Genomic DNA, 72,089 nt, shown 5'->3' on the forward strand with positions numbered 1-72,089 from the left:
AAACGCGGATTCTCGCAACCCCTGCTCAAATGCGTCGAACCCGGGGACACGGAGCACATACTTCGCAAAATCTATGAAGGCTGTTGCGGCCACCACATTGGGGGTAAAACCCTAGCCCAGAAAGTCATCAGAGTCGGATACTTCTGGCCCACGGTTATCCGGGACTCCATACACCTGGTAAAAAACTGTAATAAATGCCAAAAGCACGCCAATATCCACCAGGCCGCCCCACACCAACTCAGTATCATATCGGCAGAACGGCCATTCGGTACCTGGGGGATCGACCTCGTCGGGCCCTTTCCTACGGCACCTGGTCAACTCCGGTATCTCATCGTCGCCATAGATTATTACACTAAATGGATCGAGGCTGAACCCCTGGCCTACATCACGGCAACCCAATGCCAAAAATTCTTTTGGTGACAGATCATAACCAGGTTCGGGATCCCCGAGATCATCATCTCGGACAACGGAACCCAATTCACCGATAGGAAATTCAGAGAATTCCTAGAAGGGCTACATGTATCCCATCGTTTTAGTTCGGTAGAGAACCCCCAAACAAATGGGCAGGTGGAATCCGCAAACAAAATGATCGTCAAAGGACTCAAGAAACGGCTCGACGAAGCTAAGGGACTGTGGGCTGACGAACTCAGATCAGTCTTATGGTCGTATCGAACAACCCCACAAACAGCCACCGGGGAAACCCCTTTCTGATTAGCATACGGCGTGGAGGCAATTATCCTGGTAGAGGTAGGAGACCCAAGCCCAAGGAGAACAATCAGGGGCAACGACGAGGAAGCAGAACGAGACCTCACCAACGAAATAAGGAGCATAGCCCATATCAGAGAGCTAGCCCTAAAACAAAGAATCAACCTAAGGTACAACCACGACGTCATCCGACGAGAATTTGTGCCCAACGACCCGTCCTACGACGAAACGACATCAGAACCCCAACCCCGGGAGAAGGAAAACTCACCCCCAATTGGGAAGGACCATACAGAATCAAGGCTACAATCGGAAAGGGAGCGTACAAGCTCGAACGACTTAACGGTGACGAAATCCCGAGGATATGGAACGCCGCCAACTTGCGACGATACTACACTTAGACTGACCCCCCCAAAGAAATCCCTTACTTTATTTCCCTTTTTTTTCTTTTTTCTTATGTACTATGGTGCACGAAATTGTAATCACACTTTGCAATCCCGCACAACTAACCAGCAAGTGCACTGGGTCGTCCAAGTAATACCTTGCGTGAGCAAGGGTCGATCCCACGGAGATTGTCGGCTTGAAGCAAGCTATGGTTATCTTGTAACTCTTAGTCAGGATATCAGAAATTATCAGGATTGATTGTGAAAAGCAAAAGAACATGAAGTAAATACTTGTTTTGCAGTAATGGAGAATAGGTTGAAGTTCTGGAGATGCTCCGTCTTCTGAATCTCTGCTTTCCTACTTTCTTCTTCTTCAAGCATGCAAGGATCCTTCCATGGCAAGCTGTATGCAAGGGTTTCACCGTTGTCAGTGGCTACCTCCCATCCTCTCAGTGAAAATGTTCAATGCACCCTGTCACGGCACGGCTATCCATCTGTCGGTTCTCAATCAGGCCGGAATAGAATCCAGTGATTCTTTTGCGTCTGTCACTAACGCCCCGCCTTCAGGAGTTTGAAGCTCGTCACAGTCATTCAATCATTGAATCCTACTCAGAATACCACAAACAAGGTTTAGACCTTCCGGATTCTCTTGAATGCCGCCATCAGTTCTAGCCTATACCACGAAGATTCCGGTTAAAGAATCCAAGAGATATCTACTTAATCTAAGGTAGAACGGAGGTGGTTGTCAGGCACACGTTCATAGTTGAGAATGATGATGAGTGTCACGGATCATCACATTCATCCGGTTTAAGAACAAGTAGTATCTTGGAATGGAAGCAAGCATAATTGAATGAAAAACAGTAGTAATTGCATTAATCCATCAAGACACAGCAGAGCTCCTCACCCCCAACCATGGGGTTTAGAGACTCATGCCGTGGAAGGTACACAAGGAAACGTGTAAAGTGTCATGAGGTACAGATACAATGTCAAAAGATCCTATTAATAGTAAGCTAGTAACCTAGGGTGTACAGAAATGAGTAAATGACGTAAAAATCCACTTCTGGGTCCATTTAGTGTGTGCTTGGGCTGATCATTGAAGCTTTCATATGTAGAGACCTTTTCTGGAGTTAAACGCCAGCTTTCATGCTAGTTTGGGCGTTTAACTTCAATTTTTATGCCAGTTCCAGCGTTAAACGCTGGAAATTCTGAGGCTGATTTGCAACGCCGGTTTGGGCCATCAAATCTCGGTCAAAGTATGGACTATTATACATTGCTGGAAAGCCCAGGATGTTTACTTTCCAAAGCCGTTGAGAGCGCGCCAATTGGGCTTCCGTAGCTCCAGAAAATCCACTTCGAGTGCAGGGAGGTCAGAATCCAACAGCATCTGCAGTCCTTTTCAGTCTCTGAATCAGATTTTTGCTCAGGACCCTCAATTTCAGCCAGAAAATACCTGAAATCACAGAAAAACACACAAACTCATAGTAAAGTCCAGAAAAGTGAATTTTAACTAAAAACTACTAAAAATATATTAAAAACTAACTAGATCATACTAAAAACATACTAAAAACAATGCCAAAAAGCGTACAAATTATCCGCTCATCACAACACCAAACTTAAATTGTTGCTTGTCCCCAAGCAACTGAAAATCAAAATAGGATAAAAAGAAGAGAATATACTATAGACTCCAAAATATCAAGGAAACTTAGCTCCAATTAGATGAGCGGGACTAGTAGCTTTTTGCTTCCGAACAGTTTTGGCATCTCACTCTATCCTTTGAAGTTCAGAATGATTGGCATCTATAAGAACTCAGAACTCAGATAGTGTTATTGATTCTCCTAGTTAAGTATAATGATTCTTGAACATAGCTAGTGTATGAGTCTTGGCTGTGGCCCAAAGCACTCTGTCTTCCAGTATTACCACCAGATACATACATGCCACAGACACATAATTGGGTGAACCTTTTCAGATTGTGACCCAGCTTTGCTAGAGTCCCCAATTAGAGGTGTCCAGGGTTCTTAAGCACACTCGTTTTGCCTTGGATCACAACTTTATTTCTTTCTTTTTCTTTCTTTTTCTCTTTTTTTTCTCTCTTTTTTTTCGAATTTTTTTTTGTATCCACTGCTTTTTCTTGCTTCAAGAATCAATCTGATGAATTTTTTAGATCCTCAATAACAGTTCTCTTTTTCCTCATTCTTTCAAGAGCCAACAATTTTTAACATTCTCAAAACAATAAATTCAAGAGACATATGCACTGTTTAAGCATTCATTCGGAAAACAAAAATTATTGTCACCACATCAAACTAATTCAACTAGTTTCAAGGATAAATTTCGAAATCCTGTACTTCTTGTTCTTTTGTGATTAAAGCATTTTTCATTTAAGAGAGGTGATGGATTCATAGGACATTCATAGCTTTAAGACATGAAATTTTAAATTTTATTAATTATGAATTAAGAACAAGACTCAAAAATAGATATAAGATGAGACTAAAAAAAAATTTAGATAGGCTCCTAATGATAGAGGTTTTCACAGAGTTAGGACTCAACAACCTTGATTTTGAGAAGTGGATGCTCCCTCAAGTTGAGGGGAGAATTTCTGGCGTTTCAGCTCTTGGAGTTCACGCCCCTGCTTCTCTTGTTCCTTCAGCAATTTGCAGAGCATGCAGTTCTGATTCTGCTGTTCTTCCTTAAGTTGCTCCATAGTCTCTTGCAACTTGGTGATAGATGCTTCTAGGCTGGCTCAATATCCAATTTCAGGAAATTCAGGGAGGAACTCCTGCGCCCTCCTTTTGATAGAGTTGTCTTGCATTTGTCCTTCCATTGACTTCTTGGTGATTGGATGTTCAATGGGTATGAATTTATCTACTCCCATCTTTACCCCAGCCTCTTTACAGAGCAAGGAGATCAAGCTTGGGTAAGCCAATTTGGCTTCAGTGGAATTCTTATTTGCAATTGTGTAGATCTCACAAGCAATCACATGATGAACCTCCACTTCTTTTCCAAGCATAATGCAATGAATCATCACTGCTCTCTTGATAGTGACTTCAAAACGGTTGCTAGTGGGCAGTATGGAATGCCCAATAAAGTCTAGCCAACCTCTTGCAATTGGCTTGAGGTCTCCCCTCTTGAGTTGGTTTGGGACACCCTTTGAATTGGTTATCCACTTAGTTCCAGGGAGGCATATGTCCTCTAGAACTTGATCCAACCCTTTATCTGCTCTCACCATTCTCCTATTAAAGGATTCAGGATCATCTTGCAGTTGAGGCAATTTGAAGATTTCTCTTATTTTGTCCAGATGGAAGTACATAACTTTCCCTCTGACCATGGTTCTGTAAGTATAGTAAGCGGTTCCAGTCATTCTCTGCTTATCTGTTAGCCACAGATTTGAGTAGAATTCCTGAACCATATTCCTTCCAACCTTTATCTCAGGATTGGTTAGAACTTCCCATCCTCTGTTTCGAATTTGCTCTTGGATCCCCGGATATTCATCTTCTTTCAGATCAAATTTAACTTCCGGGATCACTGACCTCAGACCCATTATTTTGTGATAATGGTCTTCATGTTCTTTGGTTAAGAACTTCTCTTGATTCCAAAGATTCTTCGAATTATTCTCTTTCTTTCCTCTTAAATTGGTTTGTTTTCCCTTAGGAGCCATGATCTTGATGACTCTTGGATTAGTGATCACGGAAAAGCACACCAAACTTAGAGGTTTGCTTGTCCTCAAGCAAAAGAAAGGAAAGAAGAGAGAGAGAGGAGAAGAGCAAATTCGAATGGTGTGGGGGAATGGTGAGGCCGAGCGTGTGTTTAAGGGGGGAAGGAGATTTCGAAAGAAATTGAAAGGAGATTTGAGAAGATACGGAGAGAATTTGAGAGAAGGGTGAGTTTTTGAGTAGGATTTGGGATTGATTTGAGAGAGATTTGAAGAATGATTTTGATTTTTGAGGATTTGAAAGTGAATGATGAAAGGTTGAGATGGGTTTATGTAGAAAAGTATGGGTAAGAAAAGGAAAGTTTGAAAAAAATTTGATTTGAAAACAAAATCTTGGTCCCCCCACCTTTCTGGCGTTAAACACCCAGAATGGCATCCATTCTGGCGTTTAACGCCCATTTGCTGCCCATTGTGGGCGTTTAATGCCCAGCCAGGTGCCCTGGCTGGCGTTAAACACCAGAATTCCCTTTATCACTGGGCGTTTTGCTAAACGCCCAGGATGCTGCACACCTGGCGTTAAACGCCCAGAATGGTGCCCATTCTGGCGTTTAACGCCCAAAATGGCACCTTTACTGGCGTTAAACGCCCAGAATGGTACCCATTCTGGCGTTTAACGCCCAAAGTACCCCTTACTGGCGTTTTTTCGCCAGTAAGCTCTTTTTCTCTGCTTTTTGCACTGAATCTTTCTGTAACTCTGTGAATTCCTTCATTTTTGCTACTTGCCTTTGTAAGAACAAAACATATAACCTGCTAATGACTGGGTTGCCTCCCAGTAAGCGCTTCTTTACTGTCTTTAGCTGGACCTTTACTGAGAATCACTCAAGTCTCAGTTTTGAGCATTCCTGCTCAAAATTGCCTTCAAGATAATGCTTGATTCTCTGTCCATTAACAATGAACTTTTTGTCAGAATCAATATCCTGAAGCTCAACATATCCATATTGGGACACTCCTGTAATCACATATGGACCCCTCCACCGGGATTTAAGTTTTCCTGGAAACAATCTGAGCCTAGAGTTGAAGAGCAGAACTTTTTGTCCTGGCTTAAAGACTCTGGATGACAACTTCTTGTCATGCCACTTCTTTGCCTTTTCCTTATAAATTTTTGCATTTTCAAAGGCATTGAGTCTGAACTCCTCTAGCTCATTTAGCTGGAGCAATCTTTTTTCACCAGCTAACTGAGCATCCATGTTTAGGAATCTGGTTGCCCAGTAGGCTTTATGTTCCAGTTCCACGGGTAGATGACAGGCCTTCCCATACACCAATTGGTATGGAGAGGTTCCTATAGGAGTCTTGAATGCTGTTCTGTATGCCCACAGAACATCATCCAAACTCTTTGCCCAATCCTTTCTTCGGGCTATCACAGTCCGTTCCAGGATTCTTTTCAGCTCTCTGTTAGAGACTTCAGCTTGCCCATTTGTCTGTGGATGATACGTTGTTGCCACTTTGTGGCTAATTCCATATCTGACCATAGCAGAGTATAGCTGTCTATTGCAGAAATAAGTGCCCCCGTCACTGATTAGTACTCTGGGAACACCAAACCTGCTGAAGATGTGTTTCTTGAGGAATTTCAGCACGGTCTTGGTATCATTAGTGGGTGTAGCAATTGCTTCTACCCACTTAGACACATAGTCCACTGCCACCAGAATGTAAGTGTTTGAGTATGATGGTGGGAATGGACCCATGAAGTCAATTCCCCATACATCAAACAATTCTATCTCTAATATCCCTTGTTGAGGCATGGCATATCCGTGAAGCAAGTTACCAGCTCTTTGGCAACTGTCACAGTTACGCACAAACTCTCGGGCATCTTTATAGAGAGTAGGCCAGTAGAAGCCACATTGGAGGACTTTAGTAACTGTTCGCTCACTTCCAAAATGTCCTCCATACTGTGATCCATGGCAGTGCTATAGGATCCTTTGTGCTTCTTCTCTGGGTACACATCTGCGGATCATTTCGTCTGCACATCTCTTAAAGAGGTATGGTTCATCCCAGAGGTAGTACTTGGCATCTGAAATTAATTTCTTTCTCTGCACTCTGCTGTACTCCTGGGGTATGAACCTCACAGCTTTATAATTTGCAATATCTGCAAACCATGGAGCTTCCTGAATAGCAAAGAGTTGCTCATCTAGGAAAGTCTCAGAGATCTCAGTAGAAGGGAGGGATGCCCCAGCTACTGGTTCTATTCGGGACAGATGATCAGCTACTTGGTTCTCTGTCCCTTTTCTGTCTCTTATTTCTATATCAAACTCTTGCAAAAGCAACACCCATCTTATAAGCCTGGGTTTTGAATCCTGCTTTGTGAGTAAGTATTTAAGAGCAGCATGGTCAGTGTACACAACCACTTTGGATCCCACTAGATAGGATCTAAACTTGTCAATGGCATAGACCACTGTAAGTAACTCTTTTTCTGTGGTTGTGTAGTTCTTCTGTGCGTCATTTAGAACACGGCTGGCATAATAAATGACGTGCAGAAGCTTGTTATGCCTCTGTCCCAACACTGCACCAATGGCATGGTCACTGGCATCACACATTAGTTCAAATGGCAATGTCCAATCTGGTGCAGAGATGACTGGTGCTGTGACCAGCTTAGCTTTCAGGGTCTCAAATGCCTGCAGACACTGTGTGTCAAACACAAATGGTGTGTCAGCAGCTAGCAGGTTACTCAAAGGTTTTGCAATTTTCGAAAAATCCTTTATAAACCTTCTGTAGAATCCTGCATGCCCCAGAAAGCTTCTGATTGCCTTAACATTGGCAGGTGGTGGTAATTTTTCAATTACCTCTACCTTTGCCTTATCCACCTCTATTCCCCTGCTTGAAATTTTGTGCCCAAGGACAATTCCCTCAGTCACCATAAAGTGACATTTCTCCCAGTTTAAAACCAGGTTAGTCTCTTGGCATCTTTTCAGGACAAGTGCTAGGTAATTAAGACAGGAGCTAAATGAGTCTCCATATACTGAGAAGTCATCCATGAAGACTTCCAGGAATTTCTCCACCATATCAGAGAAGATGGATAACATGCATCTCTGAAAGGTTGCAGGAGCATTACACAGACCAAAAGGCATCCTCCTGTAGGCAAACACGCCAGAAGGGCAAGTAAATGTTGTTTTCTCTTGGTCCTGAGGATCTACTGCAATTTGGTTGTAACCTGAATAGCCATCCAAAAAGCAGTAATAATCATGACCAGCTAGTCTTTCTAGCATTTGGTCTATGAATGGTAAAGGAAAATAATCCTTTCTGGTGGCTGTATTGAGCCTTCTGTAGTCAATACACATACGCCACCCTGTGACTGTTCTTGTAGGAACCAGTTCATTTTTTTCATTATGAACCACTGTCATGCCTCCCTTTTTGGGGACAACTAGGACATGGCTCACCCAGGGGCTATCAGAAATAGGATAAATAATCCCAGCCTCTAGTAATTTAGTGACCTATTTCTGCACCACCTCCTTCATGGCTGGATTTAGCCTCCTTTGTGGTTGGACCACTGGTTTGGCATTATCCTCCAACAGGATCTTGTGCATGCATCTAGCTGGGCTAATGCCCTTAAGATCACTTATGGACCACCCAAGAGCTGTCTTGTGTGTCCTTAGCACTTGAATCAGTGCTTCCTCTTCATGTGGATTTAAAGCAGAGCTTATAATCACTGGAAAAGTGTCACCCTCTCCCAGAAATGCATACTTCAGGGATGGTGGTAGTGGTTTGAGTTCAGGTTTGGGAGGCTTATCCTCCTCCTGAGGAATTTTCGAAAATTCCTTTGTTTCCTCTGGTTCTTCTTGATCAGGTTGAGCATCTTTGAAGATGTCCTCAAGCTCTGATTCTAGGCTTTCAGTCATATTGATCTCTTCTACCAGAGAGTCAATAATGTCAGTGCCCATGCAGTCAATTAGTGTGTCTGGATGCTGCATAGCTTTTACAGCATTCAACTTGAACTCATCTTCATTGACTCTCAGGGTTACTTCCCCTTTTTGTACATCAATGAGAGTTCGTCCAGTTGCTAGGAAAGGTCTTCCTAGAATGAGAGTTGCACTCTTGTGCTCCTCCATTTCCAGCACCACAAAGTCAGTTGGAAAGGCGAATGGCCCAACCTTGACAATCATATCCTCTATTATGCCTGATGGATATTTAATGGAGCCATCAGCAAGTTGGAGGCATATCCGGGTTGGTTTGACTTCTCCAGTCAACCCAAGCTTTCTGATAGTGGATGCAGGTATTAGATTGATGCTTGCTCCAAGATCACATAGGGCTGTCTTGGTGCAAGCATCTTCTAATGTGCATGGTATCATAAAGCTTCCTGGATCTTGAAGCTTTTCTGGTAAGCTTTTCAGAATGACTGCACTGCATTCTTCAGTGAGAAACACCTTTTCAGTTTCTCTCCAATCCTTCTTATGACTTAAGATTTCTTTCATGAACTTAGCATAAGAAGGTATTTGCTCAAGTGCCTCTGCAAACGGAATCTTTATTTCAAGAGTCCTTAGATAGTCTGCAAAGCGGGCAAATTGCTTATCCTGTTCCGCTTGGCGGAGTTTTTGAGGATAAGGCATCTTGGCTTTATAGTCTTCAACCTTAGATGCTGCAGGTTTATTCCTTACATAAGTGGTTGAAGAAGCCTTGTTAGAGGGATTACTGTTAGCACTCTCAGGTGTCTGATCTTCCCTTGGCGTCTGAACGCCAGGATTGGGTGGAAAATGGGCGTTTAACGCCAACTTTTCCCCCTTTTCTGGCGTTTGAACGCCAGAACTGGGCAAGGAATGGGCGTTTAACGCCAGCTTTCCTTCCCTCTCTGGCGTTTGAACGCCAAAAGTATTCCTCTCTGGGCTCTTACTGTCCTCAGAGGGATTTTGGGTAGTGGCTTGGTTATCCTCTGTCAATTGTTCCTTATTTGACTTTTTGCTCTTTTGAGTGGTGTTGTTCAGTGTCTTCCCACTCCTCAGTTAAACTGCTTGACACTCTTCTGTTATCTGTTTAGATATCTGCTGTTTTGCTTGATTCAACTGCAGTTCTATGTTCTTGTTAGCAACTTTAGTTTCATGGAGCATTTCTTTGAATTCTGCTAACTGTTCCGTCATCAGGAGCAATTGTTGATTAAGCTCAATCATCTGTTCTTGAGGATTAGGATCAGTGACTACTGTCATGACTTCCTCTTTTGGAGAGAACTCATTGCTAGAGTACAAGTATTGGTTTCTAGCAACAGTGTCTATAAGCTCTTGAGCCTCTTCAATTGTCTTCCTCATATGTATAGATCCACCAGCTGAGTGGTCTAAAGACATCTGAGCTTTTTCTGTAAGCCCATAGTAGAAGATGTCTAATTGTACCCACTCTGAAAACATTTCAGAGGGGCATTTTCTTAGCATACCTCTATACCTCTCCCAGGCATTGTAAAGGGATTCATTATCCTCTTGTTTAAAGCCTTGGATGTCCAGCCTTAGCTGTGTCATCCTCTTTGGAGGGTAAAAGTGATTCAGGAATTTGTCTGATAACTGTTTCCATGTCTTTATGCTTGCTGTAGGTTGGTTATTCAACCACCTTTTAGCTTGATCTCTTACAGCAAATGAAAACAGTAATAGACTGTAGACATCCTGATCCACCTCTTTATCATGTACTGTGTCAGCAATTTGTAAGAACTGTGCCAGAAACTCAGTAGGCTCTTCCTGTGGAAGACCGGAATACTGGCAATTTTGCTGCACTATGATAATGAGTTGAGGATTTAGCTCAAAGCTGCTTGCTTTGATGGGAGGTGTACAGATGCTACTCCCATATGCAGCTGTAATGGGGTTAGCATATGAGCCCAGAGTCCTTTTGGACTGATCAATTCCACTTAGGTCCATAATGGATAAAGGGAAATGATATGGATTGCAAATAGATAAATTTTGTTTTTTTTTTTTGAATTAACCGAAAAAAATTAAAATAAAACAAAAGGAAATCAAAATAAAAATTTGAAAATCAAAAAGAAAATAAGATCAAAGCAAATTGAGAACTGAATCAATTAGTTAATTAAAAAGATTTTGAAAATAGCAATTAGAAAGATATGATTGAAAAATTTTTATGAAAAAGATTTGATTTTTGAAAAGAGGAAAGAGAAAAACAACAAAATGACACCAAACTTAAAATTTTTAGAAAATCAAACACTAATTTTCGAAAATTTTTAAGGGAAAAACACAAAGAGGACACCAAACTTAGAATTTTTATGAATCAAAAAGGGACTAAGGACATGCAAAATCGAAAATTAAAAGAAAAGCAAAAGTATGCAACTGACACCAAACTTAAAATATGAAACTAGACTCAACTAAAAGACTCTAAACCAACAAAAATAAAACAGTCCTAATCTAAGCAACAAGATAAACCGTCAGTTGTCCAAACTCGAACAATCCCCGGCAACGGCGCCAAAAACTTGGTGCACGAAATTGCAATCACACTTTGCAATCCCGTACAACTAACCAGCAAGTGCACTGGGTCGTCCAAGTAATACCTTGCGTGAGCAAGGGTCGATCCCACGGAGATTGTCGGCTTGAAGCAAGCTATGGTTATCTTGTAACTCTTAGTCAGGATATCAGAAATTATCAGGATTGATTGTGAAAAGCAAAAGAACATGAAGTAAATACTTGTTTTGCGGTAATGGAGAATAGGTTGAGGTTCTGGAGATGCTCCGTCTTCTGAATCTCTGCTTTCCTACTGTCTTCTTCTTCAAGCATGCAAGGCTCCTTCCATGGCAAGCTGTATGCAAGGGTTTCACCGTTGTCAGTGGCTACCTCCCATCCTCTCAGTGGAAATGTTCAACGCACCCTGTCACGGCACGGCTATCCATCTGTCGGTTCTCAATCAGGCCGGAATAGAATCCAGTGATTCTTTTGCGTCTGTCACTAACGCCCCGCCTTCAGGAGTTTGGAGCTCATCACAGTCATTCAATCATTGAATCTTACTCAAAATACCACAGACAAGGTTTAGACCTTCCGGATTCTCTTGAATGCCGCCATCAGTTCTAGCCTATACCACGAAGATTCCGGTTAAAGAATCCAAGAGATATCTACTTAATCTAAGGTAGAACGGAGGTGGTTGTCAGGCACACGTTCATAGTTGAGAATGATGATGAGTGTCACGGATCATCACATTCATCCGGTTTAAGAACAAGTAGTATCTTGGAATGGAAGCAAGCATAATTGAATGAAAAATAGTAGTAATTGCATTAATCCATCAAGACACAGCAGAGCTCCTCACCCCCAACCATGGGGTTTAGAGACTCATGCCGTGGAAGGTACACAAGGAAACGTGTAAAGTGTCATGAGGTACAGATACAATGTCAAAAGATCCTATTAATAGTAAGCTAGTAACCTAGGGTGTACAGAAATGAGTAAATGACGTAAAAATCCACTTCTGGGTCCACTTAGTGTGTGCTTGGGCTGAGCATTGAAGCTTTCATGTGTAGAGACCTTTTCTGGAGTTAAACGCCAGCTTTCATGCCAGTTTGGGCGTTTAACTCCAATTTTTATGCCAGTTCCAACGCTGGAAATTCTGAGGCTGATTTGCAACGCCGGTTTGGGCCATCAAATCTCGGGCAAAGTATGGACTATTATACATTTCTGGAAAGCCCAGGATGTCTACTTTCCAACGCCGTTGAGAGCGCGCCATTTGGGCTTCTATAGCTCCAGAAAATCCACTTCGAGTGCAGGGAGGTCAGAATCCAACAGCATCTGCAGTCCTTTTCAGTCTCTGAATCAGATTTTTGCTCAGGACCCTCAATTTTAGCCAGAAAATACCTGAAATCACAGAAAAACACACAAACTCATAGTAAAGTCCAGAAAAGTGAATTTTAACTAAAAACTACTAAAAATATACAAAAAACTAACTAGATCATACTAAAAACATACTAAAAACAATGCCAAAAAGCGTACAAATTATCCGCTCATCATACTACTTTCGTTCTTACAATTTTTTTCTTTCGCACTTCACACAAGTGTCAATCTCGGGTACTCTTTTCCGCCATAAACGGAGGGTTTTAACGAGGCCCGAACTTAATAAAATTCCATTTTTACAAAAATACATATGCCAATACCACTATAAAGGCGAAACAAACAAAACGGCCAACACCGAGAACTGATCACCCTCGGGGCCTAACAAATGGATATCCTCAAACACTATCAAACGGCCTACCAAAGGTCCTAAGTCACGACGGCTCAAAAAACATAAAACGGCTCAAAAAGCGAAAACGCGCGAACGGCCACAACCACGCGAGTCAAGAAAAAAGCGTTCACAATGGCATAAAAAGTTCAAAACATACCAAAATACACAGCCTCAAGGCCAACTAACATCCAAAATAAAACTAACAAGTCCAAATAAACCAATATAAAAAGATATAACTACTCAAGGTCCACGATCTGGCCGTCACGGACGGTCTTAAAAGCTCCCATCACAGACACGTCCACACCCGGAGCCAGCACCAAAGCCTGAGCCCTCATCGTCTCTTCGGTAGCCACAATCGCACCTTTCGCATCAGCCAGCAATTCCACCTTCTCCTTCTTCAGAGCAGCAACTTCAGCCTTTAAAACCTCCACGTCCCCAAGAAGCACGGCAGCCTGAGAACCCGCATCGGAAGCTTGCTGTCACTCCACACCAAGTTGAGATAAAAGTGAAGCCTCAACCTCAGAAAGTCGGAGGATCTCAGCCCCGGCTTCCTCAGAATACTTCACCGCCTTCTCTCTTGCCACTTCAGCAACCTTAAGCTGCTCTTTCAACTTGGCCACATCAGCCTGGGAGTGACAGAGCTTCTTATCCAGAAAACCGACCTGAGCCATTACGGGCTCAGCCTTTCGAACAATTACAGCAGATCGGAGAAGGGCGCGGTATACCGACTTAGCTTGAAAAGAAACATCACAATAATAAAAAAATGGTTCGGTGCCAGGCATCAAGTACCGATCTATAAACCCTGAAGCATCAAAACGCCGATCCATCACGGTAGGAACGGCACCCTCCTCCTCCAAGTTCTCACTACTAGGCTCCTCAGGCCTCTTTCTCTTCCGAGAAGCCTCAGCAGCCGAAACCACAACGACTTCCTCCTCAGGCGAATTCACGGGACCAGGCGAAGCCTGGGTACCAACCCTAACCCCAGCTAAAATCACCTCCTGGGAAACAGCTCGAGAATCCGCAGCATGATTAGAGGTAGGGGTAGCAGGAGATGCCGACGACCCCTCCTCCCGGTCCATCGCTGCCTTCAACCTCGCCAGAGAAGTCAAACCACCAGCCATCTCAACTGAAAAAACCAAAGGAAAAAACATAAAGTTACAAAATTGGGAAATAGACACAAGAAAACAAAGAAAATGATAGCCACATACCAATATATGTCCGACAGGCCACAGGATCCCCCATGACATCCCGAGGATTCAACGGATGCTCCTCGAACAAATGCCAAAGGACACTAGCGATGTCCTTATCCTCCGGAGACAAACCATCGTATGTGACCTTGGTCAAAACCGACGGCCTGGCACCGAAATTCTAATAAGTCGGAAACCGACGCTCGCCCTCTAATGTCAACCAAAAAGGACGATGCCCCTGAACAGGGCGCACTTTAAAGTATTCTCTCTTAAAACCATAGAAAGAATCTTCAAACAAACCAAATATACAATGATGAGGCTGAGCTCGGAATGACATGTATCCTTTCTTATGCTTCCCTTCCTTAGTCGGAAGAGTACATAAGAAAAGAAAAAGGAAAACAGGCACAGAGACCGGATGATCGAGATATCGACACACAAGCTCAAAGGACTGAACGGCCGTCCAACTATTCGGATGAAGCTGAGACGGTGCCACGGAACACCGACTCAGGAACTCCTGACCAAACGGCGAAAAGGGGAGGCGAACTCCGAGCCGAGTAAACATCGATTCATAAATCCACATCCAGTTCGGCACGGTCGGCGAATTAAGATTCAGATAACAAACCCGCTCATCTGGATCAGGGAGGGAAAGCTCATATTGCCGCTCCACATCACAGCCACCACATACCGCCCCTTGATCACGGAGCCTTTGGAGATCGGCATCCGTCATCCGCGACGGAACACCCCACACATCGCTAGTCACCCAAGTATAGCGAGCGGGGACGCCCCTGGAAGGGGCTATCGGAGTACCCCCACCCTCACTCCTCTGCCGATGCATACCTAAAACAGGGAGGAGCACCACCATCAGCCTACTAACCCTACGCAAAAGCAGAGAAGACAACCAAAAACCTACTACCAACCTGATGATTGGATTTTTGACGGTATAGAATTTCACAAATTAATTCTCGTTGCAAGTATAGTTTCCAAACCAATCAAAAATCCTTTCATCAAAATGGCGCCGTTTCCGGGGAATTGCAATGGTGTTATGTTATTGGTTATTGTACATATGTGAATATTGTGAATAGGTTTATCTTTTGTTTGTTTCTTAATTTTTTTGTTAGTTTTATTTTGTTCTCTCACTATGAATTCTCACTTTGGCTATGAGTTTGATTATCAACATGTTGTAGGAAATGAGGACTATAATGAAGATGTGTATCAAGGATGGGACAATCAAAGGTGGGAGGAGCCATATGCATATGATCAATCTTCATGGCAACAACCTCCACTAATGCACTATGAAGAAGAGCCATTCTATGATGCATACCAATCCAATGGCTATGGTGACTCACCTTGTGACTTTCAAGAACCACCACCATATGCCAATGATTCATACACTCAATATAACCCTCAACCATACTCACAAGCCCCTTCTTACCAACCACCTTCATATGACCCCAATCCATATTCATCACACCAACCAACTTTTGAGCCATATGAGCCATATATGGAACCACCACAATATCAACATTTTCAAGAGCCACCCTCTCCATATTATTACCAAGATGAACCACCTCCAATAAATGAAAATTTTCAACCACAAGATGAATACTACTTTCCACCACAACCTCCCATGGAAGAATACTCATATCCATTAATCCAAGAGCCACATGATCCTAATCATATTATCCAAGAGGAACAAGAGTCAAGGGATCATCTCAAGGAAGCATTGGATCAATTTCAAGCAACCATGGAGTGTGTTGTGCAACAAGTGGAAAGAGTGGAGAATATTGAACCACCACAACTCTACCAAGAAGAACCATCTTCCTACTATGAACTCTTCCCCCAAAATGATGAATCCTTCCGTCCACCCCAACCTCCAATGGATGACATCCTTGGTGTTCTTGTTCAAGGGCAAGAAGAGATGAAAAGGGATGTGCAAAACTTCATGGCCGCCTTGGATGCGGTAACAAATCAATTAGCATTCCAATGCTTGAACACTCAAGGAACTCCCATGGCTACATGTGGAGAATCAAATGAAGAACATAGCATGAAGGAGAGATTGGAAACTCCGGTGGAAAATAAGGAAAGTTGCTTTGTATTAGAACAATTGGAGGAAGTTTTAATTGTTGAAGACAAGGAAGAAGCGGTAGAAGACTTAGGAGATGCGGAGCCTCCATGGGAACATAGAGTTGAAGAAAACCCCTCCAAGATGATTGAAATTGATGCTAGGGAGGAAAGTGCACACCTTCCAAGGCATACTCCATATGAAGACTTGGATGGGATAGAGCAAGAATTGAGTTTCCATGGCAATGAAGAGCAAGCATCAAGTCCTAGTGGTAGAGAATCCTTTGAACTTGAAGAACCCTCTCCCGGTGCATTTGAAAATATTGTGGAGGTAAACTTCTTTCACCCTCCCAATTATAGTTTGATTAAGGGAAACGGCTTAGATAGTATTAATGAACAAAGGATTGAATTAGAGAAATCTTGTGAAGAGGTGAAAGTCCTTAGAAATAGAAGGATGGGAGTGGAATACGCTTTGTCAAGATCGTTGGAAGCATCTTTGCCTAGGTTGTCATCTACTCCTTCACTTGAGTGGGTAAAATTCATTTCTATTAACTTTATTGTCCCACTTGAGTATGGCTTGCTTGAAACGGATGGTCAACTTAGGATGCTTTGTGGGATGAAGCGTAAGCGAAAGATGTTTCGTGGTTGGCATTGCAAATCAAGGCTCATTTTGGTTGATACTTCAAGAGTTGAATACAAAGGTGGGAATAGTGCTCAAATAGATGGGTCTAGGAGGATTGTTGGGCACTTCATAGAGAATTCATCTTGTTCACCACCCGGATGGATTAATAATGATGATCAACTTCAAGACGGGTGTGAAAATAAAGTGTGGGATCCCGGATTACAAAAAGAGGATTAACATTGGGAGCTCCAAGCTTGTGAAGAACTCCATCAACACTTGGCTCAATCCATGAAGAATCTTGGGGCACAATGGAGAACCAAGCATTGGTGGGAGTTCCAAGATGAATACAAGCACAAGCCACCTTGAGAGGAGCTCCCATAAGTCCAACTTAAGGACAATAAACAAAAGTGCTAGGTGGGAGACACCCTACCATGGTAACATCTTTTCATTTTCTTTCTTTGTAAATATTGGTAGAATTAGTTTAATTTCATGTTTTTTATTGGTTTGTTAAGTTTGGTTAGGAGTATAATATGATAAATAAGGTTTTAGGGTGTTTTGGTAGTTGTTTGGAGGATTGAAAGGCTTGGATTGGTGCAAGAACTTAGAAAAAATAAAAAAAATTTGAAAAACAGAACACCATCCACGCGTGCGCGCACCTAACGCGTACGTGCACCTGAGCATTTTTCGACCATCCACGCGGATGCGCACTGTACGCATACGCGTGGATGCAAAATTTCACCTCCAGCAAAAAAACCCGAGAGTTAGGCCTGCACTGTGCGAACATTGGGCCTAAGGCACAAGTCTATGCACGCGAGTGCGCACATGACGCGTACACGCACATGATCTTAAATTCGCAATGCACGCGCGCGCACACTGTGCGCGCGCGCGTCGATCGCACAATCTGCACCCCCGGTACTTTTACCCGAGAGTTGTGCCACTTTTGGGCCAACATTATGCCTCTCGCCTAACTCGACGCACGCGTGCGCGAATCTGGCGCGTACACGTCCTTAGGCCAATATGCACATCGACGCGTAAGCACGCATGACGCGTACGCGTCGGTAAAAATAAAAATAAAAAAGATTGGATTTTTGACGGTATAGAATTTCACAAATGAATTCTCGTTGCAAGTATAGTTTCCAAACCAATCAAAAATCCTTTCATACAAAAGATTGTTTGTCACAAGTAACAAACCCCTAATTTTATAAACCGAAGTATTCAAACCTCGGGTCGTTCTCCCTAGGAATTACAATAAAGTGCCTTGTTATTGGTTAGAAATGTGTTTTGGGGTTTTGGATAAGAAGCATGAAAAGTAAATGGCAATGAAAATAAACTAACAACTATAAAAGGCTCTTGACAAGGTATGAAAATTAGAAGTCCTATCCTAGTTATCCTCCTCAATTGTGATGAGAATTGTTCATTGCTACCACTTAGTTAACCCTTACTAAATAAAGGAAAGTCAAGTGGATGAATTGACTTGAGCCACAAGTCCTAGCCAACTCCCAAGGAAAGACTAGCTTTAGTGCACTCCAAACCAATTAGCAATCTCTCCAATTACCAATCAACAAAGGAATTAGATAACTCAAGTGTCACTAATTACTCTACCTAGGCCAAGAGGAACAAAATATATACTATATCTAAAAGAGGCATTTCAACAAACACATAAAAGGCAATAAAAGTAAACAACATAAATTGCAAGAATTAAAGAGAGATCTAACTACAAAGGCAAGAGATCAACAATAGAAAAGCAAAGAAGAACAATTATTATGAATTACCTCTTATTGAATTGAAAGAAAATGGAAGGAACAATAGTAGATCTACAACAAAGTATAAGAACAATATAAAGGAAATTACAATAAAAGAATGGAAGAAGAATGAATGTAACAACAAGGAATTGAGAAGATAGAAGTAGAAGAAGATGAATTAAAATCTAGATCTAAGAACTAAACCTAATCCTAATCCTAATCCTAAAAAGAAGTGAGAACTTCTCTCTCTAGAAACTACTTCTAAAACTAAACTATGACTAATGGTAACTAGCTTCTAAAGTATGAGAGTATATTGATTCCCCTTCAATCCTTGGCTTAAATAGCATCAGAAATGAGTTGGATCAGGCCCACAAGGCTTCTAAAATCGCTGGCCACGTGTTGCATTAAGTGGGTCATGTGCCACCATCGGCGCGTCCGCATACCGTGCGCGTGCGCGCCCCTATGCGTGATGCAACTATGGCAAATATTATATCGTTTCGAAGCCCCGGATGTTAGCTTTCCAACCCAACTGGAACCGCATCAATTGGATTTCTGTAGCTCAAGTTATGGTCAATTAAGTGAGAAGAGGTCGGCTTGACAGCTTTCCGGTTTCTTCGTTTCTTCATGAGTTCTCCAACTTTACATGCTTTTTCTTCATTCCCTTGATCTAATCTTTGCCTCCTAAATTTGAAACCACTTAACAAACATATCAAGGCATCTAATAGAATCAAGGTAAATTATATTTATCTATTTTAAGACCTAAAAAGCATGTTTTCACTCTTAAGCACAATTAAAGGAGAATATACAAAACCATGCTATTTCATTGAATAAATGTGGGTAAAAGGTGATAAAATCTCCTAAAATCAATACAAGATAAACCCTACAAATGGGGTTTATCACAACCCAATGCAGTGGTGCTCAGCCCCTTCAAAACATAAATACCACCACCACTCAAAACGCAAAACTCAGTACAAGAAAGCAGATAGCAAAAACAATGCATGGCAAAAACAGAACAACAAAACATCATCAAATGAGGAAAGCAAGAAGAAACAGAAGAATACCAACCTGATAATGCAGAAAGCAAGCCCGAAAAAATGCTGTAGCAGGGAAGCAAAAATTCAACTGCGAGGAAACACTAGAACACAAGGGAGAGAAAGAGATTTTTTCAGAAAAGAGAGTAAAAGAGAAATGAAACAAACGAGGGAAGTAAGAAAGAAAACCAAAATGGTTTCAAAAAAGACAAAAAGACGCAAAAAGCCTTGAAAAATAAGAGCGGGCATGGGGCAATAAAGGAAAGCTACCCAAAAAAAACGCCCCCTCACAATAAATGCCCTCGAAAAAAAGAAAACAATAAAGTACGCCTCGAAAAATGCAACAGGCGCAAGAACACAGAAGAGTCACATCAAGACCAAACCGGCCAGGCGAAACTTCAGTCTAGCCACAAAAACCGGGGTCGGCACACCGACTTCTCCCCAAAAACGTCAAACGACGACCCGAGAAAACAAAAGAAGGCCACAAATGGTCAAGACCGCATCTCCCAGCGACAGACCGACCTCGCTCGCTCTCCCGCTGCGGGGGCAACTGTTATGGATCCGGCCCACGGACCCTACGCCCGGAATGGTCCCCGAACCCGGTTACCCGGGTCCGCCCTGCTTCGCCCTTCTAGAAGGTCTGGAACCGGCCCACTAGAGCTCCTAACCAACTTTCGAATTCAAACGTCTCCCTTATCTTAGTCAAATAAGATAAGATAAGATAGCTACCATCACCTATAAATAGAGGACCCAGGTCCCTCCAGATATTCATTCATTCCTCACACTTTATATCTCTCAGATCCATTCTAACTTGAGCATCGGAGTGTTTTTATAAGTACCTCCTCCCATTGCTCCAGTCAAGTGATCCGACATTCGCCTCAACTCGCAAGCTCTCGATCCATCTCTCAACCCGTACCAAAGACATCTTGTACAAAGTCCAAGTCTTCCTCAATCAACGTGGGAAAAAAAAAAAGGAAGACATTAAACGTGTGTAAATTTTCATATAGTCTGCTATTTCTGTTCATCCGCTTCTTGCAGAGTGTAGAAAGACTTTGTTATTACTACGTTGTTTTACAATTTATCACTTTAACGCTTTTCAATTTTCATAGACTGCGAAAGCAAAAAAAAAAAAAATTTAATAATAAAAAGATAATAAAAAAATAAAAAAAATCAGAAGCAATAAAAAATAAAATTACTTCTCGCACTCTTAGGAATTCTTTTTTTCTCGTATCCTGCAGAAGCTCATTCTCATTCCTGAATTTTACTTAAAAGCTCTATTTTAGGATATTACACCAAAAACTAAACCATATAAAGATTTTTAAGGCTAGCAAACCACTCCATATAATGTTTAATTTTTTTTTTATCTTTTGGCCTTTGTAAAATTTTTGGAAACAAGTGATGAAGTGTTAATTAAAATATTATACTAAAATTAGCTATTAATATATTTTTGTATAAATATATATAATTTAATTTATTTTTAATGAGTATTTATATTTTAATATATATTTTATATTGGTGTTGATTTATAGAGAATATAGTTGGTGTTAATTTATACAGACAATAGCAACTTACGGAAAGCTTTCTTGAACTAAAAACTTTTCTTTAAAATTTTGTTTCTGTTCATTTCTATTATTGCAACTTAGGTAGCATGAAATTAAAGAATTTGATTTAAAATTCATTCATTTGATAATGTAGTGTAGGCAGTCGCCTTGTTTGTAATAAAGAGAATAATTTTCACATGCACGGCCGCATTGCACAACACGTAATTAGTGCTCAAAATCTGCATTATTATTACATACTTTTTGACTTGGTCTATCAAATAGACGAAGCTAAGGACGACTTCAATATCTTTGAGCGTATAGAGCAATCTAGTTGAAAGACTTTTAAGTCAATTTAGGTTTATTTAGTAATTAATTTACTAATTTATTTAAATAATAGTAGTTTAAATTATGTCTTATACATATACAACAACTTATTATTCATTGATAAATCTTTAAATAAAATTTAAATTCCTGTCGAATTAGTCATTAACTAAACTAGATAGAGAATACTGTAAAAAAAAAAATTAAAAGAGTTCTAGCTATATCAAATAAAAAGAGTTATTAAAATCTTATTGGTAATTGTATTTTAAAAAAATAGGATTAAGTATATTTTTTGTTTCTAAAATTTGTCAAAAATTTTAAAAATAATACTAAATTTTATTTTGTTTCAATTTTATCCCAGAAGTTTTTCGATTTGCATAAAATATATCTCTAGCCGCTAATTTTTCAAAAAATTTAGAACCAATTCAACAACAACAATTTCATAAGAACAACCTTTAACACAAATAAATCAAGCATAATTTTTATGTATTTTTGTTGAATTGGTCTTAAATTTTTTAAAAATTTAGCTATTGAGAGTATATTTGATGTAAATAAAAAATTTTTAGGACAAAATTAAAACAAAATAAAACTTAAGAGTATTTTTAAAACTTTTGCTAAACCTTCAAAAACAAAAAATATACTTTACCCAAAAAAATATAATAATTTTAGACTATTCACTTGTAAGATATTTCATAGTTTTTTGTATATCAAACTTAAAAATAAATATTTCATAAATACTTTAAATTTGTATTTTTTAAAAATAATTAGTAAGAATTTAATTGAAAAATTTTATCTAATAATATACAAATTTAGTTACAAATATAAAAATGAATATTTCATAAATACTTTGCATTTTTAATTCAGAAAATTATATTATATCTGATTTGAGAGTTATAGAAGACTCCAATATAAAGTTAACAATATTTAAACAATTCTTATTAAATAAATATTTTTTATTAGTTAAACGAATTTTACCCATTATATTATTTTATATCGATTGTTCATAAATCATACTTAAAGAAATAACTGGATAAGTGGTTTTTTTTTTTTGGGTAAGATTATAAAAATAAAAATTAAAAACTTTTTGTTTATTATATTTTGTATCATAGCTCATATTTAGAGTGATTCAAAGTTTATAATTTATAATTTAAAGTTTAAATTTAAAATTTAAAATTTAAAATTCTAAATTTATGATTTAGATTTTAGAATTCAGAAAGTGTTACACTCTCGATATTTTTCTGGAGCACATTAACATTATAATATCATAAGTATTATACAAAACATTTTTGTAAAAAGTTAAGTTGAAGTCGATTATAATGTGTAAGACTATTATTTCTATTTGTAAGACGATTTGTGCAATTTCTCCCTAAACTTGTCATTTACTTATTTGAAAAAAATCTGAATGTAGTTAATATCGTTGCTTCCAATAATAGATTGTTCATTTGGAGGTCCAAAATATTGAGAGAAGGAAATGCTACCGGCAAGTGGTTCTGAGACACATTGGCTGCATTGAGGGGCCTTGCATTAGATAGTGCTATATATATATATATATATATATATATATATATATATATATATATATATATATATATATATATATATATACTAACAAATACATATAAATTATTTTATGAAAAGTACTAGTTTCACAATAATTTAAAATTAACTTAGTCAATGAGAAGAATGGTTTTTTCGATGCAAAATTAGCTTACAAAATAGGCCTAATTAAATATACAGATTGAAGGCAAATAATTAGCTAATGGAATTAACAGTTATGCATCCTTTCTGAACCTCAAGAACCAGAACATACTTTGATCTATGTTGTTGTGTGTAATAAGTAAAAACTCCATAATTAATTGGACCAAGATAGCTATATATATCTCAATAACAATATACAACATAGTCTTAATATAATTTTTTTCTCAATAATAGCGTAATAATATACTAAAAAAAAGAACAACACGACAACAACAAGACATATCTCTATTTTCTATTAACTCTCGTAACAGAAAACTGAAGACTCTCACTCAAAATCCATACTAATTTATAATTTTACTCAAAAGCTATATCATATGCAAACTTTTATTTACAGACAAATAACCTAATGACTAATATCCTTCATGCTTAAGAATAGAATTGGTGGTGGACAACTTGCGTTTAGTTTGTTAATTACTTTCTTTCTAATTCTTAAAAGTTACATATTTTTTAATGTTGGTCAAAATTTACAACTCACATTTAACTTTAATTCAAGTGATTTTTTTTCACTTCTTGCTTTTAGTATGCATAAGTAGATGCTTCTCAGAATATCTAAAATTCAAAAGATAATTATCTAAGGAACAAAAGATAATATCTGGTTTTATTCTCATTTAATTTCAAATCAAAAGTAATAATAACTTATTCCATTTAGCATTTATAACAATAAATAAGATCATCATTATATAAATTATTTAATTTGAAATATCATAATTTGTGATTATAATTAATATATGTATTGCCCACAAACAAATTAAGAAATTAAAATAATTTTCTAACAATAATAGGATTCAAATCGATTGAAATCTTGAATTGGTGGCAATTGGATATACTTTAACTTGTCAAACATATCAACTTCTGTAATCTTCTTCTTATCAACATTGATGAATTCAGTTTGCACTTCTTTTAAATACTTGAATATGAGTTGTCATATTAAACTTTTATAATCTTCTAAAAACTTGATTATTGATGATTGATAAGATTAGTATAGTTCCTAACATTGTGGGAGTTGAAAATTCAATCAAAAGTCAAGATTTTCACCGAGTATCTAAACAAACTGCATGAAGAGCAATGAAGTGCTACAAATGGTGTTGCATGAAAAGAAAGGACTAAACCAGGGGTTGGATCTATAAAAATTAATATTGAAACTAAAACAAAAGCAACTGATCAGTAGGCTGAAATAATAAATCAGTCAAATATAGTTTGTTCATTAGCTAACAGAAATCATACACTTTATTCCACAAACACAGAAGCTCACATCTTTTTAGGAAAATGAAAGAAAAAAAAAAAGGAAAAAAGAGAAAAACACTTGAAGCTAAGAGAGTCTTTTAAGATTTCATGGTCTATCCTGTGGCTACAAAGAAGTCTAACAAGCCACAAGGGTCTCATAGTGAAGATAAACAACCTTCCAAGCTAAGGAACATTCTAAACACCACAAGGATGATGATGAGTACTATCACTCAAATCCTTCATTCCCTGCAAATTTTGGAAGAATGAGGTTGGCAAAGAGCCGCTAAATTTATTGTTGGAAATATAAAAAATTCTCAAACTTTGGAAATGGATGTTCGCACTGAAACTAGTGATGGTACCATAAAGCTTATTTTTGCTCGTAAACTGAGTACCTTCAACTCCTGAAGCGTTTCTAGCCAACTGGAAAACGCATTCTCTATATTATTATCTGCAAGATCCAAAACTTTCAACAATAATGTACAATTAGCCAAAGACTGAGTCACTGAGGTAATGGACCCTCAATATAAAGAAGTAAGGCTAAGTGAGAAATAGTCAACACTATTGTTATTAAAATTAATAGAGAAAAAATTATTGTGAGATATATCAAGGCTAGTTAAAGATTTTAACTTTAAAAATTGGTTGAACTCTAGCTGACCACTCAAGTGAGTTGATGATAAATATAAACTAGTAAGATTTTCAAATTCAAATAGTGAGTTTGGTAATCTACCTTGGAGTTTGTTATTAGAAAGAGACAAATATTACATAGAATAAGTAGAGAATTCACACCTATTGGTCCTACAAGCTTGTTGTCACTAAGATCCATTATTATCAATGAAGGCCAAGAATAGCAACAATCTGGAATTGTTTCATTAAATAAATTATTATTCAAATACGGAAATTTTAATTTTGAGAGTTTAGTGACTTTACTTGGAATTGGATCTTCCAAATTATTATATATTGAGATGAGTGAATATCACAACAATCTGCATCGTTCTTCCATGATGCTTTCTTGAGAGAAGAGAAACAAGGGAAGGGAATGATCCTCCGCCAGTTGTTCAAAAGAGTCCTTGAATTGGAGCAAGTTTGATGATGAGCAAGTCAGCAAGTGCATAGGAAATAGATCAAATCAGGGAAATCTAGTTTATTGCTGGGCAGTGTTTTTTGCTGCACTTTTGCCAATACTAACCAATAAAAGATTAAAATGATTAAAATTTATTTAGAATTAAATTATCCACTAAAAATATTTGAATGATCATTTTTTTTTGTGACTGAAATAAATTAAACAAATAAAAACAAAACAAACAAAACAAGGAACTGCTTAAATAGAGGGACAGTCCCGTTTAAGACTACTCTTAAACTCTTCCCAAGGTGAAAGAAGCTCCACATGCGAAAGTTGTAATTTCATCGCCATCTTTGCCATAATATCTGCCACCGTGTTTGCATCTCTCATAATCAAACGAAGGTCAACACGCCAATTCCAATGCATGATATCTCTTATTTTGAGCACCAATGGATCAATAAACCCAAAACCATCTTAAGTAACAAGATTAAATGCTTCCACACAATCCGTCTCACAAATAACATCTCGTTGACCCACATCCCAAGCTAAGAGATATCCTTTCCAAATAGCAAACAATTCTCCTTGAAGAATACTATTACTCTCAATCATTCCCAAACACCCCCTTTGCCAGCTCTCATTACAATCTCTAATAACACAAGCAAAACCAACACTATCACCCGAACCAAAATAACTAGCATCACAATTAATCTTAAAAGTACCAATGGATGGGGATTCTAAAAACCAGTTAGAGTAGAGGGAAGGGACATACGTTGTAATTCAAAAATATTCTTAAGCTCCTTTTCTGAAGTTAATGTCAGACAAATCACTTTTTTCGGAGGCCAAGTTTCATGGGGATTAAAGACGTCATTATTCCTTGCTCGCCATATCCACCAAAGTCCCGAAAAGAACTTGAACGGATGCTCTCTGCTATGATACAAGAACCAGTTCTTCAAATCCAAAGGATGACAAGAAATATCCAACCTATGCCAGACAAGCTTAGCTTTTGGACAATCCCGAATACAATGTAAAACCGATTCCTGGCTAGAAAGACATATTGGACACCTATCCGATGACGACATCCCTCTTCTAAAGCAAAAACTTGCAGTAGGAAGAGCCTCCTTAAGACACAACCAAGCCAAAAACTTATGCTTTTCCAAAACAAGCTGACGCCAAAGCCAAAGCCAATTCTCCCGCTCCTCTCAACCAAACAGCTGCTTACACAACCACAAGTAACCATTGCGTGAGTCATAGACTTTGGCAGCAGACCCACTCCAATACCAACCCACTTCCGAACCTGCTTGTTCATCTGGATTGTAAGAGAGAATATTACCTTTCAGATTTTGAGATAAAGGAGAATAAAGATTATCCAAATGCCACCTACCAACCGATCAAATATCCTGTATCCGGAGATTCGAATCAGAAATGTGAACATAATCCATCTTATTAGATAATCGTCCTTCTCTCCTCCAGCTAGAAAACCAAAAATTCTGGTTCAAATCTCCAATACACCAAGCAAACCCATCCTTCAACACTTCCCAAGCCTTGCAAAAACACCTCCAAATGGGAGAGTCCTTGTTCTTAGGATAACTAAAATAGTCGTATAGAGATGATCGGTATTTGGCATCCAACAATTGGACCCAAAGCTTGTTTGGCTGCTGGAAAAAAGTCCAAACTAGCTTCCCAAGAAGAGCAATATTTACACAATAAGGATCTCTAATCCCCAAACCTCCATATTTTTTTGGAGTAACCAGTACTTTCCAACTAACAAGATTTAATCCTCTTACATCAACTTGTCCTTTCCAAAGAAAATTCCTCATCATAGACTCCAATTTACTAATGATTCCTTTGGGAAAAAGAGAGACCTGCATCTGGTACGTGGAAATGGCGGTGGCAACAGAATTAACCAAGCAGAGTCTACCAGCCCGATTAAGTAAACTTCATTTTCAGCTTGCTAGCCTACTCCGAATCTTATCCAGAACACCATTGAAAGCTAAACGAGTCACCCTAGAATGGCTAAGGGTAACTCCAAGATACTTGCCCAAGTCTTGGACAAATCTGATAGAGGATACCCCAGTGAAAACCTCTTTTCTTGTTGCAGAGACATTCTTGGAGCAAAGCGCTTTAGACTTCTCCACATTAATCTTCATCCCAGATGCTTTACAAAAAGTCTTTAAAACCAACATCACATTTTGCACTTGTCTCTTTGTAGAATTACAGAATAGAAGCAAGTCATCCGCAAACATTAAGTGGGATATTCTTGGTCCCCCTCTAGAAATAGCAACCGGCTCCCACAAGCCCAAATCAACCTGATGACTAATAAAGCATGCCAATCGCTCCATACACAACACAAAAAGATAGGGTGACATAGGGTCTCCTTGTCTAAGACCTCGGCTAGGAGTAAAGCCATTCAGACGACTCCCATTCCAAAGAATAGATAAGGAAGAAGTAGTGACACAATTCATAATCAAATTAAGTGTAGGAATAGGAAAACTAAAGCTCTTAAGGGTATGAGCTAAAAACCTCCAGTCAACTCTGTCATAAGCTTTCTCCAAATCAATCTTAAAGGCCAGTGTGCCTTTCTTTGATTTAGTCTTCTTCATAAAGTGGAAGACTTCTTGAGCAATAATGATGTTGTCAGGAGTTCCTCGTCCCGGAATAAATCCTCCTTGAAGCGGGCCAACAATCTCCGCAAGATGAGGACGAAGCCTATTAACAAGGACCTTCGTGATGATCTTGTAAACTACATTGCAGAGACTAATCGGCCTGAAATCTTTCATAGATACCGGTGATTCAACCTTTAGAATGAGAACCAGTAAAGTCTCCAACATTCTCGGATCAAGAGTAACACCGGAGAATGCCTACTTAACCATCTTCCAAACATCAAGACCAATGATCTCCCAATATTCTTTGAAGAAGAAAGCTTGAAACCCATCAGGACCCGGAGCTTTAAAAGAGTTCATTTGAAAAACAACTGTTCTGACTTCCTCCATAGTAACTGGTGCCGTAAGATTATTGCAAGCTTCCTCATTCAGAGAAGGAAGAGGCACATCACCAAGGCGACCCAAATCAACATCATCCAAATGACAGAATAAGCTTTTATAGAAAGACTCTGCTTCTTGACTCAGAACCTCTGGATCAGTTTCCCACACTCCATCCTTGAGAAAAAGGCCATAAATCTTATTATGCTTCCTTCGCGCAAGAGTTTGAATATGAAAGAATCTTGTATTCCTATCCCCGAACCTTACCCACTGCTCTCTGGACTTTTGGAACCATAGGAGCTCTTCTTGCACTAGAGTATTATTATAATCATCAAGCAACAGTTGCTCTTTCTGACGCAAATAAATACTATCCACCACTTCCAAACGCTTTTGTAAATAATTAATTTGCTGCTCTAATTCACATTTCTTAACAAAAATGTTACCAAATACCTCCGAGTTAAACTCTAGTGAATTCTTCTGTACTTCTGAAAGCTTGCCATGAATCCCTCTATTACCAAACCACCATGACTGGTTCACAATATCCCTATACCCAGGATGAGTAGCCCAGGCAGCAACAAATCAGAAAGGTCGGTTCCCTTTAGGCTGAGGACGACCTTTACAACGCACCAGAATAGGGCAATGATCAGACTGAAGCCTATTTAAAATTTCTGCATAAGCCTCTGGAAAGATAGATAACCAACTACTATTTATACAGACTCGATTAAGCCTTTTTGCCATGTCAACATAATTTTTCACCCTCCTGTACCAAGAAAACCGCCTCCCAATAGTCTTCAGATCAAACAAACCACTATCCCCTAATGAAGTAGCAAACATGTCTGCTCTTTGATGAGAAAATTGACAGCCCTTAGATTCATGAGAAAATTTGACTTTATTAAAATCACCAAGAACAATCCAAGGTCCTTGAAAAACCATGGATTATGCAACAAGATAATCCCAAAGCAGAACCCTTTTATTAAATTGAGGACTACCATAAATACCACTACACCTCCAAATTAAATTGTCAAAGTGAACCTCAACAGTAACACCCTGATCAAAAGCATCAATGAACTTACAACAAACACCCTTCATAGAGGATAGAAACCAAATACCTCCCTTATGCCCCTCTGCTTCTACTATACCAACAGAGTGATACCCCAACCTTTCTCAAAATAATTTTAAATGCTGAAAAGGGGAGTGAGTTTCAACCACAATAAAGAAAATATGTCTAAATTTCCTAACAAGTTCCTTACAATGCACCCGGGCTAACTTATTAGAAACACCCCTAATATTCCAAACAATCATATCTAAACTATCCATAAATAATAGGGACAGAATAAATAAGAACATAAACTCTAAACAGAATCACCAACCTCAATAGGTGGTTTGTTCTGCGGTACTGGCACACTCTGATCCTCAATAATTGCCACCTTCGGACCCCCTGACACTGCACCTGCCATGCTTCCATCTACTAAGGTTTCCTCCGTTGTGCCACCATTTTTATCAACTGGTGAGTTCTGCAAGGAGGAAGGCCGAGGACGCTTCCGTAGAGAAATTCCACGACGTGCAGGAGTTCTGCGCGATGGAGATGGCGCAATTTCATGTTTTTTCCGCTTTCCCATCCTAATGCCAATTGATTTGCCTTCATCACCATGAAAATTAGGTCTTGGAACCCTTCTCGAACCAAACTTGTGCTGCTTTCCATCTTGGTCCTTCAAACCTGATGACTGGCCCATTGTGAATTTTCCCTTACGCAGCACTTATTGCCAACCCTCTCCATCATCCATGCATGCCTCATTAACATGACCATCAGGCCCGTGAGGAGCCAATGATTCTGTAACCACATCCTTCCCTTTAACAACTCCTAATTTTTCACTCAAATTACGAGGATTCTCACCCAAATTACGAGGATTCTAACCCAAATCACGAGCTTCTGATTCAGCCTCTTTTTGAATCTCATGATTGTTGTGTGGCACTAGTGTCGGGGCTTCATTATTTTTTCCATTACCAAAGGAATTTTCGTTTCCTTCCAAGGACTCCTTCTCCATGCACAATGATTTATCATGCCCATACCGTGTACAAGTAGCACAAATCAACTGTAAACTCTCGTACTCCACTTCATAAGTCACACCCTCCACTATAATATGTTTGATAACAGGCAACTCAAGATTAATTTGAACACAAACTCGGGCATATTTTCCACTTTCTGCAAGTTTAGTGGCCAAATATACTTTCACTGGAATCTCTATTGCAGAAGCAATTCGCAGCATTGCTTGTTCCTGGTAGCACCAAATTGGAAGTCCCGAGACTCGAATCCATACCAGCGTTGATCTAAAGGATTTTTCGTATGGCCTAAAATCCACATCCCATGGCTTTACTGCAACATAGTGACCGTCTATCAACCACGGGCCACCAAGAATGACTTTCTCACGATCAGCAGCAATATCAAAGTTAACCAAAAAATATCCAAACCCCACATCCAACAAATCAAACCCTCCTTTGATGCGCCATACTATCTGAAGCTTATGCATGAGAGCCGTGTAGCCATAATGCTTATCCAGCACCTTGATCACGATGGCTTCCTTATAAGGTTCAGCTAGACAGCTCTTTGTCTCCTTGGTAAAATTGACACTTGGTGGACGAGAATCACCCTGCTTACCTGTCACGGTCGCGATACCATCACCAGATAAAGACCCTACTAATGCAAATGCCTTAGACTTTTCTGCACCAATGACTTTATCTCTAAAGGAGACCTTATATGGCTTTTCTAACCCCTCTCGAAAAGAACCCTCCTTAACACCGGATACACACCCACCCACGCTCTCCCCCTTATCTCTTCCGATGGCATGGCCATCTTCCTCACCGTGTTTCACCCTCAACCGCTCGTCCCCGCTCTCTCCTTCTCTCATTCTCCTTGAGTACGGAATACATACTCTTTCTCTGCTAGGGTTTTTTTTATTTGAATGATCATCTTGAACAACATGAACAACTACTAATCAAATAAAAATATACTACACCCTAATTTAATGCTACTAATTAAATTTAAGATTAATTTACTCTTTTAACCCTATTAATTTACATTGTTCACACATTATTCAAAAATATTGTTGGTTACCTATACTTTTCCTATCTAATTTTATTGTGTTTTCAATGAAAGTGTCATTCGATTATACTAAAAATCTAAAATTATATATAATATGAATTGAGAATTAGTTCTATCTGCAATCCAATTTTATTTTATATTTTTTTTACCAAAATACAATGAGGTGTAGACTAATATCTCTCTTAAAAGTTTTTAGATTATTTTGGATTGATTTAAATTTTAAAATATATTAAATAAAAGCATATATATATAATTTGTTAATCATAATAAGTTGACAATATATGATGCATTTTATTAAGAATTTGTACATAACACATAAGCAAGATATGTGCATAGATTTATAGTATTATGATGTAGTTAAAATTTTAAGTTAATTAAAATCTCTTAAATCCTTTTTTGATATTACAATCTCAATATATCTGTATTAAATCAGGTGATTGATTTTATGATTTAAATTATATTATTATTTTATATTTTACTTATTTAATTTATTCTTTTAATTTTATAAAGAATCTCGATTTTCACTTACATTTGTCAAGCCGTGGTTGTTTTTTGTAAATCGAAAATAACATTCTAAATCTAACCCGTTTGACAAATTCAAAATTTATAGAATGATCCTACTATGTTGTATATTCAATTAAGTTTAGCTTCGATTCTTTTTAATTTGAAAATTTTGATATGATTGAGATCTGAATGTATGAGTAGTCAAATACATTTGTAAGCTATATATAGCTGAAGAAAGCTATGACAAATCATTTTAAATCAAAAACAAAAGCAAATTAAACAGATCAATGATTAGGTTTTCTTATCTCTAATTCACAAGAAGTTGAAATAATAGATGCTGACTCATGTAGAATTTATTTATTAATAGAAATAGCATATTTTATTCAAAAAAACAGAATAGTTCACATCATTACAGAAAAAAAAAAAAGAAAAAAAAAAAGAAGAAAAACACAAGAAGCTAACACAGTCTCCTGCAATTTGCATGGCCTCTGATCTGCAATTAATGTGCATGTTTTGTTAAGTATAGCCACAAAGAAGTCAGGCAAGCCACAAGGGTTCCAAGGAACATCCCAAACACCACTCCACATGCAAATCCCACTACTGCTTTGCTTCCACCCAAATAATGATTCTTTTGTCTCAGGAAATACTGAAGGTGGTTGTTCTTCATCATTGCCGCATGACTTTGACAAAGGGAATCCACAAAGCATTGGAGCAGGTTTGAGTTGTCATGGTGGTTGCATAGTGGCAACACCAATGAGCAAGTGGAAGATAGAGTATGAAGGAGAAGAAGAAGCAACAAGAGAGTAAAACACCTCATCATTATGTTTAGAAAACTATATCTGTTTAAATGTGTGTGGTGCATGGCAAGTCATGAATGCAAATATATATAGGTCATCCCGTGCGTGGAATATGCTCCAAACTCTGTTAATAGTGTGCTCTGTGCTACTATTTTTTTTTTGAAATAGTCTACGGGCCAGCAACTTTATTAAATTTTGGCCAGCATGTAATCAGCCAAAAAAAATGAGTAATTCTATATCATTGGATGAAATCTCACACTATTAAAAACATTATTGATGACTACTTGATGATTATCAATCACAAAAGTTACTGACACCTATCGCTCCTTATTTTTTCCACAACCTCATCACATACTTGCATTATTGCATCTATTAAAAGTTTACACACATTCCAACATTATATTAAAAACTCAGCTCTATTTATAATCAAACTATAATCAAGTTAGAAATCCATGTGAAAGACAATTTTATACATGATTTTCATGAACAACAAAACTAGAATCAATAATTCGGTTTCCTCACACAAAATATAGTTTAAATGTAATCCAATTTTCTTTGTTTATTTTTTCGATAACTTATATAGTATGTGGAATTCAATATTCTGTGAGTTGGAGACTTGAGTTTTCATTTTCTAATGAAGTGACTAAGTTACCATATGATAATAAATTGGAAAAGAAAACTACGGTTCTAATGAAAAAAATTCATTTTGTATATTTATATTACAATGTTTGAATTTACAGTCAAAGCTATTGAAAAAAATAATAAAATAAAAGGGAGTGAATATAATTGAAATGCATATCTTTGAATTCGTCGTGTAAGCAGAAATAAAAGAATGTGCATAAGAAAGAATGTGAGGGTCTAGCAAGCACTTTTATTAAAATTTGATAAATATTTAGCCTGTAAAAGAAAAATGAGTAATTTTTTATTATTAAATAAAATTTTATACTATTAAAAAATTTATTAATAACTAATTAATAATTACAAATCATAAAATTAGTTGGTCCTCTAACATTCTCCGGTAATTAAAAGAAATAAAAGAAAAAATAATAAAAAAAGAATTCAATAAGAATAGTGAAAAAAAGATATATATATATATATATATATATATATAAATATGTGACTGATTTTAATAATTAATTTTAATATATATTTAAAATTTTTATATAAGCATGTACTGTGATTTGTAGAAGCTGGCGAAAATAAAAATGGATTTTCTACAAAGCGCATTGCATAGCTCTGTATATAAATCATAATATATCCATTAATTAGATACTATTTGCATAACTTATCACTCTTAATTCGAAATACACGTGGCAAGTTTATGTATGATAGATGAAGAATGAAGAAGCAACAAGAATAAACAATGGCCCTTTTGATAAATAATAATACTAATTTATAGAGACAATAAACTTAATGTTAGTTTTTTTTTTGGAAGATTTATAAGCTTAATATATTTTTTTTTGGTCAAGATAAGCTTAATATTTAACTAATAGCACAATATTAAGATTTTTTATTATTCGAACTTTGTAAGATTATATTATTTTGATATACATACCTTGTATCAGACCAAACAAAATACTTAATTACCTTGTGTTCATACCCTGACCCAATAACAAAGGTCTAGGCCCAAATAAAAGACTTAGTCCAAAGGATTAAGCCTTGCTACGTACCGACCTTCACACAGGAAGTCGGTAACAACCACGACTTACTTTAAAGAAGTCGGGCATAAGATTAGCTGGCAGATGAACACTCATTCAAATGAGTAACTGCCCCTAAAATCTCTCTAACCGCTTCATAAAGCCATATCTTAACCTCCCAAAGATAATGGGACGGTTAACACCCTAAAGATACGGCACTACTCCAACGGTGGTTATTGGCTCACCACTATAAATACACTGACACCCCTCAGGTATCTCTAAGCCCAATACTCTCTAGACCTGCTCACACTCTTGCTAACTTAGGCATCGGAGTGTCTTTGCAGGTACCACCCCCCATTCACTCACGAGCACAAGTCGGACGGAGTCTCCCGAGTTGCACACTCACACGGAAACCTCCTCCTTCACACATTTGGGCCAGCCAACGCCATCCATTCAGACAATCTCTGGTTACCTACCGTAACATTGGCGCCGTTACCGGGGACCCGAGATCATCCATTGATGGTGGACAGATCCCACGAAAAAGGCCATGTGGAAACAGATTCCGAACAAGAGAATCTGAACATGAGTAATAACGATGCGGATCTAGCCCTACACCAGGAAGTTAACAATCAACACAGAGAGGGCACCTCCGGGGTAAAAAAACCCGAAGGTAAATTCCTCAGATGGGCGCGAATCAGAAAAAGGCGGACCATCCCACGTAGCTGAACTAATGGGATTAGTCCACAGCCGCCTGGAACAATTAGAGCAAGAGCGGGAGAAGCAAAAGGAAACTGAAAAGTACCTCAAAGAGGAGATGGAGCGGCGAAAAGAGTTAGAAAGAAAACTCTTAAAGCTAGAATCTTCCCTCAAGAGTTACAACTCCCGCGACGAACAAGAAGAACAACTCTCGGGCGGAGAGGATCCTTTCAGCGAGGACATAATGAGGGCGAAAGTTCCGAGCAACTTCAAAAGCCCGGACATGGACCTCTACGATGGAACGACGGATCCTAAGCATCATTTGAGCAACTTCAAAAGTCGGATGTACCTAGCTGATGCCTCCGACGCGACGCGATGCAAAGCTTTCCCGACCACTTTGTCAAAAGCAGCGATGAAGTGGTTCGATGGCCTTCCCCCGAGGTCGATCACCAGCTTTGAAGACCTCTCAAGGAAGTTCTTGATGAGGTTCTCAATTCAGAAAGACAAGGTAAAACATGCACCGAGCCTCCTTGGAATAAAACAGGAGGTCGGAGAATCGTTACGAGCCTACATGGAAAGGTTCAACAAAGCATGTCTGGAGATCCAAGACTTGCCCACGGAGGCAGTCATAATGGGGTTAGTCAATGGACTTAGAGAAGGTCCCTTCTCACAGTCCATATCTAAAAGACACCCCGTTTCTCTAAGTGATGTACAAGAAAGGGCTGAAAAGTACATCAATATGGAAGAGAATGCCAGATTAAGGGATCCGAGTTGGCGACCTGGACCCCTTCCCTCAACTAAAGAGAGGGAAAGGGAAGCCAAGAAAAAGGAAGAACTCGGTCTCGAGAGGCCCAGGAAATATCACTCTTATACTCCTCTAAAAGCTTCTATAGTGGATGTATACAGAGAGATTTGCCACACTGAAAGGCTGCCACCCCCTAGACCCATTAAAAATAAAAAAGGGGGGAGCCGCAGCGATTATTGCGAGTACCATAAAATATATGGTCACTCCACTAACGACTGTTACGACCTCAAGAATGTGATAGAAAAGCTGGCTAGAGAAGGTCGGCTTGATAGATATCTCATGGAAAGGTCGGACAGTCACGGAAAGAGAAAGCGAGATGATATGGATAGAAGAGACCCACCGCCGCAGACTCCAGAGAGACATATCCATATGATCTCGGGAGGATTTGCGGGAGGGGGGCTCACTAAATCCTCTCGCAAAAGACATCTCAAAAGAGTCTATCAAGTCGGGGAAGAGTCACCCGACCTCCCCACTATTTCGTTCACAAAAGAAGATGGGCAAGGGATAATCCTCGGGCACGACGATCCAGTGGTGATAACTATGATCCTAGCCAATGCCCATCTCCACAGAACCCTAGTAGACCAAGGAAGCTCGGCGGACATCCTTTTCAAGCCCGCTTTCGACAAACTAGGGTTAGATGAAAAAGAGTTAAGAGCCTACCCCGATACCCTATATGGATTAGGGGATACGCCAATAAAACCACTGGGATTTTTGCCCCTTCACACCACTTTTGGAAAAGGGAAAAGATCAAGGACTCTGAGTATAGACTTCATAGTCATTGATGAAGGGTCAGCCTATAATGCCTTAATTGGCAGGACTACCCTTAATCGCCTCGGAGCAGTGGTATCCACTCCCCACCTTTGCATGAAATTTCCGACCTCAGCGGGAATAGCAATGGTAAGAGGAGATCAAAAATTGGCGAGGAAATGCTACAATGAAAGCCTAAATCTGAGAGGAAAGGGCAAAGAAGTCCACACCATAGAGCTCGGCGGCACAAGGGCCAGAGAAGAGCTGCGACCACAGCCGGGGGGAAAAACTGAGGAGATACAGATCGGTAAAGAGGAAGGAAAAAACACTTATATAGGAGCCAACCTAGGGGAAACTCTAAAGCAAGGGCTGGCTGAACTCCTAAAAGATAATTCCGACCGCTTCGCCTGGAAAGCCTCTGACATGCCCGGGATTGATCCCGAGCTCATGTCCCACAAGCTCTCGGTTTACCCAGGGTCCCGACCTGTACAACAAAGAAGGCGTAAGCTCGGCCTGGACCGAGCCCTAATAGTAGAAGAGCAAGTACAGGCGCTCCTGGAAGCCGGCTTTATTAGAGAGGTCAAATACCCAACATGGCTAGCCAATGTGGTGCTAGTCAAAAAACAGAATGGTAAATGGAGAATGTGCATCGACTATACCGACTTAAACAAGGCATGTCCTAAGGACCCTTATCCCCTACCAAGTATTGATACCCTGGTAGACTCCAGCTCGGGGTACCACTACTTGTCATTCATGGACGCCTACTCGGGATATAATCAAATCCCGATGTATGAGCCCGACCAGGAGAAAACATCATTCATCACACCCAGAGCCAACTATTGCTACGTGGTCATGCCATTCGGATTAAAGAATGCAGGAGCCACATATCAAAGGTTGATGAATAAAGTGTTTTTCACCCACCTGGGGAGCCTAATGGAAGTATACGTCGACGACATGCTAGTAAAAACTAAGGAAGAAGTCGACCTCTTAGCCGACCTCTCACAAGTCTTTGACACCATAAGGTTGCATGGGATGAGACTAAATCCTGCAAAGTGCGCCTTCGCGGTTGAAGCAGGAAAATTTCTAGGATTTATGCTAACACAAAGAGGGATTGAGGCCAATCCCGATAAATGTAGAGCCATCCTAGAAATGAAAAGTCCGACTTGTTTGAGAGAGGTCCAGCAGCTCAATGGCCGACTTGCAGCCCTCTCCAGATTTTTGGCAGGATCGGCACTAAAATCCCTTCCACTATTTTCCTTATTAAGAAAGGGATGCCCATTCGAATGGACTCCGGAATGCGAGGAGGCGTTCCAAGAGTTCAAAAAGTTTTTAAGCCAACCTCCTATCTTAACCCGACCAGCACCAGGAAAGGACCTCGTTCTGTACTTATCCGTAGCAAACAGGGCTGTCTCGTCGGCCCTGATAAAGGAAGACGAGGTCGGACAACACCCAGTCTACTTCATCAGTAAGGTCCTACAAGGCCCTGAACTAAGGTACCACAAACTAGAAAAGTTTGCATACTCCTTAGTAATAGCCTCACGAAGGCTACGACCTTACTTTCAAGCGCACACAATAAGAGTCCGTACGAACCAACCCATGAAGCAAATCCTCCAAAAGACGGATGTTGCAGGGAGAATGGTTCAATGGGCGATAGAGCTCTCCGAGTTCGATTTGAGATACGAAACTCAGACAGCAATTAAAGCCCAATGCCTTGCCGACTTCGTGGCAGAATATGCAGGGGATCAAGAGGACAAACCGACTACATGGGAACTCTATGTAGACGGATCCTCCAACAAAACAGGGAGCGGCGCAGGCATAATATTAGTAGATGAAAGGGGAACTCAGATAGAGGTTTCCTTAAAATTTGAATTTCCGGCTTCAAATAATCAGGCAGAATATGAAGCCTTGATCGCCGGACTAAAGTTGGCAGAAGAAGTCGGCGCTATAAAAGTAATGATATACAGTGACTCACAGGTGGTGACCTCCCAAATAAGCGGAGAATATCAGGCAAAGGACCCTAACATGAAGAGGTACTTGGAAAAAACTTTGGAGCACCTTGGACGCTTTGCAGAAACCGAGATCAAACACATAACTCGGGATCTAAACAGCAGAACGGATGCCCTATCCAAATTAGCAAGTACCAAACCAGGAGGGAACAACAGAAGACTGATTCAGGAAACCCTCCAAGAGCCCTCGATAGCAAAAACAGAAGATAACCAAGAGGTACTTGAGGTAGTCGGTTTAAACCTCGGATGGATGAACCCCTTAGTCGAATACATGAAATTCGACATCCTCCCTACAGAGGAGAAAGAAGCTAAAAAGATCCGAAAAGAAGCACAACATTATACCTTGGTGAGAAATATCCTCTACAGAAGAGGGATATCAGCGCCATTACTAAAGTGCGTACCGACCTCAAGAACTGCCGAGGTATTGGAGGAAGTACATAGCGGGATCTGCGGAAATCATCTCGGAGCAAGATCTCTAGCCAGAAAAGTAATCCGAGCTGGATTCTACTGGCCGACCTTGCAAAAAGATGCCACAGAATTTGTGAAAAAGTGTCAACCGTGTCAGATGCATGCAAATTTCCACGTGGCTCCCCCAGAAGAGCTCATTAGTATCACTTCTCCATGGCCTTTTGCAAAATGGGGAATGGATTTGCTAGGTCCTTTTCCCCAAGCGCCAGGACAAGTCAAATATTTGATCGTGGGAATAGATTACTTCACAAAGTGGATAGAAGCAGAACCATTAGCCACTATCACCGCTCAAAGAAGTCGCAGGTTCCTCTACAAAAATATCATCACAAGATATGGGATACCTCATTCCATTACTACGGATAATGGAACCCAATTCACCGACGCTACCTTCAAGAGCTTAGTGGCCAGTATGAAAATCAAACATCAGTTCACCTCGGTGGAACACCCACAGGCCAATGGGCAAGCCGAGGCAGCCAACAAAATCATACTGGCAGGACTAAAGAAGAGACTACAGGAAGCAAAGGGAGCTTGGGCTGAAGAGCTCCCTCAGGTGTTATGGGCCTATAGGACAACCCCCCAATCTACCACAGGAGAAACACCTTTCCGACTAGTCTATGGTGTAGAAGCCATGATTCCGATAGAAATCAATGAGCAAAGCCCAAGGGTAATTCTCCATGACGAGGTCGGAAATGTACGGGGACATAAAGAGGAGCTCGACTTGCTCCCCGAAGTCCGAGAAGATGCCCAGATAAGAAAAGCAGCATTGAAACAAAGGATGACTACCAGGTACAACAAGAAAGTCATTCGAAGAACATTTGCCCCGGATGACTTGGTCCTAATCAGAAACGACATTGGAGTCAACAAATCAGGAGAAAGAAAGCTCGCCGCAAATTGGAAGGGACCATACAAAATCAAGGAAGTTTTAGGAAAAGGTTATTATAAAGTAACCGACTTGAATGGCGCTGAGTTACCAAGGTCGTGGCATGCTTGTAATATGAAAAGGTACTACAGTTAAAAGCGAACTCTACTCCCTGATGAACTCTTTTCCCAACTTCACGATTTTTTCCCAAAAGGGTTTTTTCTGGAGAAGGGTTTTTAACGAGGCATCATAGTAGAGGCTAAGGGAAATAGGCTATCAAGACCCTTAGTAGCAAGAAGGTACCCCACAAATTAATAAAGATCTTTTTCATTTATCTCTTATAATTTTCTTCTTTATTTTCCTAAGTCTTTCTACGAAACGCGCCGACTTAAGCTCGACAAAATGTGAAAATCCCATGAACCGACCTAGATGGTCGTCAGGATAAAACGACGAGGTACAAGTTGGCGTAAAGAGGTTGTATGAGTTGATCGTAAAATACTCGGGAACAATCCGACTCCTAAGTCGAAACGAGAACCCGAGTAAAACAAACTCGGATATACTCCGAGAAGACGAAAAACGCATCACAAAAATAACCTAAGTCATAAAAACTCATTAAAGTAAAGTTGAGTATAAAGGATAACAAAAAGAGATTGGAAAACCTAGGTTTAAAGGCTGCATAAAAGCCCTTAAGCTAAAAGGCTCAAAAAAACAAGACGAGCCAATAAAAAGGTTTTCAGAGAAAGATCAAGAGGGTTTTGAAATATCAAAATTAGAAAAGCATACACGCATAAGGTAACTTAAACCCTTATCCAAAAAAGGGCATTTGCTTTGTTAACTTAAACCCTTATTCAAAAAGGGCACTTACTGAAATATTTTGTTTACGGCCTTAAAAGGCCAAAAGAAATTGTTAAAACTACACAAAATAAATAAAGAGTCCAAAAATGGGGGGGACCACAAGCCGGACCCCCAAATAGCCAAAGATCATTAGATCATTTTTTCACAGCAGAAGCAGACAAACCACCACCAGAATCAGGAGGAGCACCACCGGGACCAGGAAGAGAAGCACCCACAGGAGAAGAAGAGGAAGACGGAGGAATAACCGAGGTACTCAGAGCATCTTTGGAGCGAGGAGGAGACTCGATGATCCTCTGCCCCCGAGTCTTCAACTCTGATTCAGAAACAATTACGGGGGCAGGAGGATCTACAATGGCGCCATTGATGACAACTTTGTCAGAATGTAAAGGAGACAGATCCAAGTCAGGAGCAATAACTCTGACCTGCTCCAGGAAAATCTTCCAAGACTCCTCGGCGCCATCGGCAATGGAGTCCTCTAACTCCTCATATGCTTTCCGAGAATTAAACAGGTCAGTTTTCACAGACACAAGATCCTTGAATAGGCTTTGATAGCTGGCCTGTGCCGTTTTCCTCAATTCCGTCTCCATGTTACATTGGGCCTGCAAAGCCTTCCCTTTCTCCCGGAGGGTATCTCTTTCCTCCTTTAGCTTGGCAATTTCCTTCCTCAACTCTCCCTCATGCTCTTGATATACACGGAGCCTCCCTTCCAGCTCCTCGACCCTCGAGGTCGCCCCTAAAGAGCTGAGAGGAGCCCTATCAAAAATATCTAAGAGCTTGCCGCAGACCCCCGCCGCCTTAAGGCTCTCCTCGACCATAGTGGTAAGGTGGCCCCGAACAGACATATCATCCATGCCTATACGGGCATAAGGATAGATATTCTTTCGGACGAATGCAAGAGCGTCCGCCTTAACCTCCTTAGAAGAGCCAGACTCTAAGAGCTTGCGCTTCTTGGGATCAGGAGAAGGTCGGATGACGGAGGGCGGCTGAGAGGGAGCTGAAGAAGAAATCACCATAGGATTGGAAAGAGTTCCAATATTACGAGGAGGAGGAGGAGGAGAGATAACCCTGGCACCACCAGACCGAGCACGAGACTTAGCTTTAGCCTCCTGGACCCTCTGAAAAGATTCTTGAGCGTTTGTCTTTGCCATTTCTGAAAAAGAAAACAATAGCTAAAGAATCAAACAAGTCGAAATATTGGGTTAACAAGTCGGAAATTCAACATACTAGAAAAAACTACCTAGCTGTGATTGGACAAAGGTCGGAGACCCTTGGAGAAATTTTTTAGTATCCAAATAGGGGGCCCTCCCCCACACTTCTCGGAGGAACCCCACGACGGCAGCCTCTACCTCATCCAGGTCATCCAAACCATATTTCTCACAAGGGGAGGCCTCCAGCCAGTATAAAGGAAAGCGAGGAAAAGAATTATCATCCAGAAAAAAGGGGTGATGACCCTCTACAGCTTGCACTTTGAAAAAGAAATTTTTAAAGTCATGAAAAGATTCATCAAAAAGGGTAAAAATCCTCCGACCTTGTATGGCTCGGAAGGAAACCCATTGTTGTTTATTATTCAGCCCACTAAAAGGTTTGGTCATATAAAAAAGATGGAAAAAGATTTTCAGAGTAGTCGGGAAATCCAGAGCATGGCTAATAAATTGGTAAATTTTCAAGAAACCCCAGGAGTTGGGATGAAGCTGGGTAGGGGCAACACGACAATGCTGCAAAACAGACATCTCAAAATCTGAAAAAGGGCAGAAAGACGCCCAGACGGGTGATCATGCACTCATACATAAAGAAGAAATGGGGAGCCGTTTCGTTGGCTCTCCCATGACAAACCCGGTCCTCTAAACCGGGAACAAGCAACTCGTATTTAGGCTCATCTTCATCCGAAGTACAGAGCCGATGGTGGGTGCGAAGGTGAGTAATAAACTCCGCATCAACCAACGGCTCCTCCCCCAGAACAGTAACGTCAACCCAATCTACGGAGGCCATTTTTCTTTCTCTAAGGAAAATGAAGGAAACCTACAAAAGGAAAAAAGAAAAGGAAAAATCAAAAAAGGTCTCTAGAGAGGAGGAAAGGAGCCGAGCAAAAAATCTACAAAACTATTCCTCTACAAAGTAAAGTCATGCGAAAAGTGCAAAGAAGAAGAAAGAAACTAACCTCTTTCCAAAAATGAAGGTAGGAAGAAGCAGAAGTCTCCGGAGCACGAGAGTATAGTACGTGTGAACACAACACGAACAAAGAAAGAAGAAGTTTGAAAGATTGCAGAAACGGAAAAAGGAAAGAGAGGGAAAGTACTTATAAACATGCTAAGGGGCATAATGGTAAAAACGAGGCAGTCATTAATGAGAATGCACCGTTACCAAAGCCATCAATCCCTAAGTGCATCCCTAACGGACACGACACTTGAATTGACGTAACTGTCAGAAAGCAAAAAGTCGCGAAAATCACGTCGGTCTAAAAACCCGTGAAAGTCGGCCACGAACCCGATCTAAATACTTGAACCCAAGCCCTAAAGAGACCTTGGGCTCAAGTAGGGGCACTGTTCATACCCTGGCCCAATAACAAAGGCCCAGGCCCAAATAAAAGGCTTAGTCCAAAGGATTAAGCCTTGCTACGTACCGACCTTCACACAGGAAGTCGGTAACAACCACGACTTACTTTAAAGAAGTCGGGCATAAGATTAGCTGGCAGATGAACACTCATTCAAATGAGTAACTGCCCCTAAAATCTCTCTAATCGCTTCATAAAGCCATATCTTAACCTCCCAAAGATAATGGGACGGTTAACACCCTAAAGATACGGCACTACTCCAACGGTGGTTATTGGCTCACCACTATAAACACACTGACACCCCTCAGGTATCTCTAAGCCCAATACTCTCTAGACCTGCTCACACTCTTGCTAACTTAGGCATCGGAGTGTCTTTGCAGGTACCACCCCCCATTCACTCACGAGCACAAGTCGGACGGAGTCTCCCGAGTTGCACACTCACACGGAAACCTCCTCTTTCACACATTTGGGCCAGCCAACGCCATCCATTCAGACAATCTCCGGTTACCTACCGTAACACCTTGTAAAGGAAAAAATTTATAATTCTCAGATTAGGGAGGATTCCAACTTATTAGTGGCATAATTAGGATTATTAGAAGTTGAAGTCGATTGTAATCTTGTAAAGACTTCTGTTGTTCTCGTGTTGCTCTCAAATTTCCTATCCCATTTATCTTAATCAACATGGATGCTCAAGTGGGACCACTAATTAGTAATAACATGCCAAATGAACAAAAGGCTTCATAAGTTGAGTGTGCAAATAGCACGTCTTTATCACGACCGACGACTTGAAAAGGGTTTTGATTGAGCGCATACAGCACTCAATGCAATAAGTTGACGAAGACTTTTATAAGGTAAATATCTTTTTTATTTTGGATTTATTAGTCCAACTAACCGATATAAAATATATGTTAAAAATAAATTAAATATTATATATTATTCTAAATGTTACTTGAAACGTCAGTTTAGGTCTGAACATGAGATTCAAATCTCTTGATATGACAATGTTCGACTTTTTTGATATCGATGTGCCGTCTATTCAAATTTCTCGTGAGGAGGTGGGGGTGGTACCTGTAAGAAATTCCAATGCTTAAGTTAGCAAGGATTTTAAGTAGGTTTTTAGTAGAGTAGAACGTGAGTTACACCTAGGGGGAGGGGGTGTCAGTATATTTATAGTAGATTTTGATAACCTCCCTGGTAGCGGTAGTTCTATCTTATCTTATATTTTAGAAGTTTGTTGAAATCTTATCTTGTAGATGAGATAGAGATAGTAAGAGAGATTTGAGGAGGCAGTTACTTATTTAGATAAGTATAAGCCGGTCCCTTTCGTTGTGTCTGACCTCTCAAAGAGGTCGGGTATCTGGTAGAGGCCATCCTTTAATGTGGGTCTTGTGTCTTTATTGAGCCTAGCTTTATAATTTGAGTCAGGGTATGAACAGTACCCCTGCTTAAGTCTTGATCTTTATATAGGTCGGGCTTGAGCATTTTGTGGCTTCTGATTAGACGTCGGGTGCTCCTTTCTGTGAAGGTCGGGTTTTTGACCTGTTTGAAAATTTAAACATTTGTTCTTTGAAATTCTTATAAATAGTGCTCAAATTGCTCTTTATTTTTTCGAAAAAAATCTTTTTGCCTTTAAAATAGAGCTAGTTTTTCGAGATGTTGAGTTTCCTTTCATAGGTCTGACTTCGAGTAATCGGTCTTTATCAAGTTATTTTTATGACTTGTTTTTTATCTGATCTCGTTGAGATTGCTTCATATGAGTTGTTTATATAACTTCTTACATTAATTTGTACCTCGTCGCTTTATCTTGCCAACCGAATTTAGGTCAGACAATGATTTTTTGCGTTTTGTCGAGTTTAAGTTAATGCGTCTTAAGTAGAAAACTTTTGAAAAAATAGGAATGAAAGAAATAGAAATTTTTATTAGTAAAATAAAAAACTCCTTTACAAAAATCTGTGTGCAAGGGGATTGAGTGCCCCTAACCCCGTGCTAGTGCCTCATTAAAAACCCTGAGATCGGAAAAAAAGAGTGCACCTTGCACGAGATTCACTGCTTAGCTGTAGTACCTTCTTAGGTTACATGTGTGCCAGGACCTCGAGAGCTCTCGTCCTTGGAGGTCAGACACTTTGTAGTAACATTTGCCTAAGATCTCTATATTTTGTAGGGTCCTTTTCAATTAGCAATCAGCTTTCCTTCTCCTTCTCCCGAGCTTGGTAGGCAGATTTGGCCGAGAAAAAGGTTTCCTTAGTCAAAATATTTTTTCCATATTAATGTCTTTCTCCGCCCTTTCTTGAACTTCATTTAGGGAAGTCGGTTGTCGTTTAGATATGGACTGGGAGAAAGGCCCCTCTTTGAGGCCGTTGATTAGTCCCATGATCACAGCTTTAGTGGGTAGGGTTTGGATTTCTAAACATCTTTTGTTGAACCTTTCCATATAGTCTCGGAGGTTTCCCCGACCTCTTGTTTGATCGCTAACAAGCTCGGTGCGTGTTTCGCTTTATCTTCTGGATGGAGAACCTAGTCAGGAACTTTCGGGACAGGTTGTCAAAGCTAGTGACCGACCTGGGGGTAAGGTGTCAAACCATTTTATGGCTGCTTTGGTCATAGTGGTCGGAAATGCTTTGCAGCGGGTGGCATCAGAGGCATCAGCCAGATACATCCTACTTTTGAAGGTGTTGAGATGATGTCTAGGGTCGGTCGTTCTATCGTAGAGGTCCATATCGGGGGTTTTGAAATTCCTGCGTACTTTGGCCGGCATAATCTCTTCTGAGAATGGATATTCTCCACCTAGGGGGTTGTCTTCCTAATCTGTTCAAATAGTTCGGTTTCAAAGGTCTCGGTTTCCAACTTCAGGAGCTTTTCTTCTAGCTCCCTTCGTCGTCTTACCTCTCTATGTAACTGTCGTTCAGCCTCTCGCTGTCGTTCAGCCTCGTACTTGAGTTGTTAACCGATCTCTTTAGCCTCGGATGAGACCCAGTATTTTGGCGATTTGTGGAGTTTTTTCTTCTTCAGGATGATGGATTTTCGAATGGATCCGCATTGGCCTAGGTTGGCCGATGGCCTTTCCCCTTGGGGGCCCTGTACTTCAGGTAGAGGAGGCAGTATAATGGCGTTGCTCTCTGGTTGGGGCTCATCATCGGATTCAGATGCTATGTGACCATCTTCGTGCTGGTTGTCTGCCATCGCTATGGGATGAATTTCAGGTCCTCGGCAACGAGCGCTAATGTTCCGAAAGTTACCTGAAACGTTGGTTTGGGCCTGAACGTGAGGTCCAAATTCCTTGATATGGCACCGTCCGACCTCTTTGGTGCTGATGTGCCGCCTATTCGAGTTTCTCGTGAGGAGATGGGGGGTGGTACCTGCAAGAAACTCTGATGCTTGAGTTTGCAAAGGCTTTAGGTAGGTTTTTAGTAGAGTAGAACGTGAGTTATACCTGGGGATGCTAGTGTATTTATAGTAGAGTTTGATGACCTCTCTGGTGGCGGTAATTCTATCTTATCTTATATTTTAACAGTTTGTTGAGATCTTATCTTCTAGATGAGATAGATATACTAGGAAAGATTTGGGGAGGCAGTTACTTATTTAGATAAGTACAAGCCGGGCCCTTTCGTCGTGTCTGACCTCTCGGGTATCCGGTAGAGGCCATCTATAATACCCCAATTCTCTATAGAGTTATTCTCAGAAATTCTGTGATGAGAAATTCGATAAATATTTGAGAATCACCTCATCAGAAAATAATAAGGAGGATTTAGACTTGATAAGTGAAAAGAATAGATATACAGTGAGAGATAAAAGCATGTCCTAAGCCAAAAACCGTATCAATAACAATGAATTTGAACAGTCGAGTTAAATTCATCTATTGAATCTTTGTTACTAGCTATTCTTAACAATTTTAGCTTAGTAGAATATTCTAAATTTTATTCAGAGTTGAGATACTCTCTGCGGTTAATATCTCAGTTGCCGGTTGTTTGGTTTGAAAACAGTAATCTTACGGTTTAATTATTGAACCGTTTTCTTTTCTCTCTTCGGCAATTTGGCCAAACCTTCAAGGAAGCTACCTTTAATATAAATTCATGAAGCCACTAGAAAGATTATTTAGAAGAAAAATAAAGAACCAAAATACTTAGCCTAATTAAAATCTAACCAAACTTAAACTGAATCGAATTTTTTCCTAACCAAACCACTCTCTCTAGATTAGCTACTTAACCAATACTAACCACTCTCTCTCTTCTCTTCTTGTTGGCTGAACCTCCTCCAGATATTGGCCAAGAGTGATGAATCATTAGGAAGTAGTTAATGAAGGAAGCATGCAATCAAACGTGTGTTCACTTCCTTGCATTAGTATCACCAAACCATTATTTAATCCACTACCCATTGCCCTTTAAATAACCTTGTTAGAGTTCAGTTTTTGAGACTTAATAAGAGAGAAAAGAAAGAGAGAGCTGAACTGAGAAAAGAAAAGGGAATGAGTGTGGGTGAGTTCCTTCCATCCTTCTTGTGAAAATCAAAATTAAAGAACGTGAGTGAGAGAGGAAGCTAATCAAAGCTTGAAGGGGGAGGAACCAGCAGCCTCACCATCTTCACCAAGATCTTTTCTTCAAAATTTTGCAATGAAATTCACACCAACCATCCTCCAAAAACTCCTTTCAAGTTGGCCAAAGCTAATTGAAATAAAGCTAGAACCGATTTCTTGAGTAAGGATGGATTCCATTGAGGTAGGGGTTAAGTTACTATAATTATATGTTTGTGTTTATGTGAATGATGCTTGTTGTAAGACCTAGAATTTTTAAAAAGTCTTACTATGAACTAATTTTAAAATTTTATATTTATTTACAGTTTTAATTTCAGAAATTATTTTATTAAAAATAATTAAAGGCATTTTTGATTAATTAGATTTGAAATAAATTAAGAATTTTTATCCTAACTCTATAATTATGGATTATTTTTCTATTTACAATTTAAAGTTAGTAGTTGTTAAATAATAAGAATTTTATATGACTTAATTTAAATATTTATATTTTCATAATTCAACACTATAAGTTTTAAGGATAAAGAAAATTAGTTATATTACTATGTATTTTCAATTAGAGAAATTGATTGAGAATCAATTAATATTTTTATACCACAAATAATATTTTAAAGTAATTTTAGAGATTAAATTAATTTTTTAAATTAATACTCCAATTTTATTAAAATTATCTTACAGAAATTAAACCCAAAAACCCACAATTTTATACACAAACCCTAATTCTATTAACACAGACTTTTTCCCTATTCCAAAATGAAACCCTAGCCGCTACCTTTCTTTTTCCCTTCAGCAAACCTACACAAAATACAACATAACAGAACAACTTCTTCAAAAAAGAAAAAGAAACAGAAAGGGAAGAGAGGAGAGGGATCCACGGAGAAGAAGGGAAGAGGGGAAGGAGGAGCGTCGTCGCCGCGCCACCACGCCTCGCCGTCGAGCTCGTCCTGCCACTGCCACCAACACTGACAAAGAAAGAGAGAGATCGAGCAGAGGAAGAGAGAGAGCTTGTGAGGGAGCCACAGTTGGAGGGAGGCTGCCACTGCGTCCTGTTGCTTGCGCTGCCGTTGTTCGTCCTCCCTGCTGTTAGATGACGTCGCCGTTCGCGAAGAAGAGATGGAGCTCGCCTTGCCTTTAGGTCCGTCGTCAAATCCGCCGTTGGAGTCACAAACAGAGGACGCCCGAGAGAGAACCGTCGCGGAGCTGCTGTCGCCGCCGCGTTGTTGGCCTTGCTGTCTTTACGCCCGCGCTACTGCTGCGTCGCCAGAGCTCCACGCCGCCATTGCTTCCACCGAGAACCGCTACTGCCGCCACTGAGATCCACTGCCGGTAAAGATTTTAAGTTGGCTTTTATTTCCTTTGATTTTTCAGGAGCTTTATCATCACTGGATGTTAGTTACAGTCATCGTCGTCAGAATTTTGGTCACCGCTGCCATTTGAGGTGGCTACTGGGCTGCCGTTAAACAGGTTCAGCAACCGCTGATGTTTTGTTTTCTTGTTTCAGTAAGTGTTTATGTTTCGAAAAACCCCTGCGTTAGTATTATGTTATTTTTGGTTATGAACTCTGAGGTTTGGTAACATAGGTTCGAGTTCTGTATGTTGCATGTCACTTTTAAGTTGCTGTGAGTGCTGTGAAAGTGATCAGGGGCTGAGTTTGTGGTTGTCATTAGTTCCGGGATGAGAGAAAAGAGTTCGGTTGATGCGTTTGGATTATGGTTTCGACAAGTCGAGTTAGGGGCTTTTCTAAAAATAATTTATTTTAAATTGGAATTGTTATAAATAGATATGATGTGCGAAATGTATTCTGGTGATTATGTAAGTCTTATGAATTGTCTAATTTGTCTTGGATGAATATGATTGTTTGTTGGATTGAAATAATGTCTGATTTTGTTAAAATGGAGGTTTCTTATTGTTTTGAATTGAAATGATTTTATTACTTGAAAGACTAAATTTTACTTATTGGAAACTGATTTGGTCTTGATCCGCTGAAAATGGTTGATGGTTGGTTTGGTTGGAACCCGAAAAGGGTGGCAAAGTCCAAGTTTTAGGGGAGATGTGTTACCGAAATTTCTATAAAAATTTGAGATTTTGCTTGAAAACGTTGTTTTGAAAATAATAAATTTTCCTTTGAATTTAATTATTGATAAATGAATTATGTTTGAACTTATTTTGTTAAGAAAACTACTATATTTTTAACGTAATTTATTTAAGAAAAGAATTATGTTTTAAAGTTGATTTAAAAATGAAAATTCTTATGTTTTGAATTTTTTTTTTGTGAACAACCAAGAGAAAAAATAAAAGAGCAGAAAAGAAAAAGAAAAGAAATCAGGTTCTTAACAGCAAGAGAGGACAAACCACCTTTGGCGGCTAGTGCCAAAGGTGAACCTCATCGGCTTCGCTACCTCCAGATCCTATCTTTGCCAACCGATCTGCCACGACATTAGCTTCTCTCGGGATAAGCTCAAAACGAATTTGGAGGAGATTTAGTGGATTTTAAAGAAACTTGAATTTCGATTAACTAATTTCACTGGATGACGTTTTAGGAAAAGTTTGAAGTATTCTCTAGTATTTTGATTTGGCTAAACTGAAACCATTTCCAAGCCTTTAAAAACCGGTTTAAGAATGAAATTGAAAATTGGATTTCGGTTTAAAGAAATTTAATTTTGGTTTAAGTAAGTTGGTTTTTGAAATTGGTTCGGAAGATTTAGATACATGATTTTAGTTTAAATTCTATTTTATTTATTTAAATCAAGAAGCTAAGATTTTAGAGATTTTCAATGAATTTAAGGAAATAATTTAGGTTATTCTCCTCTAAAGTCCTGAGACTCTGTTGAAGAATTTTTATCACCAAATCCTGATTTAAAATGAATGATTTTGAGTCTTTCAAAAGAGATTTTAATTTGGCATGGATTTGAAATTGTTTGGAAGTTTTGGAAAGATGTGGAAGGTGGCTCCATTATTTTGAAAAGTGATTTTTGGAAAGATGTGAATTGAATACGTTTGTTAGTTGGAAGTAAATGGGCCAAAGATGATTTTTGAAATAACACATTGAGCCTGATTGATATTGGATTTTATTGATATTGATGAGATATTGTTGGTAGGCGTAAGGGCCGGGTTCATCCCGCTTGCACTGAGTTGTAGGCATAGGGGCTGGGTTCGTCCTGCTTATGTTGAGAGATGTGAGGTCGGAGGCAGAGTATCCCGCTCACATCCTTTCGAAATCAGAAGAGTGTGCCGGGCACTATATCCTTGGACCGTGTGCCGGGCACGATATCCCTGGGGGTTCCCATTTATATTCGTGACCGAAAGGCAACATTCTCATGGGAATGTGTCAGGCTGGCAATTGAACCGACAATGTGATATCACAGCCAGTAGGACAGACATTCATCATTTGTATTTATGTGACATTGTTTGGGTGTGCATATTATAATTGGTTTGCCTATGTAAATACTTATGTTAACTGCTAACTGTTATATTCGTTGTAATTTCTATTGATTGTGCTTGAACTACATTAATTGTGATTGTGTTTGATTGGTTGGTTTGTGATGAATTGGTTGATGATTGAGTTATTTGAGCCGGGGGCCGTGTTGGATTGGATGGGCTTGAGGCTGTGGTTGGTATGTTTGAGGTTTAGTTCTGTATAAAGTATCTGACTAGTTCAATATAGACTTAATGAACCTATGCTTGGAACAGGATGATCATTTATACCACGTAGGTAACTGCTTTCATGTTTGTGGTCTAGTAAAGTACGAAAAATCAAACTCTTAAGCATAGACTTAATTAAACCTATGCTTGAGACATGTTGGTCATTCATACTGTCTAGGAAAATTTTTTAATGATTTTACAAGAACAAAAAAAGGATTTTGATTTTGAGGAATTAATCACGTTCTCTTTAAAAAGATTTTTTGGATTTTTGAACTTGAACCTTGGTATTTGAGAAGATACATAAGATGAGCAGTGATCACTGTACTTTAAAAATAGTTTTATTTACGTATCTTATTATGGCAATTCTGTAACCTTATAGTGAGAACCAGCGAGGACGATGTTCTCACTCCCCTACAGGTTTTTCCTTTTCAAGATATGGGTGACAACGCTTCAGAAGAGTTATATTCATTTTCTGTTTATTCGGTATTTTTGTATTATCTTAGTTATCATCTTAGTTATCATTTTTCCTTCGCCTTTATATATATATATATATATATATATATATATATATATATATATATATATATATATATATGTTTTCTATGGAAAAGTGTTTTTACAAGGATATGCGGTTTTAAGTTTTAAACAAGCTCCTATTTTAGTATTAAATATGTTTAGAGTCGTAATACCCAAGCTATCAGAGTGGCGCAGGCGGAAGCGTGACATTCCGATAGTGAGGGTGTTACACTTGTTGATGATGAAATGAGTAATTGCTACTAGCTATGGTGTTGGTTTGTGTTTGATAATGATGAAGATGATTAAGAGATGATAAGAAGTTTAGGAAACCAAAATGGTTAGTTAGAACCTAAGCCGAATTCTGCCGACATAGTTACTGAACTTAGGTAGCGAATTGCGCGAATTTCTGGGCAAATTCTAGCGACTCAAAAATTCTGTAATAATTTCCTGCTAATTCATCCTCTCAAAATTTCAGAATTTTTGGATGAGTAGGTTGGAAGATAAAAATATTTGAAAGTAAATGGTTTTTGTTGAAAAATCTGTTTTTGAATTAATCCAGTTGTAACTTCCAACTTACACAACTTTTAATTCTGATGGATTTTTGGATTGAAACCAAAAAGATTTGCAAGATTGGCATGTGAAGAACATTGTGTCCAAATTTTGGGGTAATCCTATTATTATAGAATTAAATACGCAATTTACAAAATGGAAGGTTCACTGTTTTGTTGACATGCAATTCTAAAACTTGTTAATAATTCAAGTGATTTGTTTGAATTACTGGTATTGATCCTAAATTCCAAATTGAGTGCAACCAGTTTTGATAGAACCCTCGTGATGTATATTTTGTCCCCTCAAAAGTTCAGGATTTTAGAAGTTACGGATTAAAAGTTATAGGTTTTAACATTTTACTGCTCACTAATGGCTAAACAGGATTTATAAACTTAGAGCAGTGATTTTTTGAATGGATATCTCTTGATGTAGAAAAGCTTTTGTGATAAAACTAAAACCAAATAAAACCCTATGGTGTTTAGGGGTGGCAAACGGGCCTAAACCCGCTGGGCCAGCTCGCGTAACCGCCAAAAAGGCGGGCTGGGCTGGAAATTTGTGACTGCCAAAGAACAAAAGCCCGCCTAACCCGTACTGCTTAAACCGCGGGCTTTGGCGGGGCGGGGCGGGCTTCCCCGCTGGGATTTTTTTTTGCAAGAGGGGGTATTTTTGTAACTTTTTTTTGCCAAAATCCAACTTCTCCAAACCCAATTTACAAGAGTATGAAGATGAAAAATTGAATGTTTTGGATTATGTTTAAGTTGCTTTGGAGACAATATTTATAATTATATTTTGGATTATGTTTATTTTGCTTTGGAGATAATATTTATAATTATGTTTTGGATAAAAACTTGGTTTATAATTATGTTTATTAGATATTTATAATTACAAAGATTTTAATGTTTGTAAATATAAAAAATATAATTTTTTTATGTCTTTAGAAATTATAAATTTATTAATATGGTTGTGAAATTATATATATTATTTAGTAGTTAATAGTAAACAAAAAAAGAGGAGCTTTGGCGGGCTTAGCCTACCAGCCCGCAGTTAGGCGGGGCGGACTTTTAGCGGGCGGGGCGGGACGAGGCGGGGCGGGACAGGGCGGGCTTCCCCGCTTACCACCCCTAATGGTGTCTATCTCATTTAGATCAAATTTCAGAGCCATAGCTATTCTAGAAAATTAGTTGTGCACTTTGGATATTAACCGGTTCACTGATTAACCAAATAGAAACCTCTCAAAACAGAATGGGCATAACTTTTGTTCTAGAAATGAGAATGCTCTGAAACTTGAACTAAATGAAGCTTAAGTTCAATACAAATACGTGGAGATAAAGTTTGCGAGAATCTGAGTCTATTTTCTATATTAATTATTAAATAGAAGATTGGTCACCAAGGAGGCATTAGGCTAAACAAGTCAAGAAAATGAATAAGAACATAAGTTGTCCCTATGAATGTTTAAAGTTAAAAGGTGATGCGGAGGTGTATTTAGTAACATGGTGATACGAAGTTATGCTTAGTTATATGGTGATGCGGAGGTATGCGTATTTATAAGGTGATGCGGAGGCACGATGAAAAGAAAGAAAATGAGAAACCATGAATGGATAATGAATCATGAGAACTATTTGTTTGAATGGCCTTTGTGCCAAAGTGCTAATGCGGCAATGTCTGCCTAACTGATAGCCTGAGATTGCCAATGCGGGAATGTCCGCCTAACTGATAGCATATTGTATGTTGAATAGGCCTTGTGCCAAATTGCTAAAGCAAAAGTACCCGCCTAACTGATAGCCTGAGATTGCTAATCCGGTAATGTTCGCCTAACTGATAGCTTGTTTCTACCATGATGCCAAGATATCCTAACTGACATACCCATGATGATAATTGTGCCTGACTAACACGGTAAAAAAATCATATTCAGGGTTCGCCCCGAGTAATGTCGGGTTGCGGGTAGACAACCGACACATAAGCTCATGGCATGCACTAGGTACAAGTAGGGGTGGCAAGCAGGGAAGCCCGCCCCGCCCGCCCCGCCCCGCCAGAAGCCCGCCCCGCCCTGCCTAGTGAGGCGGTCCTAGAATCCCACCCCGCCCCGCCTAACAGCGGGCTGGCGGGTTGACGGGCTAAGCCCGCCTAAACTCCTCTTTTTTTTTTACTATTAACTACTAAATAATATATATAATTTCACAACCATATTAATAAATTTATAATTTCTAAAAGTATAAAAAATTATATTTTTTATATTCATAAACATTAAAATCTTTGTAATTATAAATATCTAATAAACATAATTATAAACCAAGTTTTTATTCAAAACATAAGTATAAATATTCTCTCTAAAACAAAATAAACATAATTTAAATCATAATTATAAATATTCTCTTCAAAGTAACATAAATATAATCCAAACCACTCAATTTTTATCTTCATACTCTTGTAAGTTAGGTTGGAGGAAGTTAGGTTTTGCCAAAAAATTGTAAAAATACCCCTCACTAAAAAAACACTAAGCCCGGCGGGGAAGCCCACCCCGCCCCGCCCCACTAAAGCCCGCCAAAGCCCGCGGTTTAAGCGGTGCGGGTTAGGCAAGCTTTTGCTATTTGGCGGTCCCAATTTTCCAGCCCGACCCGCCTTTTTTGGCGGGTTACGCGGGCTGACCCGACGGGTTGAGGCCCGTTTGCCACCCCTAGGTACAAGCATGCATCATAAATTGTGTGCGCATTTGATTGTGATTGCTTACTGTTCATTCTTTCTGCTATGTGCTATCTGCTTCTTGTTAAGTTTCTATTCTCTGTTTCTCATTTGTATTTTTAAAATTATATGATTTAACTTTCTCCAAAGCTTAGAATAAGATAATAAAATCAGGAATAATAGTAATAGAAAATAGCACGAGAATGGCATTGATCCCAAAGAAAGATGCCAAGAAAGAGTTATGTTAGAGCCGCGATACGGAAGTAGCCGAGAGACTTAGTAAGCGAGTTATTACGATAGAGGCAGAAATCTAGGTTTCACGAGAGAGATGCATTTTCACGATGTCGCGTTACTGGGAATCATATAGGTTCTCACCCCTTCCTTTTCCCTTTCCCCCACAGATGGAAGATCTATACTTGATCACCGCCACTGGAGTTATATTCAGAGAGGTACAAGAGGAGCACGTGTTGCCGGACCCTACAGGAGATGCTCGAAACTAGTCCTGAGATGATGGTTGCGGATTTGTGCCTCGACCATAGAAAGAATGTACGATAGATGGTATTCGTTTCATAGACTTTGCTTTCCCTTATTTATGTAGTATTTTTGAGGGATAGGACTTGATATTTTTTTTCTTTTAGTCCGGGTACCAGTTTAGGAGTTTTCTATATGAACCAGGTATCTGGGAAGTTGTCAGTTGTATATATATATATATATATATATATATATATATATATATAGAGAGAGAGAGAGAGAGAGAGAGAGAGAGAAGTATATCAAGTTTGTATGAACTAACCTGAGATGTATACATGCATGAGAGTTTTCTGTAATTTTGTTACTAATTTAATTTTGCTGTTAGTTTGGTGTTTATTTTATATTGTATATCTCTAAAGATTGCTAATAGGTTTGTTAAAAAATACATATGATAAAAATAAGCTAACATACGCAATTTCGTTAGTACGAAAGGCTCATATGTAGTAAGTATTACCGAGTGTAGAGTATTATAAGGCTACTAAGAAGTAACATCTGACAACTGACAGTGATTCGAACCTGTCAAAAATCAGGTTGTTACACCATCCTTTGAAGTGAGTCTTGTATCTTTATTGGACATGAATTTATAATTTAGGTCAGGGTATGAACATATATATTTATATATAAATATATAATAACTATTTTTTACACATAATATTTTTGTTATAGATTTAATACTTAAATTTATCATACCACAATATTAAAATTTGATTCTTAAATTTGATATGATTATATTTAAATGAGATTTTAATTAAAAAACTAATTTTTCTATTTAATATTAATTCATTTTTAAATTATTTTTTATTATAATTTTAAATTTTAAATTTTAAATATTATATTTTAAATTTTTAAATCCTAAAAATTCTAACCCTAAATCTTACAAAAATGAGGATTACCATACGTAATTTTAAATTATTGTCATATGCTTAAATATTTGTAGAGTAAGAATATCCAGATTAGGGGATTCATGTTTAGTGGCATAAGTATTATTAAAAATGATTCCGTTAGAAAATCAATTAAAGTGTAGTGAACTTAGAATTAATTAGTCAAAAAATAAGTCTATCAAAAAGAAAAAAATCACTTCCCACTATTCTAGGTCATCAAACTTTAGTGATACGGACAGTTGAAGACTTGATGAAGTCCAAGTCTTCCTCAATCAACGTGGAGAAAAAAGGAAGACATGAATTTGCTTGGTTTCATGATGTTTTTTTTTTTTTAACATAATCAATGAAGGAATTATTTTTCCAAAAGGTTCGTAAGTGGTGGTAAATACTAGGGGTGTTCGTGGTGCGGTTTAATTCGGTTTTTGAAGGAAAAGCCATCCGATCTGATCGTTTAATTAAGTTGTAGTTCGATTTGGTTCGATTTTTTTCAAGATCATCCGAACCAAATCAAACCAATTAAAATTAATTTGGTTTGATTTGGTTTGTTCGGTTTTTTCAATCAAATCAAAAAAATCTACCATACTATTATGCAAAGTCATAACATTGAAATCGACAAACCGAAATACACAATAGGTAACAAAGTCTTGATCTAATGAAATATAACGATAACAGAATTCAAATATGACAATTAAAGAAGTTCAATAGTTCGACAATCAACACAACTGAAAATAAAAATAAAAATAAATTGTCATTAAACTGATAGCAAAGTTATGGTGTCTTCTCCAACAAAATAGCTAAACTTCTTAATGCAAACCAATCTGAAATTAAAAAAAAAAACAGTTACATAATAAGAACAAGAAGAACAACAACAATAATAATTATAATAATAATAATAATATGAGGAGAACAATTCCTACCATAACAACTTAACAAGATGTATTCAATCAGACTCAACACCAGAATCTTCTTCATTGGGATCACGAGTGGGTGCAACTTCTACAAAATATATAAAACAAGAAATAATCATAACAAATAATATATATTAATAAAAACTAGATTAAAATAAAAAAAATTATAAGTAGAAAATTAACCATACCTAATTCCAACTTCTCCAATTCCTCGATGAGTTCCTCAAGGACAAGTTTTAGAGAGTTTCGGAGCCAATTTTGGGTACAAATTAACGCTTCAGCTGTCATCAGAGTTAGAAAACTCCTATAATTATTCAACACCCTTCCTCCAGTACTAAATGCCGATTCTGAAGCAACTGTAGAAACTGGCATGGCTAATACGTCTCTTGCAATCTGCCCAAGAATTAGAAATTTAGTGGAATTCACTCTCCACCAATTTAGAATGTCGAATTACACGCCACTCTTCTCTAATGCCTCCATAAGATATAACTCCACCTCATTCTTATTAACACTCGCATTGAATTGCATTTCCTTCTCAAATTCCATAGCAAAAGAAGTTTCATGTGCCTCAAGCTCTTGTGTGCTAATTTCAGGAGGATCTTGCCGAGTAGACCTTAGATAGTCACCACCAAACAGCCTGTAGCTATCAAACACCTTGAAAAGCGTCTCCTTCACCTTTGAAGTTAAGAATTTAGCATCTTCTTTTTCATACAACTTTTCAAAACTCCACTTAATCAATTGAAGCTTATACCTAGGATCAAGAACAACTGCAATGAAAATCATCATGTTTGTGTTATTTATATTTTCCCAATACTTATCATACTTGGACTTCATTTTCTCAGCCATGCTTGAAAGTACCGTATCTAAGCTTCCCATCCAATGCTTAAGTGTAGACAATATTTTACAAAAGTCATTAAAGTGTTGAGAAGATGTCACAAACGTTGAACCAGAAACTTTGTTAGTAACCTCATAAAATATTTTTAAAAACTTGACAAAATGCCTTGCATTCTCTCAATCCTCAGACCTAGGAATCCCACCAGCCATCATAGCATATTCAGAATCTCCCCCCCCCCAAGGTTTAAATGCCTTTTGAAACTTCAAAGCATTTTCAAGCATTAAAAAGGTAGAGTTCCACATTGTAGGAACATCTAAATGGACAGTGCCTTTTTCTAGAATTCTAGCTTCCTTAATCATAGTTTTAAACCTCTCAGTACGACCAGGTGATGCACGCACATGCCGAACTGCATTTCTAATCTTTAAAATTGACTCGTGCATTTCTCTCAACCCATTATTCACTACAAGATTTAAAATATGAGCACAACATCTAACATGTAAAAACTCTCCCCTTAAAGGATGTGAGTTCCAGTCCTCCATTCTATTTTTCAGGTAAGAAAGTGCAACATTATTTGAACTAGCATTATCAACAGTGATAGAAAATACCCGGGATATCCCCCAGCTCAACAAACATCTCTCAATCTTCCTACCAATTGTTTCCCCCTTGTGATTCTTGATAGCACAAAAATTCAAGATTCTTTTTTGCAATTTCTAATTAGCATCAATGTAATGAGCAGTAAGGCAAAGATAGTTCAAGTTTTGCACAGATGACCAACAATCAGTTGTCAAACAAACATTTTGATTGGTTGAGAGAAAACAGACTTCAGCTTAATTTTTTCATTCAAATAAAGCTTCCAACAATCCCTAGCAACTGTGAGCCTACCAGAAATTGAAAACTTGGGTTGCAAACAACTTGTATAATAACGAAAACCCTCTCCCTCAACATGCGAAAAGGCAATTCATCCACAATAATCATTCTAGCAAAGCGCTTGTCTACAACGATCAACATCAAATGACACGGCAGAAAGTGAACTACCTATCCCTTTCCTATCATCTTTTACCACATCTTGAAAACAAAGAATCTTTTGGGTAGGATCTAATGCCTCCTTCAGAAATTTTTTGCATTGCGACAACAAGTGATTTTTCATGTTACTAGTGCCATTTTTATGTGTATCACAAGCATAACTAGCCCACACCAATTACATTTAGCTCTAGGATACTGTGGATTACTAATTTCATCTCTAGTAAAGTGATCCCATGTCCAAGACCTAGGTCTACAAGGTTTTCTCTTACCTTCGTCGGTCTCAGTTTCAGCAGAGTCATCAACGGGAGCTTCTTCAACAGCCTGCCTTTTCCGTCGGCCTCTACTAGCAAGCTTCCTTGTGTTTCGTTGAGGAGCTGGCACAGGAGGCAATGCAATCAGAGATCTGATGCTTGTTGATTCATTCGGATATAGGAACTGGAGGCAATCCAGTGTCGCCCATATTCTCACTTGAACTGGCGTCAAACTACATAAACAAATACAATCAATCAAGGACAAAACAAGCAATACTTAACATAATTAGGAATCGGTCTCAATGATAAAATACTATAAACGATCACAAATATGATCATAACTCTGATAAAATATTAACCAATCATGGAAAACTTAACATACTTCACCAATTTTACATGAATAAGGTTACTGACATGAAGCTTTTCCTAGCTCAAATAATCTGATAGCTAGAAATACAACACAACTGATATGAAATAATACCAGCAATTGCAAGAGCTGCCACATCTTTCCAAATCTAAAGACAAAATAACAAGCTTCAATGGTTTGTAGTGAGGAAGAATTCGTCGTGAAAACAAGACAATCTTCCATTATGTTAATGCTCATCCGTAAAATCAATATAGACACGTTAATAGAAGCATCAACCACTTAAGAACACAACTTGATCACACGACATGTGTGAAGTTAGGTAGGCAGCTGAAGTCTCCTTTTCAAAGAGTACAAGCAAATGCAGAGGACAATGCTAATAATTGCTGGAGCATTCACACTATTGAATAATCATGGCAATATAATTAAAAAATTTTAATGCATGAATAATGACAATTTTATAGCCTTTTGCAATGCCATAAGACAGTTAGACAGAAAAGTGCAGAACAACTAATCTTTTTTCAAGTCAATGGATGGGGATAGTTATGATCTACCTACCACAAAGTGTTTCTATGTTTGCAAAAATTTACAAACCCTGTTAACAAGTGTACTTACAATCACAAATTATTGGACCCCAAATAGCAATTAAATGGATGCAAACAGCCAAACACTACAGGTGATTTATGAACAGCAGCTACATCTTGATTTTAAAGAAAAAGTACTTCAGAACCAGACAAAGGCTAAGCACCAAAATATAAAATCCGTAAATCAAAGAGGGGAAAAAGAGAAAAATTTGAATTGGATTAATTCAATAAGTTAAACAATATCAGTTCAATAACAAGTTTAGATCATTAAGCAGCAATAAACAAGCACAGAACCAGCAATAAACAAGCACTTTTATCAGCAATAAACAAGCACAGAATCAGCAATAAATCAAGCACAGAACCAGCAATAAACAAGCACTTTTACAGCAATAAACAAGGCACTTTTACCATCAATAAATCAAGCACAGAACCAGCAATAAACAAGCACAGAACCAGCAATAAACAAGCACTTTTACCAGCATTAAACAAGCACAAAACCAGCAATAAACAAGCACTTTTACCAGCAATAAACAAGCTCAGAACCAGTAATAAAGCAAGCACAGAACCAGCAATAAACAAGCACAGAACCAGCAATAAACAAGCAGCTGAAGTTTAAATCATTAAGCACAGAACCAGCACTGAATAACTGATAAACTGATAAATCAATAGACTGATAAACTGATAAATTAATAGACTGATAAACTGAACAATAAATAATAAATCAGCAATAAACAATAAATCAGCAATAACCAATAAACTGATAAACTGATAAGTTATAACCCTAGGCCTAAACTGAACAACAAATCAGCAAAGTTTACCTGAATAGATGGCTCGGGCTCCATATGCACTTGAATCGGACAATCGGTGGCTGGGTGGGTGGGCTCCAGAAACGCTGCTGGGTGGACTGGAGGCGGCGAGGTCGGACGTGACGAGGTCGGAGGTGGCTCCAGAAACACTGCTGGGTGGACTGGAGGCGGCGAGGTCGGAGGTAGCGTGGTCAGAGGTGGCTCCAGAAACGCTGCTGGGTGGAGGCTAGGTCGTGCATCGGCGGTGGGGGTTCTCCTCTGTTCGGCGGTGGGATTTGGAGGAACTGAGGAAGGCTTCGATCTGGGATTTGGAGAGGGATTTGGAGAGGGAAGCTGTCATGCATGGGTTTGGCCGTCTGGGAAAGGAGAAGGATCAAGGACGCGTTTGCCATTTGGGGGACAGGGGAGTGGGGGTGGGTGTGGTCGTCTCACACTCTCACACTCTCACGTCTGGGTGGGTCTGGGTCTGGGCTGGGGGTGGGGTAGGTTTAAATTTTTAGGGTTTTGGGAAGAATCGGTTCGATTCGGTTCAATTAGGATTTTGGTGGTGAGAACCAAAAATCGAACCGAACCGCAAAAAAACAGCAACACATAATTTTTTCGATTTTTGATTAATTCAATTTTCGTTTTTTCGGTTCGATTTTTTGGTTTAGTTCGGTCCGAATCGGTTTTGAACAGCTCTAGTAAATACGCTCTCAACACTATAATTTATGATTGCTTAATAATCTACTGTATCTTCTAAAATAAGATGACCGACACTTCTGTAATTTAGAAAAATAAAAAATTAACACATATTGTACTAAAAATATTGTCATTACATATAATAATAATGGCCATAACATACGGAATAGCAACAACCGAAATTAATTTTTATATGGAACAAGTTTTGGTACATTTTAGAAGTTTATGGAAAAATTTTCATATAAGTCTGCTATTTATGTTCACTCGCTTCTTGCAGAGTGTAGAAAGACTTTGTTTTTACAATTTATCACTTTAATGCTTTTCATAGACTGCGAAAGCAAAAAATAAAAATAAAAAGTATTTTGAGAAGCAATAAAAATAAAATTACTTCTCGCACTCTTGGAAAACTTTTTTGTCCCTCGTATAGAAGCTCATTCTCATTCCTGAATTTTACTTAAAAACTCTATTTTAGGACATTACACCAAAAACTAAATCATATAAAAAATTTTAAGGTTAACAACCACGCTATATAATGTTTTTTTTTCTTTTTGCCTTTGTAAAATTTTTGTAAACAAATGATGAAGTGTTAATTCAAAAATTCTATTTATACACTAAAATTAGCTACTAATATATTTTTATATAAATATATATGTAATTTAATTTATTTTTAATATATATTTTATATTAATAATTGATCTTGTTGATTAATTTTAATATACACGTATGATTGATGTTAATTTATACAGACAATAATACCTTTGCGGAAAGCTTTCTTGAACTAAATACTTTTTAGAATTTTGTTTCTGTTCATTTCCGACTTATTATTACAACTTAGGTAGCATGAAGTTAAAGAATTTGATTTGAAATTCATTCATTAATTTGTTTGATAATGTAGTGTAGGCACTCGCCTTGTAATAAAGAGACAATAATTTTCGCATGCACGGCCGCATTGCACAACACGTAATTAGTGCTCAAAATCTGCATTATTATTACATACTTTTTTGACTTGGTCTATCAAATAGACGAAGCTAAGGAAGACTTCAATATCTTTGAGCGTATAGTAGAGTAATCTAGTTGAAAGACTTTTAAGTCAATTTAAGTTTATCTAGTAATTAATTTACTAATTTATTTAAGTAATAGTTGTTTAAATTATGTCTTATATATATACAACAATTTATTAGCTGATAAATCTTTAAATAATGGGGAGTATTAGTCATTAACTAGACTAGAGAATACCATTAAAAAAAAAGTTTGAAAGAGTTCTAACTATAATAATAATGGGGAGTATTAGATAAATTAAATAATGACCATGTTGAATAACATGAACAATCACCGATCAAATAAAAATATACTACACCTTAATTTAATGCTATTAATTAAATTTAAGATTAATTTACTCTTTTAATTTTATTAATTCACATTGTTCACACATTGTTCAAAAATATTGTTAGATACCTATACTTTTCCAATAATAATAGTTTCCTTTTCTCTGATAGATATAATGTTAACATATAGGTTTAAATATTTTCTATGTAAATTGTTACAACTCAAAAATTTATAATTTGATCTCTAGCTATATCAAATAAAAAGATTTATTAAAATCTTACTAGTAATTGTATTTTAAAAAATAAATAATTTTAGACAATTCACTTGTAAGATATTTCATAGTTTATTGTATATCAAACTTAAAAATAAATATTATTTCATAAATACTTTGTATTTTTTAAAATTAATTAGTAAGGATTTAATAGAAAAAATTTATCTAATATACAAATTTAGTTGCAAATATAAAAATGAATATTTCATAAATACTTTGCATTTTTTAATTCAGAAAGTTATATTATATTAGATTAGAGAGTTATAGAAGACTCCAATATAAAGTTAATAATCTTTAAACAATTCTTATTAAATAACTATTTTTTATTAGTTAAACAAATTTTACCCCTGTTATATTATTTTACATCGATTGTTCATACTTAAAGAAATAACTGGCTAAGCAGTTTTTTTTTTGGTAAGATTACAAAAATAAAAATAAAAAACTTTTTAATTTATTTGTTACCTGTTAGGTCAATTTTTTTTAAAAAAAAGACATTATATTTCTTAATTTTTTTTTCAAAATCCATTAACATTCACAGTAATATAATGAATTTATATATCCTTAAATGCTCCTTATTAATAAAAATAAAAAACTTTTTAATTTTCTATTTATTATATTTCGTATCATAGCTCATATATATTTAGAATGATTCAAAGTTTATAATTTATAATTTAGAATTTAGATTTAAAATTTAAGATTCTAAATTTATAATTTAGATTTTAGAATTCAAAAAGTGTTACGCTCTCAATATTTTTCTAGAGCGCATTAGCATTTATAATATAATGTCAACCGAAAACATTTTAGTAAGAAGTTAAGTTGAAGTCGATTATAACGTGTACAGAGGCGGATTTAGAGGATCAGTAGGGGTGATAAAACGGGTCGAGTCTGTCGGCTAAATCCGCTAAAAAAGGTGGGTCGGACTAGGATTTGGAGCCCACCAGATTAAAAAAATCCGCCAAATTCGCACTGCGAAATTGGCGAATTTTGGCGGGGCGGGACGGGCCGGTTCGTCGGGGCGAAGTTTTATTTTTCTTTTTTTTATTAGATAAAAGAGTGATTACTATCATAAAATTAATAATTATAGAAATTTTAAACACTTTTTTTTATTTTTTGTTTTTATTCTTTTTTTAGTTATTAACTTTAATTATTTTATTTTATAATTTCGTATATATGCTCAAATTTTGTGACTTATTTTTTAAAATAAAGATGATTCTATTGACAAATATTATTTTGAACAATTTTATTGAAGTTAAAAATTAAAAAAAAATAGTAAAAAATTATATTATAATTTGACTATTTTTTATTTGTATTTGATTTTTTAATTATTATTTTTTGGTTAATTTTAATAAATTTTATTTTTCAAAAAAAAAAAAAAGAGTCAAGCGGGTTAGCCCGCCAACCCGCCAATCCGCCATAAAATGGGGAAGGCTAGCATTTTAAACCCATTTTAGTTGGCGGGTGGGCCGGTCCGCCCCGTTTATGTGGTGGGCCTAGGCAGGGAAGACGGGTCGGGACGGGTCGGTCCGCTTTGCCACCCCTAGGAATCAGCATGAGCCATGACCCCCTAAATTTTCAAAACTTAAAATATATATAATATAATGTCTAAAATTTTTAATAATATACCTTCTAGTTTAATGATTAAAAAGAGATATTTTATACTCTAAACCATGAATTTAAATCTCATTTCATACATTTTAAATTTATTTTCTTTTGTTCTTTCAATTTTTTTTTTGTAATTCTTCTATCTATTATTATATAAAAATACTTTAATTTTTATAATAATTTCTAATTGAATGTAATAAAAAATATATACATAAAAATAAATTAGATTAAATTTTATTTTTATGATATTAAAATCAAAATATATTAAGTGAATTATTAATTAATATGAATATATTATATTTATTAATTTATTTTAAATACATATATTAAAAGTATTAGAAAAACAAATTTATATTATTTATGTTATATCTTTTATAATAAGGATAAAAATTAGAATTTTATAAAAAAAATTTTAATATAAATGATTTTTTTAATTAATTTTATTTTTAAAAATATTAAATTATACAATTATTTTTTTATTAAAATTTTTAGTTTTAATATAGCACTTTCAATTTTTTGTTTTCAACCTCTTCCTTATAAGATTTTTGAATCCGTCACTAAATGTATAAGACTATTATTTCTATTTGTATGTAAAAGGATTTGTGCAATTTTCCCCTAAACTTGTCATTTACGTATTTGAAAAATCTGAATGTAATTAATATCGTTGCTTCCAATAGATTGTTATTTGGAGGTCCAAAATATTGAGAGAAGGAAATGCTACAGGCAAGTGCATGGTTCTGAGACACAATCGCTGCATTGAGGGGCCTTGCATTAGATAGTGCTAAAAATATATTTTTAATTCTTTATACTAACAAATACATACAAATTATTTTATGAAAAGTACTAGTTTCACAATAATTTAAAATTAACTTAGTCAATGAGAAGAATGGTTTTTTCACTGTAAAATTAGCTTACAAAGTAGGCCTAATTAAATATACAGATTGAAAGCAAGTAATTAGCTAATGGAATTAACAGTTATGCATCCTTTGTGAACCTCAAGAACCAGAACATACTTTGGTCTATGTTGTGTTGTGTAATAAGTAAAAACTCCATAATTAATTGGACCAAGATAGATAGCTATATATATCTCAATAACAATATACAACATAATCTTAATATAATTTTTTTCCTCAATAATAGCATAATAATATACTAAAAAAAAATAACAACACGACAACAACAAGACATATCTCTATTTTCTATTAACTCTCGTAACAGAAAAGTGAAGACCCTCACTCAAAATCCATACTAATTTATAATTTTACTCAAAAGCTATATCATATGCAAACTTTTATTTACGGATAAATAACCTAATGACTAATATCCTTCATGCTTAAGAATAGAAATGGTGGTGAACAACTTGCAGGTTAGTTTGTTACTTTCTTTCTAATTCTTGAAAGTTACATATTTTTTAATGTTAGTGAAAATTTACAACTCATATTTGACTTTAATTCAAGTGGTTTTTTTCACTTAATTCTTCTTGCTTTTAGTATGCATAATACGATGTTTCTCATTTGCAATAATAAGATTTAAATCGATTAAAATCTTGAGTTTGGTGGCAATTGGATATATTTTGACTTGTCAAGCATATCGACTTCTATAATCTTCTTTTTATCAACATTGATGAATTCGGTTTGCACTTCTTTCGAATAGTTGAATATGAGTTGTCATATTAAACTTTTATAATCTTCTAAAAACTTGATTATTGATGATTGATAAGATTAGTTTAATTCCTAACATTGTGGGAGTTGGAAATTCAATCAAAAGTCAAGATTTCCACCGAGTATCTAAACAAACTGCATGAAGAGCAATGAAGTGCTACAAATGGTGTTGCATGAAAAAAAAAGGACTAAAGCAGGGGTTGGATGTATAAAAATGAAAACTGCAACTAAAACAAAAGCAAGTGATGAGTAAGCTGAAATAATAAATCACTCAAATATAGTTTGTTCATTAGCTAACAGAAATCATACACTTTATTCCACAAACAGAGAAGCTCACATCTTTTTAGGAAAATGAAAAAAAGAAAAAGAGAAAAAGAGAAAAACACTTGAAGTTAACAGAGTCTTTTAAGATTTCATGGTCTATCCTGTGGCTACAAAGAAGTCTAACAGGCCACAAGGGTCTCATAGTGAAGATAAACAACCTTCCAAGCTAAGGAACATTCTAAACACCACAAGGATGATGATGAGTACTATCACTCAAATCCTTCATTCCCTGGAAATTTTGGAAGAATGAGGTTGGCAAAGGGACGCTAAATTTATTGTTGGAAATATAAAAAATTCTCAACTTTGGAAATGGATGTTGGACACTGAAATTAGTGATGGTACGATAAAGCTTATTTTTGCTCGTAAACTGAGTACCTTCAACTCCTGAAGCATTTCTAGCCAACTGGGAAACGCATCCTCTATATTATTATCTGCAAGATCCAAAACTTTCAACAATAATGTGCAATTAGCCAAAGACTCTGTAAAAATTGGTGGAACTCAAGCTGACCACTCAAGTGATGAGTTGATGATAAATATAAACCAGTAAGATTTTCAAATTCAGATAGTGAGTTTGGAAAGAGTTTGTTATTAGAAAGAGACAAATATTACAAAGAATAAGTAGAGAATTCACACACCTATTGGTCCTACAAGCTTGTTGTCACTAAGATCCATTGTTATCAATGAAGGCAAAGAATAGCACCAATCTAGAATTGTCCCATTGAATCAATTATTATTCAAATACAGAAATTTTAATTTTAAGAGTTTGGTTACTTGGAATTGGACCTTCCAAATTATTATAGATTGAGATGAGTGAATATCACAGCAATCTGCATCGTTCTTCCATGATGTTTTCTTGAGAGATCGAAGAGAAACATGGGAAGGGAAATGGATCAAATCAGGGAAATCTAGCTTGTGGCCGGGCAGTGTTTTTTCGCTACACTTTGCCAATACTAACCAATAAAAGATTAAAATGATTAAAATTTATTTAGAATTAAAATTATCCACTAAAAGTATTTGAATGTTTAGATTATTACTCTATAGTCTATATACTAAGCACAAATAACACTTGCTTATTAGTTATTACGAAGACAACGGGGCTAGCATGCATGTATACAAAAAGTTGTTGTTATAGTGTTTAAAAATTTAGCGTTTAATTATCAAAAAATATTAAATAATTAAATATTTAATTTAAAAATATAAAAGTTTACAGATTTTAAATATTTTAAATTTATCATAAAAAGTTAAACAAAAATTAAACACTAAGTAAAAAATACTGTAGAATTTGTCGGATTTCAAATTATTTCTTTTGAAACATTATTATTTCACGGTGGATACTACGATGAAGACTTTATAATTAAAGTATGGCTAAATAAATAAGTCATATTTTTAAGGAAAAACTACCATTTGTACCCATGAACTTTGCGAACACTAACAAAAGTACCCATAGAAGAAGAAAAGTGACTTTGTACCCATGAAAGGCTGGATCCGCCTGTCGATAGTACCCAAACGTCATTAAAACGTTAGTTCCGTTAACTTAAAGGCCAACATGACACGTTAAGTGCTTTCTTGGCTTTTGATTTTTAATTTTTATTTTTGTAAGAACCTTCTAGGTGGATATAGAAGAGAGAGAGAGAAACGTTAGAGGCACTTCGCGCCATTCCATCTTTTTCCTCACTACCTTTCTGCATGCCCTAGCAGAGAGAGAGACGTGAACCACGTACTGAACCCTACGCCACCAACCAATCCGCCCAACCGCCTCTGTCCGCCCGAAACGACCATCGGCGACCAGCATCGCCCAATCCTTCTTCCCTTTTCTTCTCCATTTCTCCATTTCTTCCCTCCTTTGCGCGAAGTCACCCTGTCTCTGTGCGAACAGCCCCTGCTTCGCATCTTCCAGTCCGGCGAGCAACCAACGGCGGCGAATATTTGTGCTGCTGCGACCACCAATCCTCCGCCTCGCCCACTTTCTTCGTCTTTCCCTCTCATCAATGCAGGTTCCATTCCCTTCCCCTGCTTCCCTGTCTTTCTTTTCTTTATTTTTATTGCTTTTTCATTCTGTTTTAGTGATCTGGTTAGGTTAAGTTAGATGATTTCTGTGTTTTGGATTGAATGTGTTTGCTGTGGCTGAATTTTCTGGGTTGTTTGATGCCTACATCGAACTAAACATGATGTCTGAATTTGCTGCACACCACATGCTCGATATATCGCCTGAATGGAGTTTTTGATTTAAACCTTATGTCTGATCAGCATAGGGCTTAAGTTTTGTTTTCATTAGGCATTTTAATTCACAAATATGCAATTTTCTGAACTTCTTGATGATGATTGTGATTAAACTTTGGTTATGCGCTAGTTGAATGTCCTTGTTGAACACCAAATTGGTGAATTTGTTTGGTTAATTTGTGCAAATTTTAGCTCTTAATCATATTTTTGGTGAAATTTGTAGCAGTGCATACCATCTTTTGTTTAGTGAATTGCTGAGTTGCTTACTCAGGTGTTCTTGAACATAATATTAGAAGATATGAAATTTTTTTTGGTTATTCACAAAAATGGCTACCACGACGCATATCACGTTAGTAATACACCATAGAGGTAGACTTGAAAGGGGGTCGGATGACAAGTTGTGTTATGCAGAAGGTGAAATTACTGAGGTGGAGAGAGTTAACGTGGATACTCTGAATAGCTTCTTCATTAGTGACCTACTTAAAGACATTGGGTATCCAATCATCTCCGATTTCTACTGGCGACAGCCTGAAATAGAAATTGAGGGTGGTTTGAGGCTTCTGCGACTTGACATGAATGTTGTCAAGATGTATGAAGTTGCTGTGAAGAATGGGCATAAGATTGAATTATACACAGAACACCCCATTAGCCAAGCAGATGTGATAGATACGAATGAAGAAGCTGGTGTAAAAGCACCTGGTGAGGTTAATGTTACTCTATCAAGGAGGAGGAGGAAAGTTTGTGTTAGGAGGACTCCAACTCCAAAGAAGACAAAAGGTTCTAGAAGAATTCTTCAACTGGAAAGGGTACAAACTGAAGCCCAAATTACATAAGAGACCCATGGTACAGAAAAGGCCCAAGCAGATGCCAGCCCAAATCCATCAGTTCCAGCTACACCAAACACAGTTCCTGTATCTGAAGAATCTGCTACACCAAACATCAGTTCCAGCAACATCTATTTCTCTTGATCATGAAAACTTAAGAGGCCACTACCGTCACAACCTTCTCCCCTCAGACCTGTCCCATCACAACCTACTCCCATAACACCTACCACACCATAACCTTCTATTGTTAGGCCTATATCATCAACTAACCAACCTCCTCCAAAAGTTACCAGACAAACAATGCATGGTGCAAGTCGAGGGATGACTACATGATTTATGCGATTCATGCCAACTCCACCATCCACAATTCAAACAGCAAGCAGATGGCCAACACCTGGGTTCCGCCCACCAACAGGAGCATCTTCAAGTGGCAACAATAACGGGGTTTCTAGTGGCAGCAGCAACTCCACACCCAACAAATAGGAGTTTCTAGTGTGACTTTGTTTTTTGATCAAGGACTTACTGTAATGAGCTTTATCAACTCTAATACTATGGTTTTTTTGTAACTTATGCCTAGTGCTTATATTTCACAACCTGATGCTTTCATGTTCATGGTTTATATTGGTACTATTAGGTACATTTGATTTTCTACTGCTACATCAGACTCATACACTTGTTTTGAGGCTTTTGTAGCTAAATGCTTGTGTTAAAATTATGTCAAGGTTTATTATAGCTTATGGAATGAATATTTAGTTCCATTTCCAGGTTACAATTTCGCTATTTAGTATACAATACCAGGTTTTCGGCTAGATTTGTCAAATCACGACATTTATATGTCTTTTTTTTGTCAAAATTGTGTTAACTCCAATATCACAGATATCAAATACATTAACAATCATGGACATTAATGTCATAACACAACTTGACTTTTTTCACAACAACTAAATATATTAACAGAGTTTTGAAGTTCATCATCATCGAAACCAAACAGCTTTGAAGTTCATCTTCATTGAAACCAAATAGCTGCACAAAAAGACCCCAGGACAACATACACCATACGCACAGTTATATATTGATTAATTGGAGTAGATTCAAGCCTACACAAATCAATAAACTCAAAAAAATTATTATAATCCATGACCTAATAGTTCTAATTTCATTCTGGAGCTTCCCTATCTTTAACAAGATCTTCACACTATTCTCTTGAATCTCTCTTCTTTGCCCAGTGACATTGACCTCATGATTACCACAGGAGCTATCTTGATTTTTTCTAACAAGGGCTCTTGCCAGTCCCTCCCATCCCCCGTTAATCTCATCCCACCCATACAAAATACTTGCAATCCATCGTCTGTAGCGTGAAAGAGAGGAATAAGGAATCGTTCACAAATAAGTTAATCTGAACAGAACCACAAAACCAAAAGACTTACCTTCCATAGAGGACACCTTACAAACCATCTCCCAGGATTTGTTAAGGTTCCAGATTGTAGCAACACCACACCCTGTCCACAAAAGCATCTCCCAGACAAAGTCTTCTCTTCACCCCTCTTGGAAGACGAAGTCCCTTCTTCGCTGATGCTTCCATTCGAACCTCTGCTTCTCCTAGAAATTCTAGGGTTTTCAAATTGAAATTGGG

At 37.8% G+C, this 72,089-nt stretch overlaps 1 protein-coding gene and 2 long non-coding RNA genes across 3 annotated transcripts; 1 reads left to right on the forward strand and 2 right to left on the reverse strand.

Moving 5' to 3' along the window:
- Positions 1–24,344: 24,344 nt before the first annotated feature.
- On the reverse strand, positions 24,345–25,034 carry LOC140174188 (uncharacterized). Its single transcript, XR_011863406.1, has 2 exons — positions 24,783–25,034; positions 24,345–24,636 (listed from the first exon to the last, which is right to left on the reverse strand). It is a non-coding gene; the product is annotated as an uncharacterized lncRNA (long non-coding RNA).
- A 23,610-nt stretch (positions 25,035–48,644) lies between these two features.
- LOC140174441 (uncharacterized) lies at positions 48,645–51,652 on the forward strand. The gene is made up of 2 exons (XR_011863602.1): positions 48,645–49,478; positions 51,077–51,652. It is a non-coding gene; the product is annotated as an uncharacterized lncRNA (long non-coding RNA).
- Positions 51,653–57,716: 6,064 nt separating this feature from the next.
- Positions 57,717–58,530, reverse strand: LOC112703921 (zinc finger BED domain-containing protein RICESLEEPER 3-like). Its single transcript, XM_072198656.1, has 3 exons — positions 58,180–58,530; positions 57,873–58,077; positions 57,717–57,772 (listed from the first exon to the last, which is right to left on the reverse strand). Exons 1-3 carry the CDS (start codon positions 58,528–58,530, stop codon positions 57,717–57,719), a joined length of 612 nt encoding a protein of 203 aa, XP_072054757.1.
- Between the last annotated feature and the right edge of the window lie 13,559 nt (positions 58,531–72,089).

Source organism: Arachis hypogaea, chromosome 7 (genome assembly GCF_003086295.3).
Source record: "Arachis hypogaea cultivar Tifrunner chromosome 7, arahy.Tifrunner.gnm2.J5K5, whole genome shotgun sequence".
NCBI classification, from domain to species: Eukaryota; Viridiplantae; Streptophyta; class Magnoliopsida; order Fabales; family Fabaceae; genus Arachis; species Arachis hypogaea.

Bases quoted from the DNA above. Each gene is read 5' to 3' on its own strand.
- LOC112703921 (XM_072198656.1), bottom strand. From the start codon at position 58,530: ATGGCTGAGAAAATGAAGTCCAAGTATGATAAGTATTGGGAAAATATA. The intron at 58,078-58,179 runs GTGGAGTTATAT...ATTCTTGGGCAG, and splicing joins CGAGTGTTAATAAGAATGAG to ATTGCAAGAGACGTATTAGC. The intron at 57,773-57,872 runs GTATGGTTAATT...TATATTTTGTAG, and splicing joins ATTGGAGAAGTTGGAATTAG to AAGTTGCACCCACTCGTGAT.